The 62961-nt window shown below is 38.3% G+C and overlaps 5 protein-coding genes and 1 non-coding gene across 8 annotated transcripts; 2 read left to right on the top strand and 4 right to left on the bottom strand.

Annotated features, from left to right (window-relative positions):
* Positions 1-3106: 3106 nt before the first annotated feature.
* On the bottom strand, positions 3107-8397 carry yod1 (YOD1 deubiquitinase). Of its 2 annotated transcripts, none has more exons than XM_087801418.1 (3): positions 8353-8397; positions 6657-6873; positions 3107-6213 (listed from the first exon to the last, which is right to left on the bottom strand). In XM_087801418.1, exons 2-3 carry the CDS (start codon positions 6862-6864, stop codon positions 5519-5521), a joined length of 903 nt encoding a protein of 300 aa, XP_087657544.1. In that variant the 5' UTR covers positions 6865-6873; positions 8353-8397; the 3' UTR covers positions 3107-5518. The 2 variants fall into 2 exon arrangements, with proteins under 2 accessions (XP_087657544.1, XP_087657543.1); XM_087801417.1 differs by lacking the exon at positions 8353-8397 and adding an exon at positions 7684-7717.
* Positions 8398-8910: 513 nt separating this feature from the next.
* pfkfb2b (6-phosphofructo-2-kinase/fructose-2,6-biphosphatase 2b) lies at positions 8911-19912 on the bottom strand. Of its 2 annotated transcripts, XM_087800357.1 has the most exons (17): positions 19773-19912; positions 19478-19550; positions 17929-18054; positions 17594-17690; positions 17255-17321; positions 17043-17117; positions 15864-15920; positions 15635-15759; positions 15221-15428; positions 14994-15140; positions 14828-14932; positions 14628-14757; positions 12278-12340; positions 12155-12219; positions 10737-10904; positions 10331-10353; positions 8911-9453 (listed from the first exon to the last, which is right to left on the bottom strand). In XM_087800357.1, exons 2-17 carry the CDS (start codon positions 19539-19541, stop codon positions 9384-9386), a joined length of 1590 nt encoding a protein of 529 aa, XP_087656483.1. In that variant the 5' UTR covers positions 19542-19550; positions 19773-19912; the 3' UTR covers positions 8911-9383. The 2 variants fall into 2 exon arrangements, with proteins under 2 accessions (XP_087656483.1, XP_087656482.1); XM_087800356.1 differs by lacking the exon at positions 10331-10353.
* A 309-nt stretch (positions 19913-20221) lies between these two features.
* phtf1 (putative homeodomain transcription factor 1) lies at positions 20222-29723 on the bottom strand. The gene is made up of 17 exons (XM_087800669.1): positions 29087-29723; positions 28895-29004; positions 27805-27861; positions 27659-27728; positions 27428-27586; positions 26627-26798; positions 26280-26397; positions 25269-25448; positions 24960-25199; positions 24362-24490; positions 24008-24277; positions 22780-22911; positions 22615-22701; positions 22188-22343; positions 22027-22122; positions 21816-21941; positions 20222-20784 (listed from the first exon to the last, which is right to left on the bottom strand). The coding sequence occupies exons 2-17, from the start codon at positions 28922-28924 to the stop codon at positions 20764-20766; spliced, it is 2043 nt and encodes a 680-aa protein (XP_087656795.1). The 5' UTR covers positions 28925-29004; positions 29087-29723; the 3' UTR covers positions 20222-20763.
* A 761-nt stretch (positions 29724-30484) lies between these two features.
* On the bottom strand, positions 30485-38875 carry ora1 (olfactory receptor class A related 1). The gene is made up of 2 exons (XM_087801791.1): positions 38768-38875; positions 30485-31366 (listed from the first exon to the last, which is right to left on the bottom strand). The coding sequence occupies exons 1-2, from the start codon at positions 38873-38875 to the stop codon at positions 30485-30487; spliced, it is 990 nt and encodes a 329-aa protein (XP_087657917.1).
* On the top strand, positions 32210-32281 carry trnah-gug (transfer RNA histidin (anticodon GUG)). Its single transcript has one exon. It is a non-coding gene; the product is annotated as a tRNA-His (tRNA).
* Positions 38876-39067: 192 nt separating the features above from the next.
* Positions 39068-40051, top strand: ora2 (olfactory receptor class A related 2). The gene has a single exon (XM_087801790.1). It carries the CDS (start codon positions 39068-39070, stop codon positions 40049-40051), a length of 984 nt encoding a protein of 327 aa, XP_087657916.1.
* The last annotated feature ends 22910 nt before the right edge of the window (positions 40052-62961 follow it).

Here is a 62961-nt window from a genome sequence, read left to right as displayed (position 1 = left end):
CGAGAGGATCCAGCCGACTTCAGAATCAAACTGGATATCACATTAACCAGGAATAGCCTCATGAAACAGCTGAGGAAGTTTCATGACACAGTGTCTTCATTTTGAAAGGCCATTAGATGGCACCCTTAGTTAAAAAAATGATTCCAGGTTTCATTGATTCAGTAATTTAGAGCCAAATATTATAAAACTGTAGTACCATCTAGTGGTGTTCCAAATAAAGACACTAATAGTACTTGTTTTTTTCTATGTAACAATGTGATTTATTCAAATCAGAATCTAGTTAAAAGTTAAATTTCAGAATGATTTAAGTTATAGTTAATGAAACTCTCTTTAGTATGTGTATACATTATATCAGTACTAAGTTCTTACATTGTATATATTAAATGGTATATGTGTGTTATATATGGTAAATTGGAAGACAAAAGACCAATAGTTTCCTCAAATTTGGGGTGAAATTCCGTTTGTATTTTATTGATCGAAGTATAAAATGATTTATGAACTCAGTTTTCAGTTTTCTGCGGTATAATATGGAGGATTAGTCACTGTACTCAAGTAATATTATAGTAAGTGAATAATGGCCAAGATACTTCATCAGTCAAATTCACTGTCTTTGTTAAATACAAAGTACTATGAATACATTCTTTGCTGTATTCCACCTCTCTTTGGTGTCACGTGACAAGTCGTACTTTGTCGTTGCAAAGTTAAATCAGGAAACATTACAGTGCAATATAGATTACAAACACATATACTGTATGTTGCGTCAGGAGTTGAGAATCCAGCCACAAATCAACATAGATGAAGAGGCTGTTTTTGTTGCAATTTAAATGTATATCTTGGAGAAATTAAAAGAAAGTATTTTCTATCAAAGACACATGTGTGACTAGACATCTATAGACCAAGTCTGTGGAAATAATAATGAATGTTGTGTTTCACCATATGATTGATGTTCATACCTATTGTTTTCACTCATTTTATTGTTATTTTTAAGAATTCCATTTTTTCCTTTTTCACCAGCTTTTACTTGATAAAAATTAAACTTCAACGGTTAGTATTTTTATATTTTGTTTGTACAGATGACTCAACCATCCAGTAATGTATGAGAGGTGTTTCTAACACAGGTGATGAGCAGTCAGGGTGGAGAGTGACAAGAGTATCATAGCGTGTCATACTGATATCTAACTGGTCTTCTTACTGCATGTGACTCAGATTACAGCGGCTCCTAATCTTCCTCTGCTGGATCAGTTTCAGGTGGAAGGTCCTGCACGATACATGATATCTATATCCCACAATGCTGTTTTTACAGTAAATGTACTGTCCTTGATAAAAAGCTGCTCAAAGTCTCACTTCTGTGCAGCATATTACACATGATTGAGTGATAAAGTTGGAAATTCAGGAAGATTAAGTTTAGACTCAAGATGACAAAAGGTAAACAACACAAGAATCAGGTCAATCTTTATTAAATTATATTCTTCAATAAGAAGGTATTAACCAAGTAAGTTGTTAAAGCTACATCTATGTATAAATACATTTAAAATATATACATACATAGATGTAGCTTTAACATCTTCATCACACCTTACACAGGAGAAAGTATATATATATATATATATATATAAAAAAAAAAGGTTCAGTGTACAAGTCATAAGCATTAAACATAAGAAAACTGTTGAATTACTGTTGAAGTATAGTTTACAAGTAGAATAAATGTGGGTTTAAATTTGTGTCAGGGTAATAATAAAGAAAACTTGTTCAAATTCATCAGAATTACGCAGTTTAAAAAAAATAAGGATGAAGAATAGAGTAAATAATAAATGATATATCCTATAAAAATCCGCTCAAGGTAAAAATATATCAGTGTGTCCTTACCGGAGAGGTCCCGCTGACGTCACTGGTCCATTCTCTTTATTCTTCTGTGGGTCGAGAGGCGAGCGCGCGCTGTCACTGCTTTACGAGGGACTTTGTGGTGTAATCCTCTGACCAATCAGAGCACAGCATCCGCCTGGACCGTTACCCTGACAACACTTAGCCGCTAGCCGCAGGAAGCTAACATTGAGCTAACATTTCTAGCTTCAACACGAACAAGCTTTCCAGGTCAAATAAGCACGAAGGCGACTTCAACATCCATGTGAGTTTTTTAACAAAAATGTTCTTATTCTCATTTTTAATTCATACTGCATATGCTGTTTATCATTCATATTTGAAAAAGGATATTTAAAGCTAACTTATTTTGAGTACGCGTGTTTATACTCAAAGCTAATATTTTATTGCTACAAATTGATTTATTAATTCACATTTATCAGCATACGCCAGAGGGAATAATAAAGTCCATCTATCAATCGAAATGAAAAAGTAATGATAAAATACAATTAAAAAAAGAAGGTATTTTAGGGAGTTTTTTATTTTTATTTGGAGGGGGAAAGAAAGTTCATTTTTTACTATATTACTTCTTTCATTTTTTAATATGATAGAATATAGTAAGTAAGTAAGTAAGTAATTTTTATTTGTATAGCGCTTTTTCCAGACCAGGGTCACAAAGTGCTTAAACAATCAAAACAATATTCAATAAAGAATATATACTTTAAAGATCAAGATAAAACTGATAACACAACAGGAGTTCCAGAAAATCAAGGAAAAGCCTGGACAAATAAGAATGTCTTAAGATTTTTCTTAAAGGAGTCAGTAGATCGTTCCAAAGCTTAGGAGCAACAGCCTGGAAGGATTTCTCTCTGGTCCTGAACCGTGTTCAGGAACCATCAGTAGATTCTATATATATATATATATATATATATATACTACATATAGTGTTTTTATTTATATTTTAATTTACAATTAAAAGGCAGGTAAAAGAAGGCTTTACACTTCCAAGTTCCAAGAGTCTGTGTTATTAAGACGTATGCCTGCGGTGACTATGTGAGCTTAGTCAATATTCTCTATAAATTTGATAAATAAATATTTACAGTGCGTTAATGTTTCTCATGTCATTTGAGAACAGTACTCTAGTTATCCATCAATAAATGTTCAGTCAGATGAAACAGCAGCCACTGTTCATCAAGATTTCGGTCTTGATCTGGTTGACAGAGACTGAAAACAGATCCTATTAAGAGACGATGTTCCTTAAAATAACAATCTAATCCTTCACTTGGGATCAGGACTGATCAGATGAGTGGGTATAATTGGCCGGATTAAAACCTCAAATAAAATTAAAAAAAAAAAAATCACGATTTGCTTCAAACCAATCTTCAGAATACAGAGTCAGAGTATTGTGTACAGAAAGTCCTTTAATTGTGTCACAACACTGTTAAAATCAAGTTACTCCAGTTCGCCTGTAGTGCTTTATGTGCAACATTCGTTATTGTCCTTGTAGTCTTGAGAACTTGTAAGTGTTAAAAAAACAAAAGGCATTTCACTCGTTTGCCAGCTTGATGTCAAAGAAAAGTAACAGCGTAAAACAGCAGAGGTGGTTATGACATCACACAGCTACACACAACATAACACAAAGTGATGTAATGGTTAAAGTAAAAAAAAACTACTCAAAGAGCTTATTCCCGATACTGAAACACAAAATGTGAGAATACACTTTTTCCACTGATGTGCATCTAAAATGATCTTCTGTGCAACGTCATAAAACAGCAAAGTCAAACTGAGATTATAATAAACCATCACCAGAAATACAGTAAATGCAACCAAACACTTTTCTCTTATAGCACCATGACAATAATAAAATCATACACAAGTGATCAGATCAACGAGAGAAAATATGGGCACTTTAAATGTGTTTAAAGGGTCGTCAGAGTAAAACAAACCACTTACTTTGGCATTTAAAATGAAGCGGTCAGTTGATAAAACTTCACGAGTCATCATCCTTGTTTTCAGATGCAGGGGCTTAATACGGACATGCTTCATGAAACTTCATCATCTCATCACTACAAAATATTTATAAAAATGTCATTAATTCCTTTCTTCTGGTTACTGTCTTGAGTCCATCTTTAAAGTTTATTTCTTATTGTTTTGTCTCAAGTAAAAAAAGTTTTTTGTTGCTACAGTGGATGGAAATCCAGTTATTAAGACTATTTTGAATCCAGGTCTCGTGTTCTGTTACATATTGGCGTTATTATGCCATTTATTTAAATAGAGGGTGTCGCAGAGGTTTTTTTTGAGGTGTTCATATCCAAATAAATCTTCTACATATATATTTTTGGGTGAATAAAGTTGTTTGTAATAAAGGTTTTTAGTTTATGAAATTTAACAACAAATGCAAGTTGTACATTCACTAGTGAGTGAGTTTGGGTGAAATTCAAAATACACTTTGACTTCACTTCAGAAAGAAAATGTGAAAAACTTCAAAGTATGAGTGGACTTTTTGGAAACCCTGTTTCGCATTTAAATGGGGAGTTTTGCGACTCAAAATTCAGCGACTTTGTAAAAATATTTATCCAGGGTTAATTCCTGAAATAATGGCGAGAGAACATTTTCTTGATAATGATAGACTTCAAAGACACAGAAATAACTGCAGAAGTCATGTTCTCAGGTGTTCTCTCGATTGCGAGTCACAAAATGAGCTGAGCTAGAAGGCAAAGTTCACAATCCAATGATTCTTCAATATGACTCTGTAACATATATTTTATAATAGTGTCATCGAACTCAATCTTTTTCATCGGAGGAATTAACTTGCATTAATTCCCAGAATAGTTAAAGTACTGAGAGAACTTTTTAAGACGTTGAGCCGTCCCAACAAGAGCCTTTTTCTTAGTTTGTTAACAAAAACATTGCAAACTATGGTGGCTTTGCTTTCATTGCAATTATACCGCCCCGACACTAGGGGGAGCTAGAAACAAATGTTTCACCTTCCGTAGCGTTGCTTTAAAGTCAAGTTTAGCTTGTGCACATTATTTTGAAGCTATAATAAGGTCGATGGTTGTTCACACTTTCAAAGTTGCACTTTTTACACCATTTATCCAAGTAATAATAATAATAATAAAAAAAAACTTCACATGTGATCAACACCACAATATACTTTGAGGTTCAGTAACAAAACCTTTGCCTTGAAAAAAGGTGAAAGACTAATAACTTTGGCAGCTACCTCGAGTCCTCTCCCGCACCTCTAACCGATGATACCGGAAAAAAACGGATGATAATGACATTGTTAATCTGGATGAAGGCCACAGCAGCTGAAATGAAATGTTTTTTTCGACGGCTCAACGATCAGAGGCTGAATGACAAGAGTCGTGAGTAACAGTCAGTGGGTGGTTAAGACAGTGAGCAGTGTCAGTGGCAGCACACAAGACGAGCTGAAGAGTCACCGTCGTGCTGATGTTAGCAGGAAGTGTTTATTGGACCATGTTTTTGTTCCGGTGCCGTCTCACAGCAAGATGGCGGCGGAACTCAGCAGGCGTGTTAATACTGACCAGACTTGAGACTGAACGTCATCATGTCAGTGACACAGTGAGGTAGAGGACGCAGACTCACACTTGTCTGACACAGGCGGGGCCAAGTTTGGTGGGTGTTGGTATGAAATTGATTAAACTTCTCCGAAGTTGGTGTGACCCGTCACCTTGGCGTGCTCCCGGGCCTCCTTCTGTCCCACCAGGCCCAGTTGACACACCATGCAGCGCAGGGCGAAGCGGTTAACGTCCGTGAACTGCCGCTTGCGGCGAGCCTCGTCCGCCAGCTCGAGGGCCTGAGCCAGGATGACATCATCACCGGTGGAGAAGATGGTCTGGGGCGGGACATCGGAGCCGGGGGTCTCCTTCTGAAGCGGGTCGTAATGGATGCCGTCGTAGATGAGCAGCACTCGTTTTTGGTAGCCCGCGTCCTCCCCGAACCGATCCACGCGCACCGTCTGAGTGTCCACGACGCAGATCTCGCACTGGTAGAACTTTGACAAGATGGACACCTCGATGGCGCCGCCCCAGGTGTCGTCGCGTCGGATCCAGGAGCAGTACTCGTCGTTGGTTTTGCCTAAAACGGCTTCGGAGTACGCGGCGGGGTCGCTCGACACCACCTGCGAGATGAGGCCCCTCATCTCGGGGGCGCACGCCGGGTCGTAGACGCCCCCCTCCACCACGTAGTACACACTGGTGAAGAGGCAGGAGTTGTCGGCAGGGACCACGCGGCGCTTGAGGACGGGGGCGACGTCCAGGCGAGGAGGCAAGGTCACTGCGGGACGATCCACCGACTTGGGTTTGTTGTCCTCTTCTACAATCAGCGTGTCGCCTGAAAACCAGACACTGGAGTCAATATGGGATGATAATTTGTATGAGCACCAGTGGCACCACTTCAGTCACCCCTGGAACATACATGTTTTAAACATGTGTAACCGCATCTTCCAACTGTTATGTAACAGATTACCAGAAGGATATTTTTTTATCTCTGATATGGCATCTTTCTATTGCAGTTGCGCTAAATAACCACTAGAGGATACTTCAGCTAATCCTTGACAAAAAAGTATTCTTGTAGAACCACCTCAAAAAGATACTACACAATAGCCAACATAACAGATAAATCAATCTACAGTGCACCTTTAAGCCTTATTTATGAATTCTGGTTTTACTTACTGACGTTGAACCCATTTAATGTCCTAAAGAATCCAAAAAAAATGTTGGTAAACTATGACACCATAGTATTACCTTGCAAGTCTTAAGTCAGGTCAATCTCACCTGACTTGATGGGGTAGTCCTTGAGATGAGCGTCACCGTTGCGCAGGTCCAGGCTGGATGGAGGGTAACCCACCATGATCTTCTGCACGTCACACGGGATCCCGGTCAGCTCCTCCACCTTCTTCTTCAGCTCTTGCACGCAGGACTGGTGGGTCAGGCCCTGCATGATCTGGCTCCCGTTTTTGGTTTTACAGCGAAGCCGCAACATCCTGCCTTCCTATACAAATAGTAATGAACGAGTTAATAACCACTTGTCGTACATGATGCATATTTTTGCTATTATTTTTATTCTTTACTCGGAGTGAGTGGAAGAACACATTACATACAAGACAAAAATAATTGATAAATCAGTTGAGACATTGACTTTGGTGAATTTTGACTTTGTTACAATTTTTGCTACAATTTTAGTTTTTAGAGACTTTTTTTTTTTTTTAGTTCCATCTGGGACAAGAAGGACTCATAAATAAACGTTTGTATTTGCACAAGAAAAAAACTAGGTAGATAGATACTTCATTTTTCTCTATGTAGAGAAATTCACAATTCTAGCAGCACCGGATCACATGTAAACACGTATTCAAATAAAATAACAAAATTCAAAAAAAAAAAGTTGTGCAAACTTCTGGGAATTTAAAGAAAAAAACTTTAATCTCTTTGTCCGCAGTTTGATTATAATTATCCCGGTTAATATCTTTATTACTACGTTGACTGATGTTGTTGATGCCTTATGAAACACTTTAAATAAATAGATGTTTTTTTTTCAATTTTTATTTGATGACTATTGTAGCAATATTTAATTGAATATGCTCACGTTAACTCTTGGGTATTAATCGCACCTAGAACTTTTTCGATTTAGTCAGTGGTCAGAAAATTGTCGTTGTTGTTTAATTTACAGCTATTCATTCAGACATAGATTATAATAATAATATATAGTCAATAAATATAATTAAATCCTCATTAAAAAGAGTTGTATTATTGAACTAGAATCTCATAGAATTTTGATACCATTGAATCCATTTCATGTTCTCACCCTGTGCTTATTGATACATGAAGAACAGTCGATATTCGAGTCATTTGACCCGCCAGAACTTAAAAAAAACGTCTTATCTTCATATACTTATAGTCTCATGTCGTCGCCTCTCACTGCCATTAATAAAACCCGCGTCTTAATTGGCACATCGATGACGCAGGCGCACACGGCGCCTCCTGATTGGTCCGATTTTGATCGGTAACGTTCCATCGGTAATTTGTAAACCGTCGATCACGTGACGTAAACAAAAGCCATCGATCTCGAACCTCCGCTCGTTTCTCTGCTGACTCGTCATTTTCTACAACGTGCTTCAAACTTGGATGCAACAGATCCTCGATGAGAAGCTGCTAGCATGACCAGGTGACTCATCACAAACGTGAGAGGACATGGACGACATGACAGAATTTGAAAAAACAAAACAATAAACAAACAAACACAGCAAGTTTGTAATAAAGAGTAAATAGTATTGTGTGAGGCTATAATACGTTTGAACTGGCATGTTAGGACCACGATGAGTTCTTTCACGTTAGCATGTTCGTCTTGACATTAAAAACATCAAGAGTCGGTTTTTCTGACAAAAAACACACGACGTGTTTTTAAACTGTGGAAAGTTAAGCTGCGACACTGTCGGACGAAGTGTAGTTTTTGTTGCAAATGTAGTTTCCTTACCTTCTGCAGACCTGAGCACAGCAGAGAACAATAAACATGCACAGAGGGACGCGCTGCGTCAGCATGTGGCGGTGACGTCATGACGTAGCGTCGACGTAAATATTCGAATTCGGATGACCGAAGAGTGGAGAAGCTCGCGCACGAAGCTTTTTTTTTTTTTAAATTACAATATAACACATTTGGTATGCAGTTTATAGAAGTGGGTAATACGAGTTTCCATTCCAAAAGAAATAAAAAGAAAAAAATCACAAGCGATTAATATATTGGAGTGAAAAAGTCTTTTCTCTGTCCTGATTAATAAACTAAACTAGTTCAATACTTTTTAACAGGGGCCTCAATTACACTTTAATAACACTTTCAAACCGGACAATGAAGGATTTAAAAAAGTATTTTAAACCTGTGTTTGCTGTTCTATTGTAATATTAACAATTTTAAAATAAACAATTTCCAAAAGAAGATCTCCAGAGGGATTCATAAAGTTGATCTATTTTAATTCTATCTAAAACATTTCAGTGAGAGAAACAGGCAAATAAAATTATAAATCAAGAAGAAGGCACAACTGACTAAACTGTATTTATTTATTTGGAATATCCATATACAGTAACATTCACAAATGATTACACACAGTATATATTTTATTCAGTATTGTTTTGATTGTTTAAGCGCTTTGTGACCCTGGTCTAGAAAAGCGCTCTATAAATACAAATTACTTACTTACATATTTTTAAAATGTTTCCAGATCATTTCTTTATAAGAAGGCACATAGAGGTTTCAAAGCATGACTTACACTCATAAATGAAACCATAGAAACACAAAACTGTTAATAGTCATAACAGCATCTAATGTAGGACTTTATAACTTTGGTTCATGCAGCGCTTCGATAGAAAGCAGACAATTCACTGTATATTTATATTTCAACAGGTATTATGCCGTCCAGTGTGTGCGCATACTTTGCCAAGAATATTGTAAAGGTGCTTCTTTCCATACTACAGTGTCGTTTTCAAGTCACTTCCATTGACGCTGAGTGACATTCATTCAGGAGCGGACACAGTCGATTGTTTCCTCTGAGCTCTCATAGTCGATTTCTTCACATAATGACTCCTGCGGCAAAGAAAGAGCGTCAACTTTTGTTTTATTACTTCACACATTAACCATTTGAATACGATTATTGCAGCACAATATATTTTAGGGTTTTGGGATTTATTTTGTTGCATTTACCCTGCATTATGAATTTTTTCAAAATTAAGTTGTCTATTGTATTGTATTTACTTATTTTTCTGCATATTTTTTTACATGTTTCTGCATTTGAAGGTTTTTAAAATCAACTCAATAAACAAGTTACCATCATATTAATACAATTCTATGCATTTAAAGTACATTATATATTTTAAAAAGGGCTGTTTATTGTTTATTTGTAACTTAATATGTTGACTAAAATGCTATTTACTCAAGTCGCCAAAAAGTATTTACATTTATAAAATGTAAATATGGGATATTGACATTGAGAAAGCAAACATGTTCAAATTAGAATAACCAATGATTAATGTTTATTATAGGCTAATGCATGTGACATACATCCATCAATCCTTTTAATGTGCGGGGATAGTAGGATTTGTGCCACATTTTATATCTTAAAATATGAGAAGAATACACTGTTAAAATAATCAACTTTTATAAATCACTAACTGCCTGTAAATTTAAGTGACGAGCTACGCTAGTTAGCACCTGTTAGCTAGCATAGCTGTTAAGCAAACGGAATAGACAAAACAAGTGACAGTATTTTTAATTTAGTAAGTTTCAAATTTGAAACTGGAATATATAATGCTGTATATAACATCATGCTAGATTTTGGTTACAGTAAAAGTTAAAGAAGACATCTTTTCAAACCCAAAACATTGTTAAACACAACAACACAAAGTTGACAGCATAGGAGCGATGGATGATCAAGGAAGAAGAAGAAGGGACAGTGTTGACTCACGGACTTGTGCTTCTTCTCTGATGCTGTTGGATAAATATATTGGTGGGAAGACAGATAGAAATGTGGAGAAGATATAAAGCAACACGTCAAACAAACACGACAGACATTTTTTTCTTATCATTTCAACATGCAGGGCGTTCAGGTCAAGACTTCTGACTCCACGCTGTAAACAAGTGGGAAGTCAAGTCGATATAAATCAACAGTAATGTCTGTTTTTTCAGTTTTTAAATTGGACTTGTTTTGAGCGAGGAGTCAGTGGGTTTCAAGGGTTTCTGTAGATTCAAGGTGAAGCCAGCCAAGACATCATGCAAGCAGTGCAAAACAATAAATCCCACAACATCATTGTTAGTTTCAAACACGACGTTAGACGGAGGACTGATGGTGGCTGTTACACTCAGTCACTAACTTGGCTTTCCCGTTCCTCTGGCATCAGAGCTGACGGAGTGGGAGCCAGTGGGAGCCATGGCTGGTTGCCCACGCTGTAAAGCCTGGGACGCTTGACTTGGTCATGACTGCAGAGGGGAGTGTAACTATTTCGTCGGAGGAGGACGGCAGGGTCTCTCGGGATCTTACCCTGGGGAAGAATTGGAGCTTGGTGAAGGGTGGAGATGCTAAGAAACCAAAAACATCATTTGTTTCAATATTGAGAAATCTGTTGTCAATTCGGAGAGTAAAACTGGATGAGAAATATTCTTTATAGTGACTGTAGTACCGCAGCTGTCCAGCAAGTGTCGTCTTTGTACTGATTAGTCAAAGATGGAACCAGATGAAGAAGAACAACTGTGAGATATACTTAAAAAAATAAAAAATGAGTCAAATCATTTGTGTAAAAATATTATGCAAAAAAAGTAGTATTGATAAGTATGTTCTACCAAGGTTCTGAAATTGTTATGTTTATATTTCAATTTCAAACTTGATTAAAAAAAACTATAAGAAAAATCACTAACAGTGACAGTATGTGAAGGTTATAAAAGCAGCCTTAATAAGGTCACATGACCTCAGGATTTTAGTGGCTATATGCAGAATGCTGCTGGACCACCTGACTGGAAAGCGCAAGCGCCAATATGAGCCACACTCCACTGGCTACCAGTCAGTTTTAGGATAGATTTTTTATATTCTTTTAATTGTTTTTTAAGCATTAAATGGCCTGGCACACGAGTATCTGGCTGAACTGATACATTCCTAAAACAAAACGTAAGACCAGAGGAGACGGAGCTTCTGCAGTGGCAGCTCCTCTGCTCTTCAATGCTCTACCTTGGCACATCCGAAGCGCACAGACCATTAATTTATTTTAAATCATCACCTAAAACACACTTTTATTCTGCAGCTTTTAATTCATGTTGAGTTGGACATTGTTGGTCTTGTACGTCGTTGTATCCGTTTTTGAGCCCATGTACAGCACTTTGGTCGACCTTGGTTGTTTTCAAATGTGCTTCAAGAATAAAAGTGGACTTGACTGTATGTGCTCTACCCTTTGGCAAGGTCATGATTATTTAATCTACAATAACATTCGGATTATCTTTGAGATCAAAAGTAATTAAAGTCAAGCCATTTAAATAATATTAAAGCCCTAAACAAACATCTGCTTCAGAGAGAATTAAGAACAAAAATAAAATATACCGGGCAAATTCAAACGCGCCGAGATGGATTAAAAAACAAAAAAAAGCCATGCGGAGTAAACTTGCTTCCATTCAAGTCATGTATCAGCTGTTGCAACCAGAAGCTGAGAGGAGCAGCTGGCTGCTCAAGGGGGTTGCATCATAGCAGAACTAGGAACCACGTTTGGCATCATGCTCAGAACAATCACGTGAATGCAGCACTCACAAGCGGTCGGTCTCGGTGTGTGTTCACTGCCTCCACGTTCAGGTAAAACATTTCCACTTTACAGCCTGCAAGGACAGACAGAAATGTTCTAGAAGTTCTGCCCTGTATATGTTGGTGTCCTACCGTAGGCCACAGGGGTCAGTTTGAGGACGGTGTGGAGGGGACACTTCATGTAGGGAAGATCATCTGCAGAGTAGAGAAGGAACAGAAGCTTCAGTATGAAATCAAATGAGGGATGTCATCATCTACATGGGTGAAAAGTAACACAGATAATCGAAACCGCCAACACATACGTTTCTCACCAACGTGCCTGCAAGTGTCATGGAACCTGGTCATGTGATGCAGATAGTCTGTTGTGTCAATAAAGTTTAAAGTTCACGGTGACTCATGGAGTAATACTACGGTAACTTGCAGAGTAATACTACAGTGACTCATGGAGTAATACAACGGTAACTTGCAGAGTAATACTACAGTGACTCATGGAGTAATACAACGGTAACTTGCAGAGTAATACTACAGTGACTCATGGAGTAATACAACGGTAACTTGCAGAGTAATACTACAGTGACTCATGGAGTAATACAATGGTAACTTGCAGAGTAATACTACAGTGACTCATGGAGTAATACAACGGTAACTTGCAGAGTAATACTACAGTGACTCATGGAGTACTACAACGGTAACTTGCAGAGTAATACTACAGTGACTCATGGAGTAATACTACGGTAACTTTCAGAGTAATACTACAGTGACTCATGGAGTAATACAACGGTAACTTGCAAAGTAATACTACAGTGACTCATGGAGTAATACAACGGTAACTTGCAGAGTAATACTACAGTGACTCATGGAGTAATACTACGGTAACTTGCAGAGTAATACTACAGTGACTCATGGAGTAATACAACGGTAACTTGCAGAGTAATACTACAGTGACTCATGGAGTAATACAACGGTAACTTGCAGAGTAATACTACAGTGACTCATGGAGTAATACAACGGTAACTTGCAGAGTAATACTACAGTGACTCATTGAGTAATACAACGGTAACTTGCAGAGTAATACTACAGTGACTCATGGAGTAATACAACGGTAACTTGCAGAGTAATACTACAGTGACTCATGGAGTAATACAACGGTAACTTGCAGAGTAATACTACAGTGACTCATGGAGTAATATTACGGTAACTTGCAGAGTAATACTACAGTGACTCATGGAGTAATACAACGGTAGCTTGCAGAGTAATACTACAGTGACTCATGGAGTAATACAACAGTAACTTGCAGAGTAATACTACAGTGACTCATGGAGTAATACAACGGTAACTTGCAGAGTAATACTACAGTGACTCATGGAGTAATACAACGGTAACTTGCAGAGTAATACTACAGTGACTCATGGAGTAATACAACGGTAACTTGCAGAGTAATACTACAGTGACTCATGGAGTAATACAACGGTAACTTGCAGAGTAATACTACAGTGACTCATGGAGTAATACAACGGTAACTTGCAGAGTATTTCTACAGTGACTCGTGGAGTAATAATACGGTGACTTGTGGAGTAATACTATGTTGAATTACACAGTAATACTGAGGTGACTTGTAGAGTAACACTACAGTGACTAACAGAGTAATACTTTGGTAACTTGCAGAGTAATACTACAGTGACTCGTGGAGTAATAATACGGTGACTTGTGGAGTAATACTATGGTGAATTACACAGTAATACCAAGGTGACTCGTGGAGTAATACTACACTGACTCAGAGTAATACTTTGGTAATTTGCAGAGTAATACTACAGTGACTCATGGAGTAATACTACAGTGACTCACAGAGTAGTTGCAGAGTAATACTACAGTGACCCGTGGAGTAATTATATGGTCTCTTGTTGAGTAATACTTTGGTAACTTGCAGAGTAATACTAGTGATTCGCGGAGAAGTAAATGGTAACTTGCAGAGTAACACTACGGTGACTCACATAGCAATACTACATTGACTTGTGGAGTAATACTACAGTGTCTCAAGGATTAATACTACGTGATTAATGGAGTTATACTAACGTCACTAATGGAATGATAATACATTGATTTGTGGTGCGGCTTCATTGTTTATCTACAAACTGATTTCTGTGTGCATTATTGCTTCAAGGTCAGCAAGTAAAAGGATTAATACATTAGGCTTACAGTTTTTGGGAAAAGTAAAGGATTTCATAAGGTATATGAAGATATATGATTTATCTGTTATGTTGGCTCTACAAGAATAAATCCTTTTTTCTCTGATAACTAACAGAAGGGCTTTGCTGTAATGGGATTAGCAGGTGTTCTAATAGGAAATTAACCCCTCTAGTGGTTATAAATCGCAACTGTGTGCAGCCGTTTACATGATGGTGACAAGCGTCAACTACACATGTAGAAAAGTAGTAAACATTGATATCCCTAAATCATACATGTACTGAAACATTCTTCTTGCCTGCACTTTTGTCCAGAAAGTAGGCAAGGAGGCAGCGCATCACAGCCTGGTGACAGATGACCAACACATTTCCTTGTCTCTCCAGCTCCATGATGACCGGCTCCAGACGCTGCACCAGGTCCTGATAGGACTAAACACCCACAACAGGGATCTTAGCAAAGTCAGCCACAGGCAAATCAAATCAATCTCCGCTGCCCGACCTCTCCTCCCGGGTAGCGATAGTGATACTTGTCCTGGTCTCTTAAAGCAAACTCCTCTGGGAAACTCCTCTGGATCTTTTCGTACGTCATCTCCTCACACACACCCTGCAACACAAACTGTTGTAGTATCCAACACACTCGTCTAAATGCGTCTTCACTCGCTCACCGCATCGATCTCATTGAGAATCTTCCACTGCTCATAAGGGACGCCCAGCTCTTCTGCCGTCTGTATGGTTCTCCTCAGCTGGCTGGTCCAGACCTTCAGGTCGGACAGCTCGTGCTCCTTGATGAAGTCGTGGAGAGCGTGTGCAAACTAGTGATGTCAGAGGAGAGAAACCTCATCATTTCAAAGACACTTTAGGAAGATAAAATCTTTTTCTCTCTTTTTTTCACCTGCTTCCCACGTGGAGTGAGCTCCGAATCTCCGCCGATGCGGCCCTCGATGTTGTGGTTGCTCTCACCGTGTCGACACAGGTAGATGGAGTGCGAGTGCACGTGGATGTTCATCAGGTAGTAGACGATTTTACTCTGGATGTAGTCCTGGACTCGGTTCACAAGGAAGCTCCGCCCGACATTCATCACTTTGATGAAAGAACGATCCCTGCAGGCGACACAGAGCGACATCCTCTTCATCCTCTAAACTTTAATTCCTTCACACAACCTTTTCGTCTTTGATTCATTTTGGTAAACAAACTTTTAAAGTTCAAGAGAAGGGAAAACGTTGTTTCACACCAATGTGTAAAAATAGGAGGTTAATGATTCATCTAAATACCATGATATATATATATATATAACCATTTGTCTCACTTGTCATACTCGTCAGGATCCAGAGGTTGATACGTGACCTTGTAACACTCTATCCTCTTGAGGAAGTCGGCCATGACTCTCTCGCGGTGCCTCTCCGGGTAATCTGGACTGGAAACTTTCACTTCCTGAGATTCAACACATGAAAACAATGTGGAGCTGCTTGCATAACACAGGGCGGATTATAAATAGTTTATAGTTCTGCCAGAAGTCACGGAGCGAGAGACGGTACCAGAATGTTTGCTGCGATGACCTCGGGGTCGTCACACACAGACTCCACGAAGAAAACCTGCAGGAAAAACAAGTGTTACATGTGTAACATGAACTCAGATTATTAGGCCATTGTTTGTTCAATTGTTGATTGATTTTGTAAACTTGACTTCTTTAAGGATTTACATTGTCGGTGTCTTGATGTTGAGATAAGCTGGCTGTGTAATCAACAAAAGCCAGCACTTCTATTTCTTATATTAATACATTTAATTTTGCGTGTAGGTTAAAAAGGAAAAACATACATAAAACAAATGTTTTGTTTATTAAAAATAAACCTTTTTGTCATCTTTGTATCTCTACAACATTAAAGTGCAGAACGAAGTTTCTATTCTGATCTACTTTTTGGATCATTTATTGTTTCAAAATAAGTCTTCGTTCTTTGTACTAATTTATTCAGGACTAATATACGGATCATCCTATATTGAACAGATTTCTTTGCATGGATATGTTAACATGGAATTAATTTCCCGCCACGTTTGGCTTCAGCCCCAAAAAGCAGTTTTTTTTTTTACTTTTTTGAATCAGCACAAAGAGATTGAAGATGATTAAAATCAAGACATATCTATCACCTAGGTTAAGGTCTCACGGATAAAAGGTCAACTGATGCGTTGATTAAAGTGTCTTAAATAGATGTTGGACCTCTACTGTATCATCAGTGTCTGTTTGTACAAAACTCTCTTTTCATTGAAATATTTACATTAGAAAATGTGTTTAAGCCCCGCCCACTGAAAACACTTGTCTGTCTGGAGATCAAATCTTGTTTAAAATAACCACACCCACTCTGCTGTGACTGGTCAAGCATCAAGGTTTGTCACAGTGCATCACCAATCCGCTTTCAAGGGACTCGTTGTACAAACAAAGTGGGGTATGATTACAGCTGGCTGGAGGAGTGAAGCGATTATTACTTCATAATTGTTCCCGCTCTCGTAACCTATTGTTCGCCCAGATTTCAGACGGGGGAGAACTTTATAAAGTAATGAGTTGAAAACATCATCATAATGAAAGACTGCATCTTGGAGAGGAAGACTTCATCATTTGAAACATGTGATTAGCTGCCCTTTAAAGTTGCATTTACCATTTCACCCACACGTTTAAGTTTAACAACCAAATATCTAAGTGAACCTGATTTCAATGGACCCACCTTGAAGACATTTTCTCGGACAAAGTCTTGAATCAGGTCTCTCCGTTCTCTTGTCGTGTTCGTTGCGTCGAAAACCTGTCGAAAGGCTGCAGGTCAGTGTTTCTGGGACACTTCAGGATTACCATTTTTCATCAAGGCAGATGCGTTCATAAGCAGGTCGTAACACAGACACACAGAGACACGACGGCGTCTTCAAACAGAAGTGAACTCACAGCGATCTGACCTCCCTCCACCGTCAGGTACGACTTCACATCCTGCAGAGCCACCAGAGCACACTGTCTACAGGAAACACAATGTTGTTAAATGAATAACTACACATGTAAAATCAATCATTAATGATTCTTTTCATGATGATATTGAATGACTCATGCTGGAGAGAGAGGCAGAACTCAAGGGAGTCAGAATCAAGAGTGACAGCGACAGCTTGTTTGATATGTGGGTCAGAATCTAACCGTGTAAATCTGTGGCGAGCGCTCACGTGATCTCGTGAGAGCTCAGGTCCTCCAGACAATGTCATGGATCAAAATAAAAAAGGTAACATTGGGACGTACTTGCGTATCCTCATGGCCTCTTGGTTGTCGTGGCGAAAGAAATCGTACGACTTGTACGACCTGACGGCTTCTCTGCGATATACACCCAAGTTAAAAACTGCAACAAATACGACATACATTAGAACACTTTTAACATGTAGTTTCAATTCTTAATTTAACCCCCGTCTATTCCTTTTAATATTATTTATATTTGATCACGTTACAAAACGAGTATAAAACAGTAATTTTGACTTTAGAAAATGACTTCTAAACACCCTTGCAACTAGAATCAAGCTAAGTTACTTTCCACAAATGAATGCACAATTCAGGAACACAAAATAAAAGAGGTTCTGCACCTTTGGTAGGAACCCCGACCCAGTTGAGGTATCGTGTGAGTTTCTTTGACATGTAGGTCTTTCCTCTCGCCGGCAGACCGATCATGACGATGACCGTTGGCGAGTTAGTCATGTAGGACGCCCATGCTACACAGAGACGTGAGCGTTACAACATCACAACACACCTTAGACATTTGATTATTCCAGCAAAAATCAATCAATCCTGTGTGATAGAGAAACACCAGTAATGCATACAAAAAACATTGGTTCGAAAAAACAGGAAATATTCAAAATAGCCCAGAAGCCCAAGTGGAAAAAAAAAAACGATAGATGCACGTTACAATTATAAAACCAATAGTGTTAGTAAAAGACTTGTATTTAATAGATTTGTGCATTAATTAATCAATAAATGTTAAATCATACACAATAAAAGTTTTGTTATAGCAGAAACCTAACCATGTTAAGCATTGACATCTTTAAGACACTACGATTAATTACATAATTAACATTGTGTTGTTAACAAAACTCAATTTTGTGTTATTTGGAATGAAAAGGCTCCTTTCCTAAAAAGATACTTTTCCATCAGGTATCCAAGTATTTTCAAGTGGAAAATGGTTAAAAAGGTGAAGCACTAACATGTCCACAATGACCTTTAAATTTCCTGCTCACAACCTTACGTATGTAATGCACACAGAGCAGCTGAAGACAAAACTCAAAATATTTATCTCTCAGTTCCGTGATGTTTTTAGTAAACTTTCCTCAGCGTAATTTACCATTTCATTTATTAACTTTGACAAAAATATCCAGACACAAATCTAAACTAAAATAATGAAGTAAAAATGAATATTAAAAAGCTCCAAAAACGTATTAATACCCAAACAACACTTTGATTGATTTGTTTTTCATTTATTTATTCTTTATTTAGAATTGACATGTTTTTCCCTGCCGAGGCAACTTTTGTTTAACATTTGCAGCATTAAATTATATTACAGCAATATATTGAGATGAGGACACGACGTTAGCAGATGTAAATAGATTTTGATTCAATAATAAAAAACCTGTTGATGTTAATATACTACTGAGTACCAAAGTAACATCGTAAAAACTATCATTTACTCAGAGAAAAATGACATAAAAGCTTCTGATCAGGTTACTCAGCAAAACTGAAACGTATTGATCTTTGTTGCAGACAAATTAATGGATCTTTTAAATGTATGAGCAACAGTGAGGACTTCTCTTTAACCCTTGTGTTGTCTGAGGGTCAAGGTGACCCAATGGCCCGGAAAAAATAAATGTGTTTGAGTTATCCCAGAGACAACACAAGGGTTAAAAACAAGCTTTGCACACTCTTGGGAAATTTATGAAGACAGTGTGGATCTTTAATAATTTACCTTCTCCAAATTGTCACATTTATGTATTAACTTTAATTATTATGTGAACAGTGTTGAAGTTTGTCATAAACATGGGGAAAAAATGGCAAAAACAAATGTTAATGAATGACGAACTTAAGAGTAATATTTAACATTTTCAAGTAAACAATGGTCTTGGAGATGATTTGTTTCAAACTCACATTTCTTCTCGGTGGTCCTGAAGTCACTCTTGGCTTCTGCACAACTTCTGCTCATGCTCGACATTTTTCCGCACTGATAGAATAAGACATTCAGGTCAAAATAAAGCGAACTGTTATTATGTTTGTCTTGCTAACCCAAAAAACCCAAATAGTTAAAAAAAAAAAAAAAAAAGCAGATGTATTTGGGGACTATATTGTGTTTTTACGCGTATAAGTCCAGACTAAGGGACGTGATCAGGTTCATGCGACACATTACATTTGTGTTAAATTCTCCACTGAATATTTGTATTAATACCTGCTATAAAAGATGGACGCCTGCTGACAATGCGCTCCCGCCTGCACGACAGTCTACGGCCGGTGTTGGACGCACCACTGCGGAGGAAGGAGTGGCGGAGCACCGCTGGTCCTCGGTGCTCAGGCTGCTGTGGCGACTCCTGTCCTTCCTTCCAGCACCGAGGTGGGCCGTGACGTCATCATACTTACCGTAACTCTCAGAATAATCAAAACCGTAATGAAGAATGAATTGCGCATACTTGGATTTACTGCTGAACAAACGTGGTCTCGAACACCAATATATATATATATGTTTATTTTATTTTTAATAATGAATAACAATAATGTAAATTGCTTGTAGCGTTTTTGTTACACAACATAAAAATGAAGAACAAATATATACAGCATTATTGACCCATTTATACAAAAATGTTTATCAAACCGACTGAAAAAAAAACACTCGAGACGAACCACAATACAAAAGCATTTTATTTCCTATTATCAAACATCTCAGTTAGCAAAACACATTAAGAAACAATGGCCCCCATAAAGTCAATAGTGTTAGATAGTGTTTCCAACCCCAAATAAATAAAGCCTCTAACAAACAGTATATCCTTTTTTAAATTTTTTTTTTTACAAACTGATCCCAAATTCAGCTTCAATCCTATGTGAAGTAACTAAATCCAGTTAGAAATGTGTCATCAAATGACCTAAAAAACTAGATTGATTTCATCCATTATTCACCATTCTCAAAGCGATCTCAACGGGTGACTATTTTGAAGCACACACTGAGGAACATTCACAGGTCACAAGGTTTAGTGGCAGTGCAAGTGGAAACTGTGAGCTGTCGGCCAGACGTGATCGGCAGTTTCAGCATCTCAGGCTCTCCAGGGAGCCACTGATAAAAGTGCAGAGACACGAGTTTGATGTGGGAAGGCACAGGCGATGAACATACTGTCAGTAGATATGCACTTAGAGTCTCCAGTGTAACCCCTTAGTGTTTCTCATTCACATTAAGACTTGATTTTCCAGAGCTGCAAAAAACAAAAAACAACACAATTAAAAAAAAAAAAGTTTAAATAATGTTTACCCTTGTGTTGTCTCTGGGTCAAAGTGAACAACCTCCACCACAGCATATGTATGAATTGAAGCAAGGGAGGTCGTTCACCTTGACCCAGAGACAACATAAGGATACCATAAACATATTTGTTTTGGGGCCTTTGGGTCACCTTGACCCGGAGATAATAAAGGGATACCAAAAACATATTTGTTTTCGGGCCTTGGAGTCACCTTGACCCAGAGGCCGACACAATGGTTAAACGAATTAAAATTCCCTCTTCAAATTATTATTCTATCCTTTATTATATATATTAAGGTATTATTTTCGAGACATATGATCAAATTTACCAGATTTTTAAGAAATATAAAACAAGTATATGGGTTACAGTGAAGAGCGTTAAATAGCAAAATTAAGTTTTGAACAAAATAATAAAGTTGACATAAAGGAAAGTCAAACAAAACTATTCTACTTAAAAATAAATAATTTAAAGGGCAACTAATGTGTTGATTTAAGTGCATCTTAAATAGATGTTGGACTCTATTGTATCATCAGTGTCTGTTTGTACAAAACTCTCTTTTCATTCAAATATTTACGTTAAAAAAAATGTGCTTAAGCCCCGCCCACTGAGAACAATCTTGTTTACTTTAACCACAACCACTCTGCTGTGATTAGTTAAGGTTTGTCACTGTCCTTATACAAACAAATCGAGGCGTGATTCGCCCAGATTACAGATGGGGGGGAAACTTTATAAAGTAATACGTTCAAAACATGGTCATGATGAGAGACTTACTGCATCTTGGAGAGGAAGACTTCAACATTTGAAAAATGTGAGTGAGTCAGGAGAGTTGGGTTTTCTCATATAGTTGCACTTTAATCTTATTAAGTTTAGTTTAATTAAATTAAAACAAAGTAAAATCTGAAACCATGAGTTAAATAAAGCATGTGTGATATTCCAGTTTTCATGGAATAAAAAGAGACAAGTAAAATAGTAAAGGGTCGACTCACTCTGATGTTGAACCCTAGCAGGTCACTGACCACTGCGGACACAGCAGACAGGATGACAACTCTGGTAATGTTGTAGATCAGAGGGTTTACAGTCAAACCCAGCAGCCGGAATGGAGTATCAAGTTCCTGTTTCCATTTAAAAACAGACTTTATTAGAAGAACAACTAAAAAATATATTTTAAATTTATTATATTATATTATTTATTATTACCTTCATCAGTTTTGTTGCTAGTTTTAAGACATTGTTGACGATACCGAGTTCCTCCTTCTTGTTTGGCTTTTTCTCCATCTTGAGATACAAGTTGATCTGAAACCGAAGGGTTTGATTCAACGGTTGCTGGTTTAAAACACGGAGGACGGAGAGAATGTCACCTGCTCGGTGAGCAGCACAGACGAGTTGCTGTACTTGCAGTTGGTCTCCGAGCCCAGCGTGGCGAGTCGTAACAGGAACAGGATGAGAGAGGAGCCCCAGAGAACCAGCTCCCAGTTGGTCAGGGAGTCCAGGAATGTTTTGTGGCTGCGCAGAAGCTGAGGGGGAGAAGTGGATAGAAGCTAGTTACGCTACGAAATACTAGACCTGATCGGATATTTGTGTCTCATTTGCAAAAATTATCCAGTCATTAAAGTCATCAGAAGATTTTTTTTTAGCTACTTGTTCTTATTACTAACACAAGAATGTTTGGTATAAAAAGATCAACTTCTGGTTCATTACAATCATGAATTATAATTGAAAGATGTTATTATGATTTAGGGGCTCCTGACAGTGCTTCCGAGATCAACCCCCGCAGATGAGACCGACCTGAGCACAGATGATGAATGAAATGGAAAGTGCCAGAAGGAAGATGGTGGAGACGATGACATCGACAGAGCGCTGTGGCCCTCGTCTCTGCAACCGACAGGCAAAAGTTCAAGTCAAACATATGTCATGCGTCTCTTTTTTGCAGTAGCGTAAAAGTACACACACCCTGAGGAAAGAGCGCAGAGACAACCACATCTTGATGTTCTGCACTTTCTTCAGCCTGAAATGAGGGATCTCGGATTTCTTGGCCTTGCGAGCCGAAGTGATGTGGCTGAAGTATTTTGCAAACAAGAGTCTCTGTTGAGAAAACAAACAGATCTCCTGTTATTCACTCTGGTTTGGAGGCAAATAAATAGCACTAGGTGTGAACTAGAGCGCTTAGAAACCTGGAAAGACTACAGTTAATCCCTAGAATTATAAATCCAAACACCTGCTGAGTGTAGTTAAAGACTTGTCTTTAGCACACGTGTTAAACACAACAAGCACAAGAGCTTTAAACAGATATTCAACACTAGTTTAATGTTCACTGATGTATGTTGACGTCATGAACAGGTTTTTCAAAAGAGATCAGGAACGTCAACAATTAAACTGGAGAATGGGGGTGTTTACAAGTGGAAAAATCTTTTCTTGACTCCCCTTGAGCGTCAGACTCAACTTGCAAAGTGAAAAATAGCTTTATCTGATTCAAACTCTTGACTCGGAGTCAGTTCTTGTCTGCTTCTCTACCCATTGAGCACACAAGTCTTTGTCCTGCGTGCAATGTTGAAACAGTGAAGCACAACACGACGCAAAACTTTACGTATAGGACAGGACGAACGGACTTTACAAGTACACTGACAAAAAACTATTCACAAAGTTCCTGTTGTCAAGATTGAAACATTTTTATAGATGTCCTTGTTTTGTTCAGTGATGCCACGCTACTCATTTGGTTTCAATTAAAAAAGGAAAAGTATGTACTTGATGTTTCAGTAGGAACTAACTGACTACTAGGATTGAGAGGTTAACATTCAAATTATTATTTTTAAAAACACTATCAGCGAGTCGAATGAATAACGATTGGCAAACCAAAGGACATGGTATCATCAGTAACATTGTAGCAGCTGATTAGATTCTGAGGAATAAGGAACATTTAAATGACTTTAAATAAAAAGTTCAGAGCTCATCATAGGTCAGAGTTAAAAAAGATCAGAAGATCACAGGGAAAAAAAGGTGATCAACAAATTTAATAAATAATCCTAATAGATTATTTAGAAACTGCTGCCACCTAGCGTCTAAATAAGGTACAACAACGTCAAGAAAACACTCAATCTGTGACTTTTGTTTTGCAAGTGGACAAAATTTAAAAGCGATTTCTTTATTTATTTATTTGCAAAAATGTTCTGGTTGCACCCACCTGTTTGTACGTCCTCTCAGCCACACATATCATGAAGAAGAAGAGTCCCGTGAGACAGACCCTTTGAATGGTGGTGATGAGAAAGAACAAGTTGGCCCGAGCGTAGGCGGGCCTCACTGCAGACTCCAGAAGCTCTGGGAGCGACAGAGAACTGATAGAGCACATGTCCAGGTGCTGGGCCAGGCGAAAGGCGAACGGCAGGAGGGACAGCACGGCCGTCACCACAGCTCCAAACACCAGGTAGCCCACCCCTTGTTCGACCATTTTCACCTGTTGACACAAGAGGATGACTAAATGTAACAAGGATAATGGTACATCAGAGTTTTTTTAATTTTCAACACGAGTAAAATGTACCCTGTTGAGGATGATCCCACTGATTTCCAGCACCGACATTTCCGCCTTCTTGCACTCGCCCTGTTCCCAAATGATAGCACTGACACGGTCTTTAGATGGATGGCAAGCATGAAGCCAAGACAGCTGGTGCTGTGAGTAAAGCAAATTAATATATGATTTAAGTGCAAAAATCTACTTAAAGGGATAGTTCACTCAAAATTCAAATTTCACTGATTTTCTACTTATCCTCGTGTTGATTAAAGGTTGGGATTATTTTCAGAGACATCCGTTTGTTTTCAGAGTTATAGACAAAAATGCATGTTCATATAAGGTCGAGACTGGGACTCACTATTCTTCATGCAAAAAGACTTAAACATCCAAATCACCTCATCATAAATCATAAAAATTTGTCCTGAGAGACCGGGATCTTCTGCTAAAAATATAGACTTTTTATACATTTCTTTCATCTAATTCTGCCTGTAACTCTAAAAAGGATCAGATTAAAATTCTCCCAACCCATAGTCGACATTAGGGTAGAAAATGAGTGTGAGTTTTAAGAGATCAACTTTGATGTAGATAATGTATTTTTCCTCCAAAATGTTGTAGAAGCGTGTCTTACTCCATTGACTCCTTGCTGCAGACTGTCGTCACTGCTCATAGTGCTGGCCTGTGGAAAAGGCATGCCGGTGTTGAACCTTCCCTTCTCATCACTGTCGCTGCTCACGCTGGACCCAGACTCCGGACTCTGCAGAAGCTCCTCCCACATGGTGTCGTCGGTGTCGGAGGCGGCTCGTGGGGCGACCCTGGGCATCAGGCGCTCCACTTCCCGGGGTTTAGCTTTGAATCGATGGTCGTAGTCCTTGATGAGACCAAAGACATGAAAGTGTCACATGTGTGTTGCAGAAGTCGGTGATGGTTTTGGTCTCACAGTCGTGTGGGAGTAGGTCTTCATCATTCTCTTTCTGGGAGTAAGCAAAGGTACAGACGCAGGCCGTAGTGGGATGGATGGTCTGTTTTCCTGCGGATAAATGACTTCCATTGGCGGCTGCCGCACTTCCTCTTCACTTGAGAGCTCATCGGATGCACCGAAGCCAGACTTTCTTTTGGCCTGTTAGAGAATTGAAACCAAAGAGTGAAAAAAATCAATCATATAAAAGTAACTCCTACATTTACCGCTGTACATTTTATTCCTTGATAAACATGGCGGTGTTAACCCGAGCGTTACCTCGGGGTCAAAGTGACCAGAAGTCCCGAAAACAAATGAGTTGTCACAGGGTCAGGGAGGTTGTTCACCTTGACCCAGAGACAAGACAAGGGAGATACCACACAGACATTTATCTTACTTATAGTACTTTAGTAAGGGTTAATCCCGAGACTATATTATTAACTCCAATGAAGAGGTCATGTGTTTGTCTGTGTGATCGAAAACCAACGGAAAAGTTATTAACACTTACTTTATTTTTTAGGAAATTCTTAAAAAATAACTAAGTGAGAGATGTAATTTTAATGTTGCTCTTAAATCACATCATTTCATAAAAACACTGAATCTAATCACATCAATAAACCAAATTTATATGTGACTGAGATAAAAAAAAGTTTTATTTAGGTAGCTAGATAAAGTTAATCTGTCAAAAAAATAATAATTTTGCTCTGAGCCTACTAGTTCCAAATAATGTGATTAGTTTTATTGATTTTATTGCAAGCTGTGTTTTTATGTCATGTGAAATACACTTAAATACTAATTTTCATATTTTGGATTCTGAAGTCTCTAACAATGTTGTCTTCAGTAGCATGAAGAGGGCGCAGGCTGTGCAAAAACCTCCACTAGAGGTCAGTAAAGGGGTTTGGACTAAGTTTTTTTTCCAGCTGAAGATGACGTGACCTCGTTAAATCCCCCACGACAAGTATTTAACCCCAAAATGTAACATCAACTTCATACCCTCCTCTCCTCGCTTCTGTACATCTGTGACTTTTCTTCAAACAGCCAGGGCCCCTGCTGTGTCTCCTCATTGTCGTTTTTGTCCCCTGGTTTTTTCTGTCCTCTTCCTTTTCTTGGCCTGGAGCAATAAATAAGGCGTCTCAGATGAAAAAAAAAAAGAGGAAGATGAGGCAAGAAGCCAGAGCAAGAGCAGTCAATGAAGGATGACTTCAGCAAAGAGTTATTACACAGAACAAAGAACAAACACAGATCAAGCCTATGTTTATGCTGTGTAATGAGAAATGTGATGAGCGGCATGTTTGCACAGGAACATGGGTGTGAGGAGCATATCAATCAGGCACCAGCACCTCCGTCTCCGCGCGGCGCTGCTGGCAGCTGGACTGCCCGAGGGCCACCGGCTGGACTCGGTCGACACGATCTGGCAGTGCACGGTCCCGAGCAGGAGCATCAAACACATGGGCCCAAACACCTCGCTGAAGGAAGCCCCCGGGATCTCCAGGTACAGCATGATAGCAGCCACTGAGGGAAGAAAAACAACCACAGAAGTCTCACAGGAGGTCATTACAGCATTTATGCACACTGATGAGGTTTGTTTGTTAACTGGTGAAACACAAACAACACAAAGATATTTCCTAAGGCTGACGGTGTTTCATACCTTGCACGACACCTGAAAGTTAGTTGCAATGATAGGATATGTTGCGATATATATTGTGATACTGTAGTAACAAGGATAGATTAGTATGGTCTAGTACTTGACTCTGGTGTTGCAGAATTTACAGACCCCATGACTCTTCACAGTCGTAACGGCTTTCATTCGTTTTGAAACCAAAAACATGTCCAAACATCAGCTTTAAAAGCAGCCCGGAGTCGACTGTATCCTCTTGTTCCCAGTCATTGCTGTGATCTCGCAGGATTTCAGACTTCCTTTAGCTGTGATGGACGCTTGACTGTTGCCACCAAGTGGAAGTTTAATTGCAAAAGGCAAAGCAAACGGCTTGAATATTCTCACGTTAATTTTCAAGTAAAATCGTAATATAGTGCGGTCGAATACCGATACAGTATCGTGAAAGAAATATCACTATGTATCGCTTGATATTTTCTAACACCCCTAGTCAACATGTTAGAGAACTTTTCAACTGTGCAACAACCTTGCATGAAGTAGAGCACGAGGATGCATGAGGAGATGGACTTGGAGGTGACCTGGATCCACCACTGGAAGAAGAAAGGGAACAGCAGCACTCGGACCAGACCTTTGCGGGTCAGAGAAGTCCAGGGACTCTGTGGTTTGGCTTTGCTGAAGGTAGAACCTGTTATTCAAATTGATCCGAACTGGAGTCAGATTCCAAAAACAAAAGTCAACAACAGTTCCCTTCATTTACCTCTGACTAGATCCACGTCAATAAGGTCCGGCTTGATGTGTCCGATTTTTCTGGGCTTGCTGTCCAAACCCTTGATCAACACAAATTTAGTTTTCCAACATGTGGCACATAATTTAATATAATTAAATGAAAAAATGTAAACTTACATTTAGATCCGGCTGCTCCAGTGACTTCTCCCACACTTGCTGATCATACGCTCCAATCTGAAGCAAAAATGTATTTCCCTCATTCAACTAAAATTACTAAAAATACATAATAAAAGATAAGCTTAAAATTCAGTGATGAACATTATTCAAACTTGATCCTAAAGAAGATTGATCAATATTTGTGGCCCGTTTCAAATCTTGTGACCAACGCAAACGATGTGGTAAAGGGAAGGATGTTGCAAAAACAAATGGCTTACAAAACACTTTTTTTATTTTCTCACGACTGGAGAGGCTCATATTTTGAACATATCCACAAATATTATACTTTAAATAGACACATTATATGTGATTAAGGTGGACATGGAAAATTGTTATCTATTTATTTAATAGCCATTTAACTTACAGAAAAAATGAAATAATAGTAAAGTTCTGCAACATAATGAGTTTAAGACTCATGTATAAAAAAAATGTTTTTTGACTAATTATTAAGCTTTAATAAAGTTAATATTCCACTTTATTCTAATATTGTTTCTCTTTTGCAATACAATATTACATATTTACCCTTAATAGTTTAATATTTTTTCCTGCAATCGCCTTAATGTTAACTTTGAAATGTGCTGTAAAGAATTATTCTTATTATTATGATTATAAAGACGAATTATTATAGGATATAAATAAAAATGTATTGTCAATTTTACTGTATAATTATTTATTCACGAACTGTACTGTTATCTCAACTCTGAACATATTTGAAAACGTTTCTTCTTTTTCTTCAACATCATATTTACTATACTTAATAACAACATCAAATATAAAGTTATTTCTTTTGTAATAGTTGTATTACATCTTCACACAAATTATTTTTTCTTTTTTTTCCAGTAGTATCATAATATTTACCATGTGTATTTTTGTGTTTGGATCAGTAATATTAAAAGAACATTATTAAGGAAGGTCCAAAGTCTTTCCTCGCAAAAGCAACAGATGAAAGATAATATTGACACACTGTGCGTTTGTTTTGGAAATCATGCAATAATATAAAAGTCAATGACAAACAGAGGAGGGTTTGAACAGAGCTGTTGATCTGACTCACCTTCTCCTGGTACCAGGATATGGTGGCCATTGTGGGGCTTTATCTAGAAGCGGGTCAGCTCATTTCACAGCACAAAGGCTGATGGACCGAACACGAATCCAACCTTTTTACTAAGCAGTGAAATAACACGTAGCGTAAAACATGGCTGGAAACAACGAAAGAAGTTAAACCACAGATGAAAGTTGAACTTACCCGTGATATAAACCAGGGGGTGACTCGTCGTTAACTAGTATAAACTTAGTGATCATTCTACAATCCTGGAACGGTGTTATAGTCTGGCGTCGATTTCTCATCGAATATTCCACTCTGCTGAACTTTAACTCAGAGCAACGACGCCGAGACTGGCCAATAACATTAGCACGTTTCTATAGAGCCCAGATTTGTTTAACGTCCACAACTAACTCAACTAACTCAACTAACTTCACTTTTGTTTGACAGCTCGGTTCCGCTTTCCAGTTTCCGGGTGTGCGAAAGTTGAGTAAATGTACCCGTATTTTTGCCTTTCAGGCATACCTTAACGGCAGAAATGCATCGCGTACTTCCTGAAACATCGTCAAATGTTAGAAAATCTGCGATATATTCGTGTTTAAATACACAACTACTGAAAATACAAAATAGAATATAGTAGACGGTTGTCGCAACTGATGTGTCGTGTGACCTTTAAGACAACAAACGGGTAAAACAACGGAATAAACGGTAATAAACAGTTCCGAATAATCTGCTTAAAAGTTAATGTTTTGTTCGTGGAATAAGATAACTTTAAGTTCAAGGATATGCATGTTTTCTAAATCAGAACAAGTATATATTAAGCGCATAACACAATAATTGATAATATCAAAACTTCTTCAGTGTATATACTCACCTCACCAAACACTATTTTACTATTTATCACTTATTTTTCTAATCAAAGGATTTGGGAATTTACCAACAACATATAAAAATCAAAGGCTTTTTGCCTTTTTTAAACGGTCAAAGGTAAGGTTTTGAAGGTCATAAAGGTATTCTTCAGCCCAATAATACTATGAGTACTAGTATTATTTAAGGTACATGTTTGAAATATTAAATTACTTAGTGTTAAGCTAGTTCAATTTGACCATCTTCTAACATACTAGTGAAGTTTTTTGACATGAAATGCAACCAATGATTTATTTAAAGGTCAAGTATTTGTGAAGTAATTTGGGAGTAAAAATCTGGCTTTAGTTTGGTCAAAGAAATCTTTAAAAAATCTTTGGATCATGAAATCAAACAATTTGTATTTTTAACTTTTATATAAGTGCATGCTTTTATTGGAGTTTTTTTTTTACAACTTTTAAAAGAGAGCAAGCGTTTTTGAACACACTCATTCATTGTCTACCGATTTATCCCGGGGTCGGGGTCGCGACGAGACTGGAGCCTATCCCAGTATCATAGGGCGAGAGGCAGGGGACACCCTGGACAGGACGCCAGTCTGTCGCAGGGCATGTTTCCTAACACATAACAAACATATTTAAGAAGAGGATCTATAGACTAAATCCAAAGCCCATTCATTAATGATCAGAACGGTGATCCAGGAGATCTGTCTTGAGAATCTTAAGTCTGAGAAGAACAATATCACTTGTTTGACGTTGACTCTTGAGTGTCCGAGGATGTACACATGATCTTCTCCTTGACCTTCTTGTTGGATGAAATGATAAAGTACGGACTGAAAGCGGCGTAACAGGACGAGAAGAACACCCTCATGTCGGCCACTACCGGGGACACGTTGGCCACAGTCAACATGTAAATCCAGATCACGTTATCAATCCCGAAGAACACCACGTACAGGATGACAAGCGTGACCACGGTCTTCACCGCTCTCGTTTCGGCGCCGCCGCCCTGCGGACGCCTGATAGCCTTCACCTGTCGGCTGTGGCTGTGCAGGAGCACCAGGATGTAGACACTGGAGCCCACCATGAGGGCCACGAAGGCAAAATCCCTCCCTGAAACAGCCACGCCGTTGATCACGTACGACAGGTTGTCTCTGAAATCCACGTGGCAGAAGCCGAGGTTGAGGGTGTAGGCGGGCACAGTGCCGTTACGGGGCGCCATGGAGAAGAACGGCGCCGCGATGCAGACGGCCATGTTTAGTAGCCAGAGTCCTGCGAAAGTAGGGAAGACAAGGGAGGGAAGGAGTAGCTTCACCCTGGACAGGTGTGGCCCGGCGGGGGCGATGGTGAGCGCCTGGAACACGCTGAGCATGCAGGTGATGCAGACGGACAGGGCGCGGACGACGCGGTAGGTGTAGATCACCACCTTGCAGCCGGGGTCGTTCAGGAGACCCTCCAGGCCGAACACGGTCATGGTCTGAGGGACGCAACGAGTCAGTAGCAGCATCAGATTGGCGAAGGCCAAGTGACACAGGATCCAGTGAACAGGTATCCGCTTGGGTTCCTTGAAAATGATGCTAACATACGCTAACAGCACCACAGCGTTCCCCAAAATACCCAAACCGGTCTGCAAAAGAAAGGAAACCCCTTTAATTGTGACGCAGAGATCCATCCCTTGTTTCTTCACAATAAATCTGTTTAAAACATACTACAACATAAAAGATGCTTCGCTTCTAGAGCCTCTCAACTGACGAAGGATGTGATCATCGTTTATATTTTATAGTCCTGAGAGATGTCTCTGGCGAATGAACCGCCACAAATTAATCGAGGGTCTCAGAGGGCAGTTCATTAGTCCAGGGAACACTTTCAGTTACAGCTTGGGGATTTGTTATTTTCCGCATTGTTAAAATCATGAGCAAAGTTCTTCGTGGTTCAGTCATGGTGGGCTGGAACGAAAATAAGTTGATATAATTCGGGATTTAAATCTTAGGAGCAGGAGATGTTGGATGGACCACAGGAGGAGACTTCAGAATAAGAAACTTTCATTGCCAGTGTTGTAAACACAAGATAGATTTATTTTTGTGGTCGAAATACAGAATAAAAGAATGAGAAAATGACACAGACTAAGAAAAACAGAACCTTGTCTTTTACTGAGCTTGATAAGGGGTTAATGCAAAACAGTTGTTGTAGTATATACTGTATATATATTTAAATTCAGAAGAAGCCTCTAAGATAATAGATGTAAGCCAGGTTCACTCACATTTGTATTCCTTAAAATAAACAGACATGAGCAAATAACCTAAACCCTGTTTCAAAACATTGATCTACACGTTTTAAACGAAAAAGAAACGAACAGCTTTAACCTTTTGTTTTGATTTTCTTTCGTTCTTTTAAAAGCATATGCTGATCTGAGTTGGCCAGGTGGGGGCGCTCAGTGGTCACCCCTCTCTTGTCGGGTGAGACACACACCGCCGTGATCGTATAGTGGTTAGTACTCTGCGTTGTGGCCGCAGCAACCCCGGTTCGAATCCGGGTCACGGCACATTTTTTTTTCCCAATTTGACTTTGAGTGGTCTTTTTAAACCACGAAATAATACCCATCAGTTTTTGGATTTTAAAAAGCGAGAATTGTATCTCATTAATCAATAAGCAAAAAGTTGTGAGTATGACTAATCTAATGATAATTCACACAAAATTAAAATGTCATTTTCTACTCACCCTCATGTCGACTAAGGGTTGGGATTATTTAGTTCCTTTTCAGAGTTACATACAAAATGTATACTAATACTTAAGGCTAATGTAGCGACTGATGCTCAATTGTCTTTATCTTCATCCAAAAAGAAACAATTAAAACACCTTAATACCAAATACCTCCATACAGCTCGTCTGTAGCGTCCATCTTGTATTGAAGCCTCGACATGAGGAATTATCAAAAATAAACTTGAAGTCTATATTTAGCTTGATTTAGCATATCCCAAACAATCATTATACATCATATGCACTTACAATGTGTTTCAATGAGAGACTGTGAACTTCCTGTACAAAAAATCTTTAAATATACAGTCTTATTTTAGTTTTTTGGAACAATTCCTGTTGTCTAGGCTTCAATACAAGATAAATGTTACAGACGAGCAGTATGGAGGTATTTGGATGTTTTTAAATGTCTTTTTGGACTGAAAATGAAGACGAGTGACTACATTTTTACATTAAAATTTAAGTAAGTAAGTAATTAATTTGTATTTATATAGCGCTTCTCCAGACCAGGGTCACAAAGCGCTTAAACAATCAAAACAATACTCAATAAAAGATATACTTTAAAGGTCAAGATAATACTGAGAACAACACAGGAGTTCCAAAAAATCATGGAAAAGCTTGAACAAGTAAAAACGTCTTAAGATGTTTCTTGAAGGAGTCAGTAGATCCATCAAGCACAAAGAGAGAGGAAGATCGTTACATTAACATTACATTTTGCCTTTAACTCTAAAAAGAAACAAATTACTCTGAAAATAATCCCAACCCTTGACTATCACTGAAAGTAGTAGATTAGATTAGTTCAGATTTAAACCTAAACCTATGTTTTCAGTATTATTTAAATCCTGTCACAGGATTATGTAACAACACACTGGCTTGTTCAATAATTATTGTATTTATTTGAATTAAAACTGAGAGTAAAAACAACCAGTGAGTCAGCGAGTGAAAACTAAAAGTAGCATATATCTGTGAAGACTTCATTTGAAAAGAATGAAAGACCTCCAGGCTGTATCACCCGCGTCAAAGCATATTAACTTTAAGCTTGAGTGTTCAGGATATATTTCATCATCATAAATGATAATTGAAAAAGCCTGAGGTCATGAGTGCCTCGTGAACTCTTGTAGAGCAAAGTTTTTAATGGACTCAGTTCAAAGTTTCTTAAAGCAAAAGAGACCACAATGTGTTGCAATCAATTACGCAGCTGATTCCCCCACGGAGCTGAGAGATAGAGGGAAGAAAGCCCTGTAGAGACCAGATCAGTACGTCGGGATTGGTAATGTAAAAAAAAAAAAACAGCCTTAATGACGCCTCATCAAGGCGCTTTTAGATGCACAGCTGCTGCACGAACTCCGTCTTTCTCGTGACCCCAGAGCATCTGAAATGACACAGCGGAGCGAGACAATTAGTCGAATTACAACGAATGTTTGCACTAATTAGGAGAACAGGGACTTCCAGCTATTATTCATTTATGACGCGCACACTTGACATCTGATACAGCTCAAGTTGGTAATCCAGACCACAGCTTCTCATCCACAGAAGGTGCACATAAAGTGTTTAATCTCAAGGGTTAGTACTTTAAATAAAAGTCACATGATGATCCCATATGTTTTTTCTTCATGTGAATATACTCCAAGAGCTAATTAAAACGGCGTGTTCTAGCATGTATTTCTCAAGGGAATGTAACAACAGGCGGTGTGTTGTAAGCATCAGTATTTTCATCTACGATAACATGTTGTTGATTCTTAAAGAAAATCCATCTGAGGAGCTTCAATTATACCGGAGAAGAAAAACATGATTGAGCAAAGAAATGTATGTCGCGTCCTGTACATTTGGGAACGAAGCCATGTGTCACAAACGATTGGAATATTTGTGTCACATTTACCAAACAGACAATTTTAAAAACTCTAAACGTAAGCTGTGTCATGTAACTATAGTAATATACTTACAGTAATATACTTACAGTAATATACTTACATACATAAATTTGCTTGGTAAGTTACATACTTGCAGCTATAAAGGTACGTTACATTTGTTTGTGTTGAGTGGGAAGCTAAGTTAACTGTAGTTGCTTTTAATTTACCAACATGTATCAATTAAGTAAGTAAGTAAGCAAGTCATTTGTATTTATATAGTGCTTTTTCAGACCAGGGTCAAAAAGCGCTCAAACAATCAAAACAATACTCAATAAAAAATATACTTTAAAGGTCAAGATAATACTGAGAACAACACAGGAGTTCCAAATTAAAATTGTAGCATCTACGCTGTTAGGTCAACTCTTGTTCATTTTAACCAAACAAGCTGTTAGCTTTTCTTAATACTTTTATTGCAGGTAATGCTTGCTAGCCAACATATAAATAAACAATTTATTAAACGTGTTATGTGATTTTTTTTTTATAACAATATTTTATTATAAAAGCTGTTGCTCATTACCAAAGCTCTATTTAAAAAGCTAACACTTAGTAATAAAAGTTTCTGTAATAGTAATTACTTCATGTTTTACATCATAAAAATAGTCTCTTTACAACTGAACTATATCACAATTGGGGCGAAATAAATATGCTGTAGGTTTTTAGACAACTGTGCGAATTCACAAATTCATGGTTTTTAAAAATGTTTTCACAAATCTACTCTTCAAATGTCATTTTCAATGTCAAATAGATACTTCCTGTTAACGTCTAAACATATCAATTTTCTGCTTTACTTTTGAAAACATACAGAAAGATAGAGATAAATACTTACATAAACGCTCCTTTTCCCCCATAATAATTATGCTTAAAACCATGATATTTAACCAAGAACTACTCTAACACTGCAGCGTATACTAGCCCTGAAAGTTGTGTCTCCAACGGCCTGTAATATTGATGGGCTGCACTTGCATGTGAAAGGAGTCGACCTCCGAGGACATCGATTTATTTGTGTCTGTACACGCATGCCTCGGATGATTTCTGATGCGACTATAAAAATACACACAACAATGAATAATGTATAATGCTGGAATACACATTTCACTGAGCCATGAAATCATTTTTATTTATCACTTTTCTGTATATTAATGGAATGAATTTGACCATAGAATACCCCCAAGAGGGCAAAACAATCTAAATAAAACAAGATGGATTACATTGGAAGGGAAAAGTATTCACTACAAAATCATAGAATATGTATTATATTTCTGTAGTAGATGTTTGATACGTATCAATAACTATTTTCTCACAGCTAAAATAAAATAAAATAATATGAGCAGCCATCCAGAAATAAAAAATGGTTCTTATTTCCTATAATTTGATATAAGTAGCTGACACCTGTCATCACACACTAAATTATGCAAGATATTCTTTTATATTATATTAATAATATATGAATGTAATTCCACGATGAGAAACTAGCTGCCGATTAAATACTGTAAGTTGGAAAAAATAATGTTATTCTGCTTCCCCTGGAATGAAACAATCATACCCTGGATATATAATGTTTAAAACAAAGTTTATTGCAAGTATTTTTCAGATTGGGACGATTGCTGGAGTTGTCCTTTATCTCCACGGAGGGGCACTGTTGTACTTATTTAAACGTCATTGTAGCTGGAGTTGACAAAAAAACCCATTTGTATTAGATGCTCCTCACTCTGAATTTATATACGAAGTTTCTAAAGTTTTTCTTATTAGCCTATCATTTAAATACATCCATTCAACTGTTACAACTTTAGCTGGTGATTATAATTTCCAAAAACTTAAAGCAGCTCTATGCGATTTTTAGTCGAGCGACACCACTGGACTAAAGTGGTAGTGTTTAGCCGACGGGAGACATTTCCCATGAGCACTTGCTAAACATCGCAAAAATGTCCCGGTTTGCAGCCGTTTTCTGTTTCCAGACTTCCATTCCATTACCCCCCCATCCTTCCTCCCAGCCGGTCAAAGCGGCAGGCCGTCAACAATGAGTCTGGTTCCGCTCGAGGTTTCTGCCTTCTAAAAGGAAGTTTTTCCTCGCCATTGCTCACTGTACAGCTCACTGTACAGTGTTTTGTTTCTTGCTCTTTGTTGAATTGCTGGGATCTATTTTTCCTTAATCAACTGTAGTCTTATTTCAACTGTATAGTGTCTTGAGATAACTCTGTTATGATAAGACACTTTAAATAAAATTGAATTGAATTGAATTGAATTGAATTGAATTGATGAATGGAGGATGGATACTGTAAGGAAATGACAACTTTACTGTAATCAATCATCTAGATTTAACACACATTTCAAATAGTCACTTGATTAACTGATGATCTTACATATTTAATTCATATTAAATAATCATTGTCTTGCAGTGCATTCACTTAAACTAAACTCAGGTTCACAACTCAAAGGCCGAGGTCACAAACCCTCACACACACAGAAAGATTAAACAATCCCAGATTCCAGGAAGTCTGGACACCTGTCTGAGAATTCACTCTGAAGGACACAAGTCGCTGGGAATAAACTCTCTCCAGAAAACAACAACCTTCAGTAAGTTTCCACTACGATCACGTGCGACGGCCATCTTAGAATCAAGTGTTTACAGTCACTGACCAATCCTACATTCACATTTGACTAGAGGTGTTAACCTGAATATTCTACTATAAAGATCCACCATTTTGTCTGATCGTTGCGTTCTGGCATTCGAAGACATCTGCGATAGATCTCTCTGCTTGCTAGCGGCCGTGTTCACGTAAGTTTGTCTCTGACTTTTGCATAATTCACTAAACGAGCATTTTTCTTAAACTCATCCATGTGTCTGTCCTTCATTCCATCACCACGTACGAGGCTGGGGAAGGGTCGGTTCATCGGAACACAAAAACCCCTAACAATACCGATGAGGTAATGAATCAGATTGTGGATAATAATATATGATATGTTTATGATGGCTTTTTGAATAACATAACTTTAACTTTGTTCTTGTACACTAATTCACAACCAGCCCGATATGTAGCATGTTCACACCATCCCCAAGGACTTGTGAACTAGTTTTAAGTTGATGTGTCATCAAGTTATGTATTCCAAAAATATTAAGGTACCCAAAGCTACCTAGAGCTGCTTTAAAGTAAAACAATAGACACAGTTTTAAAATATGGGTGGAAAAAAAAAAGTTTCATTGAATATCTCAGAATATTAATCAATTTAATTTAATTTATACTTATGTTTTGCTGTGGATTTGATGGTCTAAATAACAGTTGATATGACCATTTTCATTTTTAAAGCATGTCTATTCTCCATTCTGATCTATATAAAAGATATATTTTTTATTATTATATATATAAATAAAATTGTTTTTATATTATATAAAATTATTTTCATTTTTTAGATAATCTCGATCCATAGTTTTTATGTAGTTCTACTGTTACCATATCTTTTTTTGTTTTAACTGTTGTTTTTTGTAGTTGCTAATTATGCTAACTATTAGCGCTCACAGGGTTTTAGCGATAAAAAATGAATTGCATTTCCTATATATACAATTGATTTTTATTTATTGTTAATATTATCTCGTTTTTATTTCACTTATATCATTACATTCTTTTATTCTGCTTTTGTCACCACAAAAAAGTTTTTTCAACACTGGCAATAATAGTCTGCAATATTTACAAATTAGTTCCAGTTACACTTTGCAATTATAATTTTTTTCTTTCTTTTCTATAAAATTGACTTATGTGATATTTTTTCCTGAGTGATCTTTAAAATCTTTAAAAAAAATGAAATTAAAATCAACACGTTTTTATATCTTCATAATAGAATTTTTCAATTAATTTTTTTATTGTTAAAATTGTGTCCTTGATATCTATACCTTTATTTCAAGTGCATTTTTTAATCACAATAATCCAAATTGACACTCATCCCGCAGTGTTTCGTACCACCTCACAATTCTAACATATGATAGTTTTTTTTTTTACGTTTAATGTCACAACTCTGTCGTATGAAAGAGCGAATAAAACGATTTAAACTGTGTAAAGTGAATTTTTAAACTGAATTACTAATAAATAATAGTACTTCTGGGGTTAGACTAACCACCCCAGTACATTTTGTATTATGTAACTCTCTCGTTAAATAACAAACCTATAGTTTCTCTTCAAAAAGAAAAATTATGTTTCAAATAAAGTGTCTCTTGTCTGTTACGGGTAAAGATGACTAATTTGCTATCTGAAAAAAATGATGATAGTGAAATGGATTAATTTCTGTGTTTTAAAAATAAACCATTTAAAGTTTGTGTTCAAGAATAGGATTAGCAAACACATATCTAATATCTAAGACCTTTGTTTGTGTACTTGTAAATGCAGCGGCTCAGTCTCGTCCTCTAGCCCCCATGAGATTAGACCTCGCTTGTCTGTGTTATCCTGTTCCTTTGACACCGACAGGGACAGGGACGCAGTCATGTGGATTGATTTTGAATAATTGGTGGCCGAGGGGATGCACGTCGAGAGTCAATGGACCGTGCAGACTTGATCCCGCACACAATTGTGCGACCAACAAAGTATAAAAGACAGACAGGCTGGCATCTTCGGAGAGGGGTCGATGGGTGTCATAACCTGGGTTCTAGTAACCTGTTGATTTTTCCGTGGATCAACATGGGCGTGCCCTCCGAGACGTTCGTCCGTGCCATGCTGTACTTATCGCTCACTGTGGTCGGGGTCCCCGGCAACATCATTGTCATCATGTCGCTCCTCCTGCTGACGCACCAGAAGCACCGGCTCCTGCCGGCGGACGCCATCCTACTCCACCTGGCCCTCGTCAACCTGCTGGTGGTAGGGGTGCGCTGCCTGGCCGAGACCCTCGCCTCCCTCCACGCCGCCGCTGGTATCTTCCGAGACGTCGGATGCAAAGCGATCATCTTCGTCTACAGGACGTCCCGGGCTCTCTCCATTTGGCTGACTTTCTTGATGAGCGCCTACCAGTGTCTGAGCATCGCGCCTCCCGGCTCACGGTGGGTCTCCGCTCGCACTTTGGTCGCCGACTACTTGTGGTTGTTCTTTATGCTATTCTGGCTGATGAACATGGGCATGAGCAATGCCGCCATCCTCTTCTCTTTGAGCAGCGAGACCAACGTCACGCAAAATAATCACGCCATCAACGTGGAGTTCTGCCACGTGCGCTTTCCTTCCAAGCTCTCCAAGGACGTGAACGGCGCCTTCCAGGTGGGCAGGGATGTGGTGCCGATGGCCCTCATGGCCCTCGCCAGCCTCATCCTCCTCGTCTTCCTCTTCAAGCACAGCCGGCAGGTGAAGGGGCTTCGCGGCAACAGCGGCGGGGGAGGCGCCGAGCAACGCGCCGCCAAAGCCGTGGTGACACTCGTGACTCTGTACGTGGTTCTGTACGGCATCGACAACGGGATTTGGGTTTACACTCTGACCGTTAAGAAGACCATGAGCAGCTCGCTGCTTTCCGACCTGCGGGTTTTCTTCTCCTCGCTGTACGCGGCGCTGAGCCCTCTGGTTATCATCGCGTCCAACCGCAAGGTCAAACGCTCGCTGAGTTGCTTAAGGCCGGAGAAGAACGACCCGAGGAAGGTGACGAGCGTCTCCACGTCTGCGACATCGTTCATTTCAAAATGACTTGTGTTCATCAATTGCTTAGTGATATCCTATCAAAACGTTCCTCTAATGTTTATAAATGATTGTAAAAAAAACCCAACAACTATACGAATTCAGGTCCATTTAATTTATCGTCCATTTATTCTTTTTGTTTGAGTGGTTCCGTCTCTGTCTGTCACTCTCCCTGGCTTTATTTATCAGTTCGCTCGCCTTCATTCTTAATTGGCTGGAAGAATTAGAGACTGGGAGCTCAATGGAGCTGTCAAATGACTTCCAGCTGCCCATTTAGCAATAATGAAGCCGTTGAATCGACCTGGAAAATGTCCTCGGCTAACGAGGCAGGTTAATTGTCCCGCGGAGAATCAGCTAAACCTGATGGGAGAGTGCGGCTTTTGTACAAGGGCGATAATGTGTCCACAGGTGGGTGTCGAGGTGACAAATGCTGTAACACATTCACACAAAGATGAGAACATGTTTTGCATATTAATATCATTTTTTTTTCAGTATTGGTATTTCCTTCAGAAAACATTGAAAGGATGAGCTGTAAAGTGTTTTATTTGGGGGTAAAACACCCAAAACTATAGCACCTGTATGTAGCTTGTAGTGACTGGAGCTCATTTGCCTTCGTCTTCATCTTCCATGAGGAAGTATTCGGACATACTTTTTTGTCTATAACTATAAAAAAGAAACACATTTCTCTGAAATTAATCCCAACAATTACTTCACATGAGGGTGATTAGAAAATGAGTGAATTTTGTGGGAACCGTCCATTGAACATTTTGTTTTTTTTTCCAGTGATGCTATTTTAGTTTTGCTGATTGAATAAGTTTTTGATAATATTCCCTACGTTAAAATGGTCTTTGTTAAAAAAAAGAAGCTTGGGGCTCCTGAATAGGGAATTCTCAACCTGGACATCTAAGGAAACCAACGGTAACTGGGACAAGAAAAGTACAACATTTTTATGAATTAAATTATATTATTTACAAATTATATCAGATTAAGCATTGTCGCATCAAACAATACTAAAAAATAATGAAAGTATATCTATATATATTTTCAAGTTACTCCATCATTTGCTCATTTTTTGGGTAGATCTTGGTAGAGCAGGTTTTTTTGAAACGGTTTCTAACCTCCGTGGCACAAATACAGCAGTTGGTATGTTCCCAATATAGTGTTGTCTTAAGCTGGGGTTGAGCCAGGACTACTGTAATTCTGTTACTTTTCTTTAACTATAAACAGATTTTTTTTTTTCTTCATTAATAACGGGTTAATTGATTATCTCACTTAAATTAAATAATTTTTAAGCCATAAAGCACCCAAAATAAACAAGTAATAAATGATTTTTTTAGAGCAAAAATTAACTGATTTGATTCATATAACAAATATATATAAATATATTGAGAAAGTAAATTGAAAAGTACAGCTATAACACAGATAATTGTCATTGTGTGTTTGGACTAACCCACATAATGTTTACCCTTCCTAAAGGAGGGACCGTTAAAGACTGTGTTTGATATTTTGGCTTGATTTAATAACTCTAAATGACACTTATGTTGTGTTTAATGTGTGTGTTTACGACTTTGTAAAGCCCTTTAAGCTGCAGATTATTCTGAACTCTGCTGTTTAATAATTGAACTGACATGATTAAAATCGTCATTAAGAAAATGGCTTAACCAAGAATGTGAAAACTTTAGCTTGAGAAAGAATGTATTGGTGATGCAGCAGTGCTTGTGCAAGACTTTTACCTGTTTCAATCAAAGACATTATTCAGTTTTATTGTAAAAAAAAGGAAGTAAAAATCTGTGTCCAATCTCGTGCTCCAGATGACAAATTCCATGCATCTTACTCTTCAAACCACTGAAATCTGATTGCAACATCACACAGACTCCGGTGGAATGAAGGATAGCAAACATGGATGGTTTCTCTCCACAGGACGGTGCTCGCGGAGTAATCAAAGACAGTGTTTGTTGCTCAACAAAAAACAAGAGGCCGGTTAGTTTGAAACAGCGTCGGATGAGCCTCACAGGGTGTGCCGGGTCGGCCTCTCCCTGCACAAGACCCGACCTGTTTTCGCATCAAATCACGTGCAGCTCCAAAATCCTGAACACAAAACAACACTTCCAGATGCGTTTTAACTCCTGCCGGGAACTAATCCGCATTAAAACAAACAACAAATAACCGCCTGAATACAGATCGTCGCCATCTGCCCGAGTGCTTACTCCGTTTAAAATGTAAAAAACATCAGGAAAGATGACAAAGACAAGACTTGCTGTCTACAAACCTGCACGCAAAGCCCAAAACTCTTGTAAGGGACACAGTAAATCCCAGCCACAGATCCTCTCTTGCTGCGTCTGCTGTCGGCTCTGTTTACCTGCGGCAGGTACAGGCATTTTTGTCCACCGTCTCGACCAATAGCAGAGCAGCAACCCCGGCTAAACCTCACCCCTTTTTCTGCCTGCAAGCTAGTCCACACCCTAAATTAGGCCTTTTGATTGAGGATCAGTGTCTCGTCCTTCCCTCCCCACTGCTCCCCTTCATGAAGAAAACACCCAGTTTTATCAACTAAGACGAGGATTTTAGACTTAGTTTAGAAGTTTATTTTCTTTTAAATCTCACCTGAAGACACACAACTTATTAATTATGTAGCATAGTACATTCAGTGTTCTTTTGCTTACAATAACATACTATATCTTAAAAGTTATGATAAGTTTAAATGAGTTATGATAACTTTAAATGAGTTAGCTGGACATTTCTGGAAAAGCAAACAATTGGACAAAGATCCTTTTATTTTACCTGGTAAATCTATGGGTCTACTTTGAAATTGTTGGGGGTGGTACTAGCTTCGCCGCTTGGGTAATACTTTTGGCTTGTGGTGCCTTGATTTAGAAGGTATACTACACTAAGCAGTGAGACATACCTCTGCCAAGGTTTCAATTTCACATGAATTTATACAAAAGCTAAAATCAACTGGAACTATTCTGAACTATTCAATATCTGATGCCTTGAATTTACTTCCCTAGACTCCCATTGTTCAAGCATTTTGACAACTCATATGAAAATCAGGTTTACTGACCAGGAATCATTTTTGCATCCATTGCTTTAAACTACAGCGTCTTAACCAACAGCCAGTCACTAAAAGGGAGGACCGACCAACTCTGAAACACGTTGGTTAAATGACCAATGACACCACAAATGGCCAAGCAGTCACAGGAATGTTTATTTATTTTAGTAATTTGAATGTATTCTTAGATTTATCACGTCTAGTTTTCTAGAATTTTGCTACTTCTTACAGGAACTGGGCATCTAAGCAACGGTGGTTGGAAGCTATAAATTGAAAGCCTACCTATATCTAGGAGAAACTACAGAATTCCAGAGAAAGTTTATCACTTTGAAATGACCATGCTTCCATCCAAAAACTATACCCGAAGTTTAATGAAAATCAAGCAACATCCTTCTCTAGCTAAGCCTTCATGCAGTCAAACACATACATAAGCTTAGGAGCAACAGCCTGGAAGGATTTTTCTCCTCTGGTCCTGAACCGTGTGCGAGGAATCATCAGTAGATTCTGATCCACAGACCTCAGAGCCTGAGATGGGGTGTAAGACTGGATCAGATCACTGATGTAAGGAGGAGTGAATAGCTGACACTGAAGCGGCTGGTCCTCAAACATCTTAGGCCACAAGTCCAGCACGCGCAAGACCCCCTGCAGTACTACGGATTATCTTACTGATCGACCACAGTATGTCAGGCTGAAGGACATCACGTCTGACACTGTGGTGTGCAGTACAGGAGCACCTCAGGGGACAGTACTGGCCCCTCTCCTCTTCACCATCTACACTTCCGACTTCTGCTACAACTCAGAGCTGAGTCTCGTCCAGAAGTATGCTGACGACACTGCCATTGTTGGATGCATCAGGGACAACAGCGAAGACGAGTATAGGAGTCTGATATGTGACTTTGTGGACTGGAGTGAGAGGAACCACTTGCAGCTGAACACCTCAAAGACCAAGGAGCTGGTCTTGGACTTCAGGAGGTCCAGGACAAAGCCACGTCCAGTGTCCATCAGAGGCGACGAGGTGGAGATAGTTGACAACTATAAGTACCTCGGCGTGTGGCTGGACAGTAAACTGGACTGGTTCTGCAACACAGACCATGTATATAAGAAAGTTCAGAGTAGACTGTACTTTCTGAGGAGGCTTCGATCATTTAACATCTGCAAGAAGCTCCTTTGCATGTTCTACCAGTCTGTGGTGGCCAGTGTCCTGTTCTATGCTGTGGTGTGTTGGGGTGGAAATGTGTCCAAGAGGAGTGTCAACAGGTTGGACAGATTGATCAGGAGGGCTGGCTCCGTGGTTGGAATGAATCTGGACTCACTGGTGACAGTTGCTGAGAGGAGATCATTGAACAAACTACTGTCCATCATGGACGATGACAGTCATCCTCTGAACACTGTCATCAGTGAGCAGAGAAGCAGAATGAGTACACGAATGCTCCTTCCCAGGTGCAAAACAAATAGACTCAAGGACACACATTCCTCGGGCTATTAAATTGTACAATTCTGAGTTCGGGGACAGGAGTGGAGTGAAAGTATCTGGATGTTCTGTTCTATGTTAGTCTTTGTATCCTTTGTATTTGTGGTTTTTCATTGAGCTATGTTCTTTGTCTTTATCTTTAGACTTAGATTGTGTAATTGTGTTCTTTCTCTTTATTTCTCTTGTTCTTATTTTATTTTGATTGATTTATTTTGATTTTTTATAAAAAATTGCTGTATGTATTGGCTATTGGAAAAAATAAATCAGGAGACCTCCTGAGGGATCAATAAAGTTTTACCTTAACTTACCTTACCTTAGCTATGAATAGCTCTGAAAGTAAGAACCAGACTTTTAAAGTTGATCCTGAAAGAAACTTGCCAGTGAAGAGATTTAAGGATCGGATAAATGTGAGTTCTTCTACTAGAGTGGGTCAGAATTCTCGCTGCAGAGTTCTGTATCAATGACAGCTCCTTCTTGTTAAGACATGAAAACAAACTGTTGCAATAGTCCAGACGAGAAGACACAAACACATGTATTACAAGCTCCAGATCATGTTGTGACAACATTTTTAGAGATTTTTCTCTGTTGAAAAAAACAGTTTGTGGTCAGTTTTCTGCAGTGTTGTAATAGAGACTTGTCTTTGTCAAATAAAACACACAGGTTTCTCCGGCTCAGTTCGATAGAGTCTCTTCAGACTCAATAGATCTTCATTTGTCCAATTCCATTTTTTTTCTCTCTGAATTGTCAAGTTCAATTTAACAGGTGCCCCTTGATCCAGTATTTCAACACAATGATTAGTGAAACAGTGAATCAAACTGTCCACGTTAAGGCAGTCATTGAAGAAAAGAGGGTCATAGTCACATAGTAGAAAAACTGTGTGCAGTATCGGCTGAGATGACACGCCTCTGAGACTTACCTTTCAAGGGTTTAGGTTCAGGGATTAAGTCCAGGTTAAACAAAACAAGAGAATGATCACTCAGATAGACATCATGTACAGATACATTAGAAATATCCAGGCCAAGAGTAAAAACTAAGTCTTAAATGTGGCCTCTTTGGTGAGTGGGTTCAGAGACATGTTGAAAAAATTAAAGACTTCTGTTAAAGTTCTTTAGCAGAGCAAGATGTGATGTCATCAACAGAAGATTAAAGTCTCCAATAAAAAGAACAGATTCCATTTGAATAATGGAAGATAAAAAGTCACTAAAGTCCTTCAACAACACTGCCGCAGGACCAGGCAGACGGTAGATTGAAACACAATCGTAAGGTCTTATATCTTTTAGATTTTAGAACCAACAAAGACAATCTGGGACTCAAAAGAAGTAAATTCCTTTGTCTGAATCACTTTGCATGAACAAATATCTCTATAAACAACAGCCAAACCAACGACAGGGATGGGGGCTTCCCTTAAACAGAGCAGGCAGCAGGACAGAGTTCATTAAGATGAATAAACTCTCTCTCTGCCATGACTCTGAAAGACACAATAAATCCAACTTTTCTCTTGTGAAGAGATCATTCAGAGAAAAGGATTTATTTGCAATGGAGCGAGCATTCAACAGGCCGACATGCAACACTGATGACGTCACATTGGTTATCACAGCAGAACCTTTCGAAGGCTACTCCAGCTACCACTTGGGTTACAGCTAGTTACAGGTAGCTCTTGTATAAACAGCAAATTAAAAAGAGGAAATGAAAACATCTGACCACCACTCGTTGAGGTCCAGGCAAACGGCAACGCTGATGTGCTGTCACACAAATGAGGAATGTAGATCAGACACCGAGCATGCCCGATGGCGTCAGAGTCCAGGGGAGCTGCTTTTCTTCCTCGATTTCTTGTGGAACTCGCCCGGTATCCGACAGAGCAGCCGATTTTCCGTAGAATCCTTGTTGATGAGAAACGGTAAAGGAAACACTCGATCATAACTGTCCCATGTGTAAAAATCAACAAAAAAAAGTTCAGTGCTTTGCCATCTGGCTCGAATTTGTTTTTGCTAGATCTTTACATCATTGTAAATCATCATACCTCTCATGGCAAAGGTATCTCCTGGGGGGAAAGAAGCTTTCTTGGATTAATTGTTTTCCAAGAAACCATCAACATCAAATGATCGGCTGGTGATTACTAGAAGCTCAGACCAAGACACACGTTTTTATTTTACTTTAACAAAATCAGAAATCTTTGTAAAGATTAATTTAAGTGTGGGTTTCATCAAGCTAAAAAATGAACTGGTGGATTGAGATTGGATTTAAGATCGTAAAGGTCATGAGCTGCAAGTCCAAGTAAGGGAACCACTTTAAGACCTTAGACATGCTTCTTGGTTATCGATCCTGATTCATGGTTTGGTGAAATATAACTTTATAGCCTTCATTGGTTCATTTAATGAAAGCTGCCACTGAGGAATCTAATCAATCCTTGAAGTTCTTCAATAGAAGCCTCACATAGTCGTGGTCAGTGAATTCCTTAGCACTAACCTTAAGGCTGACCACTCTGTAATTTAAACAAGAGCTATTAAAGGGGTGTCCAAACTTGTTGGGACACACCCGAGCTACTCATTATGACCAGGACCCGAACCATAAACAACTTCCTGATCATTGGTTCTCAAAAAAAACAGTTCTTCAACAATCAACAATAGAGAAATTAGATTCAACAAGATTCAAATGGTAAACGTTGGTTCTGTGTATCAAAGAAGCAGTACTAGGGAATTTACGACTCATGGTAGAGTTTTGTTATTTTTCCTAATATTTTTGAAAAAATTTCCCCCAACCTTGTTTTAATTTGGCCTTTTTAAATTGACTTTTTAGTTTTGGATGGAACAGAAAATTTGATTTTACTGAAATCCTATTGATTTTCTAGTTGCTTTGTTTGGTTTTCAAAAAAAGTAGTTGTTTTGATTCCCAGCACTGCAGATTCCAACATGAATGAGAAAACAACGACAGACATAAAGTGAGAGACCCGTTAAAACGATTTAATTGCGATTTCTTTGTAAGCTACGTTCCCAGGTTTTCTGTGTGTCATCCATTTCCTCACCCAGTCAACTCCCTGAGATGAGGCGCTGCTGGTCTTGTCCCAGCTCGCCTCGGAATGCTGCGCTACACGCAAGATGGTGGGAAGAATTTTTTCAGTTTTCAGGTGAAAGTTGGCTTCGTCAAATACGACAAAACCGCTTGATTGTTTCTAAATATGAACTTGTCTCAGCATAATCCAGATTTAATACTGTTTACGTCTAAGATGTTTGAAAAACAAGTTCTTAAGTTCAAAAAATGTTGTACACATCAGCTATGTTGTTGGTCTCTTAGTATTTTCTTTACACACATTTACTTGCCTTCATAACTTTATTTACAAGTCATGTTCTAAACTCACTTTATGATGGAACAATGGTTTGCTAAATCTAATAATGCATTTTTAAAAGTTAATTTTTTATTTTTATTTTTAGCAATATTTGAAATCTTTAACACAATATTTTATCGTATTTTTGAAGCAGTAATGAGGTCAAAATTATTATTTAATCATATTATTATATAATCATCCATTTATAGTTGAATTCTTGATGTAACTTAAGTTATTTCGTCAAAGAATTTACTTCCCTTAGTATTTTTTATTGTATTCTAATTTACACATTTACTTGCCTTTATTTACAAGTCTTGTTCTTATGGGGAAATGTTCAATGTAAGGATATTAAATATTAATTTGTAACTTACGGCATGTTAAACCAAATAATGCAGTTCTACAAGTTTATTTATTTTTTGTTTTTTAACAATAAAATTGAATGACAAACCTGTTCCCCGCATTGTTTATATTTATGCAGCCCTGATAAGGCAGCAAAAAAATATTTATTAATCGTACATTACTAGTTTAATTCTACTTTTATATTACATCTACAGTTCTTTTGTTGGTTCTCTTTTATTTTTCAAGTTGACTTAAAACTTTTTTTTAATGTCTCAGGATAATTGGACTTTCATTTAATTTCAACATTTAGTTTATTATTACTTAAATGTTTTTTCATTATTATTATTATATTGGAGCCACATTCTTCTTATCTTTCTTTCTATTTTCCTGATGGTTCCCCACACACACGTTACAATGTGGCCCTTAAGGGAATTTATTTCCCGCTGCTGAGGCAAATTTTTTTGAGGTTGACATTTCTCCAGATTTAATACCAAATCTGACTGAAACATTAAAATGCAAATGAGCAAAACATAACAGATCAGATTTATAGATCAGGCTCAATATAATCTGACAGACAGAGGGATGTTGTGTTGGAGATTATTCCTGTTTTTATTGTAGCAGGGAAGGACCACAGCAAAAAAAGGGGGGGTTTGACGGGGCCTCAGGCAGCAGCTCACTGAAGCTCTCAGGTGAGATATGTGCTGCTGTGCTCAGACTTGAAAAATATTCCAGAGACACTGCTCCTCAGGCAGCGGGGTTTGTACGCCGCAAAGACAAAGAAGAGAAAAGAAGACATACATGATTGGACACGATGTTTCTCTGGAGAGGAGTTAATATTCATGATGATTCAGCATCATAAAGTCGCTGCTAAAGTCAGTGCTACAATAAGTAAAAGGTGGGATTCAGAGGATTGACGCTGCACTCCATGAACCCTTTGGAGCCAACATTACAATTGACGAGTCATAGGTAAACATTTTTGAAAAGGCCTTAAGCCTAATGAAATAACAGATCACACAAAAAAGCTTGACTCAAATGTTTTTTCTATTTTTATTTTAACAACACATTTCCAACAACCTTATACTACCCCATATATAAACGTTGGCCTTGTTTTTATTTTTACGTGTCTGTTTGTACAAAACTCTCTTTTCGTTGAAATATTTACATTAGAAAATTATCTTAAGCCCCGCCCACTGAGATGAAATCCTGTTTACCATAACCACACCCACTCTGCCGTGATTTTTCAAACATCGAGGTCACTGCGTGTAATCAATCCTGGAAGTCTCCACCTCCAAGGGACTCGTTGTGTAAACAAAGCGGACGTGATTACAGCTGGCTGGAGGAGGAGTGAAGCCATTATTACGTCATAATGGACTCTGCTCTCGTAACCTCGCGTTCGCCGAGATTTCAGACGAGGGAGAAAGTTTAAGTTATCACTTTAAAAGATAAAGTGATAACAAATAAATGTCAAAGAGAAAAAGCAAAACGAGCGTTTAATATTTTCACTTTAAGGATCACGTCATCAATAAGTCTGACTTACACAACCATTCATCCTCCTCCAGGTAACAGAATTAATCTTCATATGAAGCCACAATAAATGTAAATCAGTTTAACTGACAACACTTTTGCTTCCTTTGATGAACCTGCTCATCCTCCCTGAGGTTTGCTGAGTCAGGATCATCAACAGAGATTTATATCTCTTTAAGTAATTTTGGTTTTCAAGGCCAACAACACAGCAGGACAAAGACTTGAGGCTTGCAAGTGTGATCTAATCCCAGGAGGAACTGCTGGATTTCGGTAAATACGCCTGAAAGTGACTTGGAATATCTTAGATATTTACATATAATCGTTAATTCCTGTTTACACTATTAAAAAAATAATAATTTAATAAATACATTGACGTCAATGTTTCAGCTTTTTCATTATGACATATATATTTGTGTAATCAGAAATTATCTTTTTTTTTTCTTAGCCCAAGGTTATGTAGCAGATTGTTGCTATCAAATTAACTTTCTTATATCAACCCTTGTTTTATCTCAGGGTCAAGATGACCTGAAGGCCCGAAAAACAAATGTGTTTGTTGTATCCCTTGTGCTGTCTCTGGGTCAAGGTGAAAATTAGTTTTTGGTGCTTTCGGGTCACTTTGACCCTGAGCTAACCCTAGATAAGAGCATCATTAGCAGGAAGTTTAGAGATTGGCTTCCAAACTTCTGATGTCATCAACTTGTCTCTCAAGCTCCAACTTATCCTCCATTGAATCTGAACCGAGATCTGCCGCCGTCTTCTCTGTAAATGTCACCGAAGTGGAATTTTCCACCGACTTCTTCCTTGAGTCGTCTGAGGTATGCAGACAAGATAGAACACGCTGCGTCGTTGAGTCAAGCTTGTGCACATGTTCGCCGCTCATTTCCAACCCACTCACGCTCTCCACTTGAAAAGACTTTTAAAGTCGGGGACATAGTCAGGCGTCTGAACCTTTGGAATGTAAGCCATCAGTTCAGAACTAAATGTAATCTATTATATCTGTAATCTATCTAATAATCTGTTATTTTAATTCGATTTTTTTTATTTTTTTATTAATACATTATATGAAAAAAGTAACAAATACTTTTTGGGGTAGTTTTTGTAATTATTTATTTTACATTTTAAAATTTAAATTCATTTAAAAGCATATGATTTATTGTGATACATATTTGGAGTATATTCCAATGTTACATATATGTCCTACCAGACTTTTGTTTAAGTTAAAATAAAAAAGAATACAAATAATCTGAAATCCCCCCCAAAAATCCCCAAGCGATGGGGAGATGATAGAAAAGGGAATATTCAGTTTATAAAAGGGGTCTGCTGCCTCCCTTTTTGACCATATTCAACAGGCTAAAATTCTGGAAATATAAAACTATATATGTTTTAAATATGATCAAAATGAAAATATTTCAATTTTCATGGTAGGTCTTCTTCCAAACTTGTGCTCCCGTGACCTGTCGCCCACCAAAAAAAACATTCTCTTGGAGGTCAGTAGTCTATACATTCATTTTAAGCATTTTTAGGCACACATACCTATTAGTTTATTTAAATAAATACATATTTCATGATCACAATCTGTGATATTGCATTGGGTGGCACTAAATTGAATGACCCATTAAACAAAAGAAAAAAGTTTTGAGAGAAGGTTTTGCTGGTACATACAAACACATTTTCCCATCTTCGTCAAATTGATTGAGAATAAACAAGAAGTTCACCAAGAACAAAGTCCAGCACTTTCTGCGCTCTGTATTCTGCTGCTTCTAAACTTCTGCTCGTATACGTCCACCTGAGAAACCTTGATAAGCCTTCGGACCGACAGGATGCCGAAACGCACCCTTAAATTCAAAGCCATTCAAGACATTTACAGCTGCTCTATTAAAAACAAAGATTGCAATCTGGTGCCTCTGAGCATGTAAAGTTATACAACTTGGGCATGTGCTGACATAACAGACGCACAAATCTCAACCTGCTCCCCCGTAAACTTCACACTGCAGGAGGAAGCACGCACTGTGAAACACCCGGACCACCATAAAGCTCATTTCAGGGCACACTAAATCAAAATCATTTTATTGCTTTTCTTATGGATTTATGTCCTGAAAAGCAGCATTTACTGAACAGGTTTGGTAGGAGTGTCACCACAGCTGTCCAGTGTATTTGTCCATGTGTGTTGTGCGACACTGTGATGCAACTATTGGCTCCAAAAAAGATAGAACTTGGTTGTAATTTCCCTTGAATCGAGGATCCTGATTGGATATTTCTTCACCTATTCTTCTAATGTTGATTGGCTTGCTTTTTCTTTTGGGACAAGTGTCCATTTACAGTGTAATTTCACTGAAAATATGTGAATTATTTGCTTACGTTATTCCTACATTCCCTACCTGGCAACACTTTTTGCTTCCTGGTTTTGACTAGTCTTGGTGTCAAGCGCTTATTGGTGATGTTGCCTCAGTCACAAGAGTCTGGGTTTTGTAATAGTGGTCACGAAGTATAAGGTACTTTTATTCTATTTCTAGTCTTGTCTTCTTCAGCTTATCCAGGGTCGGGTCGTGAGAGAAAAGAAAGCCCAGACTATTCTTCTTTACAGTTTAATGTCCAACCATCCTGTGGGACCTAAAGGCCTTCCTGGCCCGGTGGGACACACCCGAACCCTTACCAGCCATTCATCCTAATCAGATGCCATGAGTCAGTACCTCAACTGATTCCTTTCAACATAGATGGGGACATTGCTCTACTCTGAGTCCCTCACGAATGACCTTCTCACCCTTCCTCTACCGGGAAAATGGTGCACTAAAACGGTCAGAAAATTGAGTGTGGATCGATGGGTACTCACCACCCCTAACGGCCACCATCTTAATGACATAGATGACACAAAACGAAAGTTACGTCACGGACGACGTGTCTTCGTAGCAGATGCTGGAGTAAATGTCTCGATAAAACACTAATTTTAACACAAAACAACACCACAACATTAATAACAAAATGAAACATAACTTAGTAACTAGTTTCATTTGGCGAAAATCAAGTTTTGATGATAGTGTTTCAACAGCTGGTGGCAGTCAGTGTTAAAAAGTAGTAGAAGAACATTTCCAGTAAGTGTGTAGCGACAGTGTTTGATTTGAGACGGTACTACCCTGTCGAAATTTGAGCACTGCGCTAGTAAGTGCACTGTCTTACAGTGTACTGTAAAGCAGTGCACTTGGAGAAGTGCGCGATTTGAGACACAGCCAAGGTTTAATGACAACTCAGGCTTGGAAATACGTTTTCCAACCAATCCCATCTCAGTGAACTCATCAAGTGAAGAGATTTTTACTGTCAATCCAAACAAAAAATGTTAAAATGAAATGATCAAATCCTGGTGTGAGAAGAATAACTTTTGTTTAAATGCAGTGTTGTGTCGTGGACAAAGAAAACAGCTGTTGCTCACACCAGGTTCTCTTGCTTAAAGGCTACAAGCCAGCTCAGGTATTTAAGTGAAAGTGATGATGATCCAGTCTCAGGTTTGAAGTTTGTATCCAGTCTATAACTCTAAAAAGAAAAAGATTACTCTGGAAATAATCCCAACTCTTAGTCGACATGAGGGCGAGTACACAATGAGTGAAGTTTGAATTCCGGGTGAACTATCACTTTAACGCACAAGTCACTACATGCATAAGACAAAGTCAACAGATCTGCACAAACACGTCATTTACATTTAAGGGCAGGAATCCCACGGATGTTTGTTATTAATGGGACATATGCAAGTTGACAAATCGCCCGAGGTGCTGAGCTAAGTGCCATGTAAGACGACGTTACATCACACAATGAAACATTAAAACGTCTTCTTATCTAGAAGTGTCATTTTACCCACTTACAGGCTGAATAATGGATCTGAGAGATCATGAGTCCTGCCGCTGCTGTCGTGATGATCAAAATAGACATGAGTCGAGCTTCACGGTCAGATGTCTGACGAGATCTGCTGCAATAAGGCTGTCACCAGAACTTTTATTTTCTGGGATGGGGGCACAATTATTCAGGTTTTGGTCACGTTAAGCAGACACTGCCACCTGTTGGTCGTTTGGTGTACGACAGTTTAAGATGAACAGAATTTGTTGCAGGACTTTGTGATTAGGTCAGCTGGTTCAATATGTGACTCAAAAGGTGACAAAGCAATTTTAGTACATTATGAGACTACAATGCTCTGTATTTTTTACGGTCAAGCCATTTAAAATTACATCAAATAATGGATATACTTCTTTTAAAAAAGCGTCTTCTTATCATTTAAAATAAAAATAATTCGATTTTTGTTTAAGTTACATCCAAATATTACACATTGTTTTTCCATTTTTTGTTGCAATTCAATTCTGGCCACATACATTTCGCCATCCATAGCTAGAGGAACAATAAAATGAGATACCGGGAATAACTGAGGACAAGAGGATACATTCAACGCGAGCAGCTTTTAAAGCTGCTAGTTGGACATACTGTGGGTTTTAAATGAAAAAAGTTACGACTTTATCAATAGTCGTGCATAAATTCTTTATAAATACTACATATATAAAATATATATACGTATACATATAATTTCTGTATGTTATTTTTCCTTTCAGTGAAATTTCTGTTGTGCAGCACACATAAAATTGTTTCTTTTTGTTAATATTAAATTCCAAATTAGCTTATTTTCTTCTCAACCTCATGTCGATTTATTTTGGATTATTTTCGGAGAAATCTGTTCCTATTTAGAGTTAAAGGGAAAACGTGCACGCCTATATGACGGTCGATTTGTGGAGCATGTTAGCCTTTTAGCTTCTGCTACAAAGAAGCTTAAAAATAAAGACTTTTTTTTTTTTTTTCTTAGCAATTTCTCTCGTCGAGGCTTCAATACAAGATGGATGTTACAGACGAGCTGTATGGAGGTATTAGGATGTTTATTAAGAATGTGTGCAACAGTTACATTATATAGACATGCACTTTTGCCTGTAACTCCAAGAAGATGGCCTTAGTTGATCAAAGGATTAAAACCAGAGATGAAAAAAGATCTAGTCTTCAATCAATGACCTGCTAATGATTTAGCAAAAACACCTGGCGAACAAAAGAGAGGCTACATTTAAGTGAGGACAGCCGCTGAGCCAGTGTCACCGCTCCAGCACAAGTCTGGATTCTCTGAATAATATATATCGACTCTTTTGTCCACACCAGCGCCACAGTGAGTCGCTCGATCAATAGCACAGCGGCATTAAACAGCCTGTGTTTTTTAAGGTTTCCATTCAACCGCTTCAGTCTTCTCTCGCTGCCTTGCAAAAGCTGTTTTCGGTCATCATTTATGAATTTGAGTCCCGGGAGTTGATGGACTGGCAGGTGTTCAGAAGCTGTGTGGATTCCCAGACGGAAGTAAAATAGCATTTGTGGAATATCAACAGCAGCAAAATGACGCCAAAGAATGAGTCATGCTGTCGAAAAGAAAAGTCAACTCTGTGGACAATTTTTTTTGTATGTACAGAGAATAAATAGCAAAAGTGAGTTATTTTATATGGCAGTACTGAATCTATTCTTATATACAAATGTTAACTGTTTTTAATTGCTCAACTATCATTTCTTACGAGAGAAAGAATCTTAGCGAACGAGGGGTTACGAGTCCATTATGACTGACAATATTCACTCACTTACAGAAACATACTCACTCATACTACAAATATATCATTGTTCCACCAGATCTTCAAAAAAATAAACCCTAACATGGACTTGTGGGTAAATAGCTATGCACTTAAATAAATAAATAAACATTTAGATCAGAAAAAAAAGTCCCATGTGAACGAAGACAGATGCATTTAATGAAGTCTCTTTGCCTCACAGCTCACGCTGGAGTGTTTTCATGATTTTCTCATTTGGCTGCGATATCGACATGTGGACACCGGTCCTGCGGTCCGGGCTCGGACAGAAACGCCCTCTCAGTGTAGAAGTGTAAGGATTGGCAGCTGCAGATGGAAGCGCCGATCGAGCGGTTTTATTGATGATTCCACTCGGAAATCTATGGAAGCTAAAAAAAAAGGGAAGCAAACGTGTGACTATCCAGCAGCAGAAACTGCATGTTGGTCTCATCAGATTGATAATAAACGAGATGTGTCTTTGAAATACTCAAACTATTGATTACAGTATAAAAGTATGTTATTTTTTCAAGGAAATAAGGTTTTGAAGTGTTGGATTGATTTTGTAAACAAGTAATGAAGGAAAGCGAGTGGATCGGACACATCATCACAGAAGAAGAAAATAAATTCTTATGAGCTGGCAGCCACGATCGCTCTTCAAATACTCTTCAGATGTCCTCCAATCAACCCGTCATCAGCCACACACGCATCCAGCATACTTATAGGACGGCTTGAGACCTATTCATCCCGAGCTGATGCCTTAAACCCCCCCCCGCCCCCCCGTTGATCTGTCAGGAGATTCTCATTAGCTGTGGCGGGCATCGAACACATCACCTCATCACCTCCCAGCAGGACGGGGAGCCTTCACCTGACCTTGGGATCCGTCCGAGCCAGCAGCCCACTGGCTCTCCAGAGTGGAGGAGGATCCGGGTTACGGGCTGAAGGTCGGGCATCCTGAATCATTCCTTGCATGCTTAGCAGCTCCGCCGCGTCCAAGACGAGAGCCGCTATATTTCAGTCGACAGTCATGTGGATCCGCATGTCCTGTGTTTGTGCTCAGAAGTCTCAGCGTGGGTTTATAATTTATAGACTATTTATGAGGACTTGAGGAATCAGGAATGCAACATGACAGTGAGTGCCGCAGTGAGTGCCGTCGTCGTTCCCCGGAGACGCGGTGAAACATGGAAACATTTGTGATCGAGAACAGAACTGAAAACATGGAAGGATTGTGGAAGCATTCCCGGGATTAAAGTCAATTCTCAAACCATTTGAAGCTGAGCTGCTAATGCCGTTTCTTTCCTATAACAGGAGGAAGTGTTTGATTGAGCACCAAAAACTCAACAGGAGAAAATCCTCATCGCTGTGATGTTTGAGTCATCTAAGCGTCGTACAGGTGGTTTTGACCTGAAACTCCCCAGAATGTTCTTGAATTAAGGGTGTACTGACAGATATTGTAATCACTATGCATTGATACAAAAATACTTAACACATCTATGTTAATCTGCTGCTTATTCCCCACACTTTATCCGAACTACAAAGGACAATTACATTCTCTAACGGGATACAATAAATACTTCAAGTATTGGGAGGGGCCATTAAGGTAAACAAAACAACTGAAGAGAAAAGAAAGAGCTTAATATGATGGGAAAATCAAAATATATACACAAAAGGATACAATTAAGTTTTAAAGGTTTACTATTGTGAAAACCCAACTCTCCTGGCTCACATGTTTCAAATGTTGAAGTCTTCCTCTCCAATATGCAGTAAGTCCCTCATCATGATGATGTTTTGAAGTCATTACTTTATAAAGTTACCCCTCTTCAGAAATCTCAGCGAACGAGAGGTTTCGGGAGTGGAGCCCATTATGACGTAATAATGGCTTCACTCCTCCTCCAGCCAGCTGTAATAACACCGTTTTGTTGATACAGCCAGTCCCTTGGAGGTGGATACTTCTGGGATTGATGACGCGCAGCGACATATCTTGATGCTTGACCAATCACAGCAGAGTGGTCGTGGTTGTGGTAAACAAGATTTAATCTCCAGAAAAACCAATTGTTTTCAGGGGGCGGGGCTTAAGATCATTTTCCAGTGTTAATATTTCAATTACATTTTTGTTTTGTACAAACAGACATATAATGATGATACAATAGAGTCCAAGATCTATTTAAGAGATACTTTAATCAACACATTAGTTGCACTTTAGTACCAAGCTAAAAATGACAAAACATTTAATAATGTACAAAACTGACACTATAGTATATATATATATATATATATATATATATATATATATATATATATATATATATACTATATAAATGAAAAGAACAGAAACAGAAAAGAACAGAAAAAAGACAAAGGGGTTGAAAATAAATAAGCGTTAGTTTTATTACGAAGTAAACAAGAAATTATGATAAAACGTAAAAGTTAAGGGTTTTACATTGATCTAATGAAAGTCACATAAAAAGTGAAGCCTCTGGTGGTCACATCTTCCCTGGAAAATACTCTAGTCAATTTATTTAAGATTACCTTTAGGAAGACATCTTCATCTCACAGTTATTTTTTAACTATTTACACATGTATTAAACATACTAAAACCTATAAATACAATAGAGAATAGAGATGTATAGGAAATATTACAAAAGATAATTAAAAAAATAAATGCAAAAAGACGACAAAGGCTTTCTGAGGTAATAAACGCAGATTGCCTGCAATGGAACTATTTCCGTTTTACTGCCGTGTTACATGCAGTGCTCATAGGAAATCCTTTAATCAATGAAACGTTTTACAAATTATTCTGTGCACCTTATATTTGCAAATATATCTAGTTATAACTTCCTAGTTTGTTATTATTAAGGGAAAATGTCTCTTTGTATATTTCTGTCATGTTTTAAAGCACAGATTAGAACTGTTGATGTGTTTAAAAGACTTTAACAATAGACGACAGAGTTCTTGAAATCAAGTACATGACAATTTGTCAAAACCTGCCACAGTCTCATAACTCTAAGACTAAAAAATTACAACACACCTTCCTCTGCAAGTAACGTGTCACATCTCTTAATAGATTCCTCTGAGAGGCGAGCATGCTGTTCGCTGCTACGGTGCATTATCAAAGGTTGCAAATGGGCTCATTTGCAGCTTTGACAGCGGAAGCCGCTGCAAAGTTGTGCTGTGATAGGTTTTGAGGCGCCGCTTCAGCGGCTACTGTAGGAAAAGCCGCGGCAGAACGTAGGCATAGGTCAGGCTTCTCTGCAAACTCTGACAAATTAAAAACAGAAAACCTTTGACATTTATCTTGCTTGGAGTCTGCAAAGGTCATCGCCTGTACTGCTTTCATCTCCTTCCTCGTGCCCTCCGGACATGTTTGCTATGATTGCTTATAGGCTGGTGGGGCTGCAGTTGGTAAAGGGATGGAGGGGGTGGAGGGCTGGAAAACAGCCCCAATGATTCCAGAAAATAAAAAATACCCAGATGGTGACAACATTCATCATAGGAGAAGCCAATTGTAGGAGTAAAATGAAAGCATGCATGAGGTTGCAGGTTCACTTTTTCTTCTAGTCTCCGAGCCTTCCTCATGTAAACGCAAAATATAGCCCCAGAATTATTCTGTCAGAATTGCTAATTATTTACTTATTTGTTCATTATTATTATTATTTTTTTCTGTTGCGTCGGCTAGTCTCATTGTTTTCTAAATGTTATAACTTCATGGCACTGACATCTTTAATGGTCATGCAGGGGTTAACCTAAAATGTATATGCTCCGCAGCGCCCTCTTGTGGTCGCTGGTGTAAAAGTTATTTACTATTACAAGAGACTCATCCGCTTACAGAAACATACTCACGATAAACTGCATAATGAGTTGTTCAGGCTTCATAATACAGTTGGTGAATTATCATGATACAGTGTATTTGTGTTGAAAGGGCACTAGATGTCACTCTCCGCTTTACAATCTTTGGCTCTGATCGACTAGTTCAATGATACCTGGCATTTGTTTTTAAATCTAAGAGTGACATCTAGTGGCCTTTTAAAATGAAGACATTGTATCTTGATACATCATCAGCTGTTTCATGAAGCCCCATCAACCCATCACTAGTGAGAACAATTGAATTTCCTTTTTGAAATTAATTCATATCGTTCCACATTAAAAGGATCACATTTAAAATGGAACATTTCCAGGCTAGTTAGGGTATGAGGGGGTGAGGATAACCTATTGGAGGGCAAACGTTGACTTACAATTACAATGAAGGACACCCGCCACTGAAATAATGTATAGTTTAAGAATGACTGGGTTCCATGTGAATGAAAAGAAATTTAAATTGTACATCTTTCTGTTTAAGACAAAGACACACAAATCAAATGTCTTCAGGCAACAAGATCTAAAAGCATCAAACTGTTAATGGGTTCCTTGTTAAGACCAGTTATCCCACCAGCGTTATCAGCTTGTCATTTAAAAGTCAACTGCTGATGTGAAAAGAACAATCGAGGGCATGTAATAACACGCCGAAATTCATCTTTGATTTCCTCATGATTCATCATTCAGAGCCATAAACAATGAAAAATTGTGCTCCCACTGGACCATGAATCCCTCATTTAAATGTTAATATAATTCTCATCATTCATAATTTAATGTGCTCCCTGGCATTACGCGTTCATCTTGGTAATGCTATCTTATGTGACAAGCCAATTTACTGCTGGAGTTGACCAAATTGCTTCAGCATTGTAATGCTCGGACTACGATAAATCCCCGGCGCTCAGTCCTCCTCTTCAGGTAATAAAAAAATAATAGAAGTTATACATGATCTCCCTGAAATCCATTATCATTGATTTCCCGGCAGGACTCACACGGCCTGGCCGTCGCTTCGATGGGATTTGAGGTGGCTAAAGAAACATCAGATCTGAGAAATGTGACGCAAATTGCCCTTTTGGACCCTCTTGTTGTCAGACACGGTCTTAGCCAGGGCTGAAAGCTGTGTGAGAGAAACTGCTAAGAAGACGAATCAGACAAATTGCAGCTTGGAGGAGACAGATGGGGCGAGAGCGGGTCCAGGAGAGACGCTGGAAGGTGCGCCCTTTGTGAGGATTACAGCTGCACTATAACCCGAAGCATATCAGCCTGAGACTGAAACTACATCTGAAACGATTACTGTCATTTTGTCCTTTTCCATCCGTCTGTGTTCACCAGACATAGAAGTGTCTGTGAATTCATACACTCTCTGCAGTCTTGTGTGTGTGTGTGTGTATCTACCTGAATGGTGTTTTCAATTTCTTGTGAGTTATAGCAATGTGTAGTTGTGACTGTAGCGATAGAATAATCTCACACTACCATTCAATACCATATATTCCACTCACAATATGGTTCAATACCATATATTATGTGCATGATACAATTCCATACGATTTATATTTCACTCAGTGTATGATTCCATAACGTATATTCTGCTCGCAATACAATACGCTACGATATATTCCACTCACAATACGATTTGATACGATATATTCCACTCATGAAATAATACTATACGATATATTCGGCTCACGATACAATTTGATTCGATATATTCGGCTCAAGAAACAATACTATACTATATATCGCTCCCGAAACAATACTATATGATATATTGAGCTCATGATACAATTTGATTTGATATATTTGGCTCGCGAAACAATAGTATAGTAAGTAAGTAAGTAATATTTATTTATATAGCGCTTTTCGAGACCAGGGTCACAAAGCGCTTAAACAATCAAAACAATACTCAAAAAAGTACATACTTTAAAGATCAAGATAATACTGAGAACAACACAGGAGTTCGAGAAATTCAAGGAAAAGCCTGAACAAATAGAAACGTCTTAAGATGTTTCTTAAAGGAGTCAGTAGACTCCATCAAGCGCAAAGAGAGAGGAAGATCGTTCCAAAGCTTAGGAGCAACAGCCTGAAAAGATTTCTCTCCTCTGGTCTTGAGCCGTGTGCGTGGAACCATAAGTATATTCTGATCTACATACCTCAGAGCCCGAGCTGGGGTGTAAGGCTGGATCAGATCAGTGATGTAAGGAGGAGCCTGACCATGAATAGTTCTGAAAGTAAGAACCAGAATTTTAAAGTTGATCCTGAAAGAAACTGGAAGCCAATGAAGAGTTTTAATATAATAATAGTATACGATATATTCCGTTTACGAAACAATACTATACAATATATTCAGCTCACGATACAATTTGATTCGATATATTTGGCTCACGAAACAATAGTATACGATATATTCGGCTCACGAAACAATACTATACGATATATTCGGCTCACGATACAATTTGATTCGATATATTCGGCTCACGAAACAATAGTATACGATATATTCCATTCACGAAACAATACTATACGATATAGTCGGCTCACGAAACAATAGTATACGATATATTCGGCTCACGAAACAATACTATACGATATATTCGGCTCACGATACAATTTGATTCGATATATTCGGCTCACGAAACAATAGTATACGATATATTCGGCTTACGATACAATTTGATATGATATATTCGGATCACGATACAATTTGATTCGATATATTCCACTCACGATATGATATGATACGATATATTCCGCTCATGAAACAATACTATAAGATATATTCGGCTTACGATACAATTTGGTATGATATATTCGGATCACGATACAATTTTATTCGATATATTCCGTTCACTATACGATATATTCTGCTCACGATACAATATATATTCCACTCACGATATGATTTAATTTGATATATTCGTTCATGATACGATTAAATACGATTTGTTCGGTTAACATTACAATTCAATATATTCTGCTGAAGCTATGATTTATTACTACGTATATATTCCGCTCACGATACCATTCAATGTGTTATATTCTGCTTACGATACAATTCGATATATTTCGATGCACGTGCTTTTTTAAAATGATCTTTGGGGACACTGAATTTTAGTGACATCTTGTGGTTGTTCCACTCTCTTTCCAACTGAAACCCAAAATATGTCCAAACATCATTTTTAAAAACTGCTGGACCCGACTGTATCCTCTAGTCCACAGTCGAAGTTGGGATCTAGCAGGCTTTCATAGTTCTTTGAGAGTCAGAGGACGTAATGACTGCTGCCATCAAGTGGCTGGAAGTTTAATTTTAACAGCGAAATGCCTAATATTTGCATGTTTACTCTCAAAAAAAACACACAATTTATTGAAAAATAAACCACAACGATTAAAATATGACTTAAAGCCAACCTTTCAATTTTTTTTACTTTTCGTTTAAGAAATAAACAAATCAATATAGTTATTTTTAATATTGCTACAACAATTTGAAAAAATGCTGATATATATATCGGCATATCGATTATTTGTCAATAAATATATATAAATATTTTTGGTAGTCTGCTAGACAGTAATGCAATCAATGAATCCTACAAATCCAACTCATTTTGCGACTCAACAGGCTCAACAGTTTGTGGTAGCGTGACTTGGTCAAACTTTGATTAGTTGAAAAATTGGTTAGCATTACTTCCAGTGAGAAACAAATCCTTCCAATCCTTAACTAGCAACTAAGAAGTGCTCCCTAGTCTTGAT

Source organism: Callionymus lyra, chromosome 10, assembly GCF_982586985.1.
Source record: "Callionymus lyra chromosome 10, fCalLyr1.hap1.1, whole genome shotgun sequence".
In the NCBI taxonomy this organism is placed as follows: Eukaryota; Metazoa; Chordata; class Actinopteri; order Syngnathiformes; family Callionymidae; genus Callionymus; species Callionymus lyra.
The sequence above is the reverse complement of the archived record's forward strand: the minus strand, read 5'-3'. Positions and strand labels throughout refer to the sequence as shown.

What these genes read in the sequence shown, in the direction of transcription:
- ora1 (XM_087801791.1), bottom strand. Translation starts at nt 38,875, where the DNA reads ATGACTGCGTCCCTGTCCCTGTCGGTGTCAAAGGAACAGGATAACACA. An exon ending in CTGAGCCGCTGCATTTACAA is followed by an intron (nt 31,367 to 38,767) that starts GTACACAAACAA and finishes TTTCTTTTGCAG; the next exon opens with ACCGGTTTGGGTATTTTGGG.
- pfkfb2b (XM_087800357.1), bottom strand. Translation starts at nt 19,541, where the DNA reads ATGTCGAGCATGAGCAGAAGTTGTGCAGAAGCCAAGAGTGACTTCAGG. An exon ending in GAGGCCATGAGGATACGCAA is followed by an intron (nt 17,322 to 17,593) that starts GTACGTCCCAAT and finishes TGTTTCCTGTAG; the next exon opens with ACAGTGTGCTCTGGTGGCTC. An exon ending in ACTGACCCCTGTGGCCTACG is followed by an intron (nt 12,220 to 12,277) that starts GTAGGACACCAA and finishes CTGTCCTTGCAG; the next exon opens with GCTGTAAAGTGGAAATGTTT.
- phtf1 (XM_087800669.1), bottom strand. Translation starts at nt 28,924, where the DNA reads ATGGCCACCATATCCTGGTACCAGGAGAAG. An exon ending in TATCCTGGTACCAGGAGAAG is followed by an intron (nt 27,862 to 28,894) that starts GTGAGTCAGATC and finishes TTTTTGCTTCAG; the next exon opens with ATTGGAGCGTATGATCAGCA. An exon ending in CATTCATCATCTGTGCTCAG is followed by an intron (nt 22,344 to 22,614) that starts GTCGGTCTCATC and finishes TCTCCCCCTCAG; the next exon opens with CTTCTGCGCAGCCACAAAAC.
- yod1 (XM_087801418.1), bottom strand. Translation starts at nt 6,864, where the DNA reads ATGTTGCGGCTTCGCTGTAAAACCAAAAACGGGAGCCAGATCATGCAG. An exon ending in GGACTACCCCATCAAGTCAG is followed by an intron (nt 6,214 to 6,656) that starts GTGAGATTGACC and finishes TCTGGTTTTCAG; the next exon opens with GCGACACGCTGATTGTAGAA.
- ora2 (XM_087801790.1), top strand. Translation starts at nt 39,068, where the DNA reads ATGGGCGTGCCCTCCGAGACGTTCGTCCGTGCCATGCTGTACTTATCG.